Here is a 72089-nt window from a genome sequence, read left to right as displayed (position 1 = left end):
AATTGAATCTTGAAATTCTCTTTAATTGTCTTTCCAACTTTCCAACTTATTTTTGGTCAGATACAACCAAAATTGAGTTGGAAAGGTTGTGTGTAAACAAGGCAAGTTGGTCAGCAAATTACAGCTATCATGCACATTTTCAACTGATATTTTCTCGATGTTTGAAGCCGAAATAGCTCTTCTGTAAAACACAAAAGTTGTAGATATTTGACTTAGCTTTCCAAAACATCAAGAATTATCCAATCTGGAGCTCTGAGGACCAAGATATGATCAAAATACCACTGACTGGTCAGAGCTCTATTGTCAATTTTTGACAGCAGACTTTGACTTCTGTATTTCAACTTTTTGACTAGGAATACGGCTGAACTGGACTTTGATGTCTCATACCGAATGTAGATCTGTCTCTTAGCTTCAAAATGGTTTAAGAATCATCTTAATCCAATGTGTATAACCCAAGATATAGCCGAAATACCACAGGTTGCCAAAACTGACTTTTCTTGCATTCTTCTGTTCTTAATTGCATTTTCTCTTTTACACTTCATATTTATTTTTATCACTTTAAACCATCATCTGTGAGGACTCAAAAAACTATTATTTTTAAATCCCTATTATTTTTGGCTAAATCTATTATTTATTTGGATTTTTGCCACGAATAATATTTTCTAACCTTATTAGACCTAAGTACATGGTATTATAGTTTCGATATAGTTTTAAAGTGTCTCGTTTCAAAAAATTATTTTTCTTTGAAGCTTGTTTAGTGAAAAAGTGAAAACGCGTTTGGAAAATTTTAACTGATTGAGAATACAATAAGTTTGAAAAATTGGAGACTTGTACAATGGTCCTAAAATAGGTAGTTTTATGTTTAGGTACTCAAGTGATAGTTAGTAGTATAATTGTTATAGGAATTTCTCGAAGGTTTCGCGTTATCGCGCTTAAATTGGTGGTACGCATTTTCACACATGCGATTTTAATTGAGGGACTTTAGACCCTTATTTTGGAACAATTAAGAGTGAATAATATTTGTATGAATATAAGTGTACTAGAGGTTTAGTGCACTAGTGAAATGAACGCGAGAGAATTTGAGCACGAAATGCGCGCGCTACACTATTCAAAGTTGACTTTTGTACACACAAGCTACCATTCATTAAGCTTCTCTAAAAAGTTTCAAAAAATTAGTTTCCCTCTCTCTCTTCCTCACCAGAAACTGCCGGCCACCACCCTCCTCTCTCAAGACTCCATTGCTCTTCATTTCTTCTTCACAAAACCTCACAAAAACTCACCCAATTCACACAAAAATTGGAGAACACTTAACTCTACACTAGAGGATCATCTTAAGCTATAAAGGAAGGGAGCTTTCACGATTTTTCTTGGACAAAAGGGGGGCCGAAATTTCTGGTCTTTGCACACCAAGGAGGTACATAATGATCGACTCATAGTATCTTATCTTGTGGAAGTTATATTGCATGATTAAGCTCTAGTATGCCATTGGTTAGCTTGTTTATGGTGTAAAATGAAATGGGTGGGCTCTATGAACTCCCACCTTTGTCTTGAGGGCTGATCTCATGCTTGATGATGGATTTAATGTTGGTTTAGTGCTCAAAATGGTAGATTAACGGTGTATTATTAGTATAAACTTCAAGGAGTGCATGGGGTAAAAAGTTCCGATTCTGCCCCTGCTTTGAACGTACCTATTTCTGCAGAATTTTGGGGATTTAATGGCTGGTATATGATGTTTATATGTTGTATAGATGGCGTATAAAATTTCATTGAAAAATATTGAGGTTTAGTTGGTCAAATGGATTAATTTCGTGAAGCTAGTAAATCTGGAAAACTATTCCTGTAATGCTCAGACAGCTCGCTTGTTTTATCCATAACTCTGTACTCCGTCGTCAAAATCACATGCCGTCAATGGCATTTAAAACTAAACATTCCCAAATTTCCAACAGTATAAAATAAAACCCCAAATTCCATCCGAGTAGCCCTACCAACCATTTAAAGATGACTGTTCTGTTTCTCTATTTTCCTGGAACGAAGTTCAGAAGCTGCAACTTGAGGCTCGAATTTGAGCTAGTTGTGTACTGAATTTCAAAACAATTTCTCTGAGAAATTGAAGCTTTACGAATTTGTTTTCCAATGCCACCAACCATTCTCAATTCAGAGCTGAATTGAGTGATTTGTGACCAAATTACGAAACCTGCCCTGTTCTTGAAAACCCTAAATTCTGGGCAGATTTGATATTTGACTTGGTGTGAACTTGTCAATTGAATTTCTTGGAGATAAACACTTACCAAATGTACCATGACTGTTTCTTAGGCTTTTCCTACACAAATTAACCAAGTTTGAAGGATTTTCTGGGCCAAATGTTTGGAAATGAAGAACGAAAAACTCAAGGCAGTTTTGCCTTAGAAATTTTTTGAAACTTTAGTTGGTTGGTTGACTACCTTTCCAAAAGTATTTTTCCATGAAATTTCATAGAGGGATACCCTTTATATAGAAGTATTATACTGCCAAATTTTGTACCAATCCAAATCCATTTCGATACCTAACTAAAGTCCCAAAGTCGGAAACTCAAATCTGAAAATTTGTTCAACAGTTTCAAATTTTCCCAAACTTTGAGCTACCGTATCTCGGTGCTCAAAACTCCGATTCTTGATATGCTTGTTCTGTTATAAACCTTACTTTCAACTTTAACTGAGTTACAAATTTCAGAGGCTGGTTCGGAACGTGTGAATTTTTCTGGATTTCCAAAGTTAGCGAAAAACCAACCCCGACACAACCTTAAATGCCCGAAAACAGTAACTTTGAGCTCATTTTTGAGTATCTTTCATTTAGAATCATGGAAAAGTGCCTTCTAAAAACTTTTAGTACTTTCAAAGAGGTTTCCAACGGCACCAATTTTTCCAATTTTTGACATGTAGAATGTGAGATACAATTTTTCAAAATATCATATCAAACCTGAAGTTTTTCCAAATTTTAAGGGAAGGGAGTTTTCAAGTACTCCTTATTGCTTCAATATTTCTTGAACGTTTTATACTTGATTTCCCAAAATGAAAACTCGATTACCCGTTTACTTTAAGAAACTCCATTTAAACTCGATTTACGAGTAATTGAGGTTCGTTTTCATGAAATTTCTTTAGATTGTACTAGTGTACAATCTTCCTTGATAATTGGGATATATGAGTGATACTTCACTAATATTTGCCCAAGCGCACACGAGAACCCTCAAGAGGATCCCACGGTGAACGCTTAAATTTCGGTTGAGACTACTTACTACTTGGTGAGTGTCAAGTGCATGTTTACTTGAACTCCTGTGAACTTGATACATACTTGTCTTGCTTAATCTACCTGGTTTTGATAAAATGGAGTCGAGTGTGTACTTTATCACACTCGTACTCATTTGAAATAAATGATTCATGCTTGGCCTGGCTTGCTAGATTTACATATCCTGAATTACATGCTTGGACCTGTCAAATACTTGTATACATGACTTGGTATGCTATGAGTGCATACGTCGTTAGAGTGAATCTTCTCGACATTTACATGTACATGGGGGACGCCTAAACTCATAGGCCGACTTTGGAACTCGAGCCGGCATGGGCTTGGTCGGGAACATCGGTGAGCCATGAGATTCACATGATAAGTTTGATCTATTGAGAGATCTTGCTTGGCATACTTGTGGAGTATCGCCTTATAAATATCGTGCGGGCCCGGAGCGGTGTACGGTGGACGGATGGGAAGTTAGTGGAGTTCTACGGATTGGAAATACCGACCTAGTTGACGGAGTGTCATCGCGGGGAGGTATACGAATGTCATCGACACAGCAAGTGGAACTTAGCTCCTGAGAGCTACTATATCCTTGAATTATTTCTGTTTACTTTCACTGGCTTTATTAATTACTTGTAATTATCTCTTGAACTGTTATTTGAGACTGGTATCTGGACTACGTGCTTGCATGTGTGTTCTTGGCCTCACGAGCATTTTGCTCACCCTGTAAATTTATTTTCCTTAACAGGATTGGACTCGGAGATGTATTGGAGAAACCCTCCTGATGTACTTTTGTTTAGGGTATCTATTATATTTTGGCTATGCCCTTGATTTTGGGTTGTACTTTTGGAATTGAAATGTAACATTTGGGGCGTGATATATATTTGGGATTTAAGATGTACTTTGAACACCCGACGTGCGGGTTGGTTAATGGATGACTATTGTTAAGCTTGAACGCTTCCGCATTTACTGTATTTAAGTTATTTACTTGTGTTGTGTAGACTGGTAATAAGTTCGAATGGAATTGCTTGAGTCCTGGCGAGAGTTGGGCAGGAGTCCCACGGATACCCTTTGGTTCGCCTTAGGGAGAAGTGGGGGCGTCACAGTTGGTATCAGAGCGCTAGGTTAGCGCTAGGTTAGAAATCTATATGGGAGACATATTAGATACTCTACCTTTAAGATTCGATAGAGGATGACTTAGTCATACCTTAAGTGATACTTGGGGCGAGCTCGCAACTGCATTAGTCTTACCTCAAGTGACATTTGGGATGAACTAGTAATTAAGTTAGGCATGCATTGCGGGATATCCGGACTAGGTAGTGATTAAGTTTCTAACCGAAAAGTGTGATTGTTTTGCAGGGATGGAGAACGGAAATGGAGCCCTAGCGGCTAATGGGAATGGCCATGTAGAGCCCCTTAGGCCTATTTACTACCGAGCTCTAGGGGGGAGCTCGTGTACGCTATTCACCTGCTACTAGGTATCCCCAGTATCCGTGTAGGTTGACCTTCGCCTACCCGAATCATCTTGTGCTTGCTCTGGACGGCGAGCGTCGTCAGCTGGTGGATCTTAACCGAGAGTTACAGGCAGAGGTGGACGAGCTGAGACAGATGGTGGGCGCTCAGGGTGAGCGGATTGCCGAGCTTGAGGAGATGATAGAGGGTGAGGTGGCCACATCCGCAGTTGTTCGTGAGGAGCTCGAGAGTACTAGGGCTCGACTTACTAGTTTGAGAGGGGAGGTCCGTGGTCGGGCTTCCAGGATTTTGACTCATGCTACTAGGCTAGTGGATGAGGCGATGGAGGCAGTCCATAACTCTGAGAAGGAGGATCCGGAGGAGGATCCTGAGGAGGAGGTTCCTCCTGATAGTCCTACTGTGGACCGTTCAACCAACTTGAGGGTCAGGAAAGATGAGAGGATAGAGCCTTGGAAAGATTTCTAAAGTTCAACCCGCCTAAATTTATTGGTGAACCCGACCCTGAAGTAGCGGAGAATTGGTTAGAGAAGATGACCAACATATTCGCCGCTCTAAATTACACTGAGGATAGGCGAGTGAACTTCGCTGCTTTCCAATTTGAGGGAGTAACCCGTACTTGGTGGGATCTGATAAAAGGAAAATGGGAGAGAACTCAAACCCCTTGGACTTGGGAGAATTTCACAAGGGAATTTAATGAAAAGTTTCTTCCGCCCTTAATCCAAGAGAAGAGGGAGGATGAATTTATCAAACTGAAACAGGGAACTCTTAGTGTAGTTGAGTATGAAGAAAAAATTACTAAACTTTCAAAGTACGCTCCCGAATTGGTGACCAATGAGCGAAAAAGGATTAGACGGTTTGTTCAGGGACTTTATGTGGAGATACAAGAGGGCTTGGCTGCAGCCCAAATCTCTACGTTCACTGAGGCACTAGAGAAAGCTCAAAGGGTAGAAAATGCAAGGATGCAAGTGAGGGACTTCCACAATAGAAAAAGAAACTTTTCTAACCATATCTCTGGACAAACTAGTAAAAGTACACAGCCTTCCAAAATGGGAAGAGGAGCGAGAGGACTGAGGACTGCCGGAGCTTCGAGAGGAGCTTTATCTAGAGGAGGTCGTAGTGGACTGACACAGGCAAGGAGAGCGCCTTCTAGTGGTTCAGCAGTGACCCCTCAAGTTACGTGTGGGTACTGCGGAAAATCCAACTATTCTGAAAATGACTGTTGGAGGAAGTTTGGGAAGTGCTTGGCCTGCGGCAGTACCGAGCACCAGCTCGCGAACTGTCCGAACAAAATGAAGACTGGAGGTGATACCCAGAGACCGGAAAAGTCAGCCTCTAAGCAAACCAGTGTTGGAGGGAGCCGATCGAAAGTACCGACCAGGGTTTATGCACTGGATTATCAACAAGTTCCTGAGGCGACTGAGGTGGTAGAAGGTACAATCCCAATCTTTCACCGTTTAGTTAGGGTTTTAATTGATCTAGGTGCTACACATTCTTTTGTAAATCCTAACTTCATGAGTGGGATAGACTTGAATCCAATTAAGTTACCTTATGATCTAGAGGTTAAAACGCCTATTGGGGATCAAAGTCTAATTACTAACTTGGTGTATAGAGTGAAGTCTGGATTGGGGAACGAAAATTATTGGCTGATTTGATAGATTTGACGATTAAGGGATATGATGTAATCTTGGGGATGGATTGGTTAGTCCGTTATAATGTTCAGTTAAACTGTACGACGAAGATTGTAGAGTTGCGTATTCCAGGAGAAGCAACCTTGAAACTGGATGTAAGGGGTAAATTAGTTTCGTCTGCACTTATCTCAGGGATCCGGGCTAGAAAGTTGTTAAGTAAAGGAGTTCAAGGATATGTGGCTTTCCTTATCAACATCCCTAGTGATAAGGTAAATTTGGAAGACATGCCTGTTGTGAAAGAATTTCTCGATGTTTTTCCTGAAGAATTGGAGTCCCTACCCCCGGAACGGGAAATATCTTTTAAGATCGATGTAACTCCGGGAGTAGCCCCTATTTCTAAGACGCCATATCGAATGGCCCCACCCGAATTGAAGGAGTTGAAATTGCAACTACAAGATTTGTTAGAACGGAATTTTATACAGGAAAGTGATTCGCCGTGGGAAGCCCCAGTTTTATTTGTTAAGAAGAAGGACGGGTGTCTGGGACTGTGTATAGACTACCGAGGCTTGAATGATGTTACAATTAAGAATAAATACCTGTTGCCCCATATTGATGAGTTATTTGACCAATTGCAAGAGGCGGTAGTATTCTCGAAGTTGGATTTGAGACAGGGCTACTATCAATTGAGGATTTTGGAGAAGGATATACCCAAGATTGCTTTTAACTCTAGGTAGGGGCATTTTGAGTTTGTCGTGATGCCATTTGGATCAACAAATGCACCTGCCGCTTTCATGGATTTAATGCATAGGGTTTTTACGCCTTATTTGGATCAATTTGTGGTAGTGTTCATTGATGATATTTTGGTGTATTCTAAGAATGTGAAAGAGCATGAAAAACACCTGAGGATTGTTTTACAAACTTTGAGAGAACACCAATTATATGCTAAGTTTAGCAAGTGTGAATTCTGGCTAAAAGAAGTGACTTTCTTAGGGCATATAATCTCTAAGGATGGGATTAAACTAGATCCAGCTAAGGTTGAAGCTATTTCAAAGTGGAAAAGACCGGAAAACCCAATGAAAGTTTGAAATTTTATAGGATTGGCAGGGTATTACCGGAGATTCATCCAGGATTTTTCAAAAATTGTTGGATCCATAACTGAATTGATCAAGAAAAATGGAAAGTTTCTATGGAGTCCTAAGTGTGAAAAAAATTTTAAGGAGTTGAAAAGACAGTTGACAAGAGCACCTGCGTTAGCTCTACCAAGTGGACAGAATAGTTTTGTGGTTTACACGAATGCTTCTAAGGAAGGATTGGGGTGTGTTCTAATACAAAATGACAGAGTGATAGCATATGCCTCTAGAAAATTGAAATCGCATGAAGGAAATTACCCGACTCATGATTTGGAGTTAGCAGCTGTGGTCTTTGTTTTGAAGAAATGGAGGCATTATCTGTACGGAGTGACATTTGAGGTTTTTACAGACCACAAAAGCCTTAAGTATTTATTTTCTCAAAAGGAGCTGAATTTGAGGCAACGTAGATGGATGAAATTTCTGGAGAACTATGATTGTACAATTAAATATCATCCCGAAAAAGCCAATGTAGTAGCCGATGCTTTGAGCCGTCAAGTACAAGTAGCTGGATTGATGGTTAAGAAATTTTAGTTGTTGGAAGAAGTTAGTTATTGGAATTCTCGACTGAAACCGAGGAAGGTCATTTTGGGGAATATCGTAGTGAATTGCACTTTGTTGGAACGCAGTAAGAAATCTCAAGAAAAGGACACTGAAGTGCAAAAGTGGGTGAAAAAGGTTAAAATGGGAGACAAGATGAATTTTAATTTGGGGTCAAATGGAATATTGAGATTTCGGAATCGGATAGTAGTGCCAAAGGATAAAGGACTTAAGAAGAAAATCTTAGAAGAGGCACACCGATCGAAGTTTACGGTACATCCTGGAAGGAATAAAATGTACCAGGACTTGAAGAGTCTTTATTGGTGGGAGAATATGAAGAAGGAAATTGCCCAATTTGTCCAAACATGCTTAGTTTGCCAACAGGTTAAGGTCGAACATCAGAAACCGTCAGAACTTTTGCAACCCTTGGAGATACCTGAGTGAAAATGGGAAAATATTACCATGGGTTTTGTATCGGGATTGCCAAGGACACAAAGAAGCCATGATGCTATTTGGGTGATAGTGGATAGATTAACCAAATCGGCCAATTTTCTACCGATTAATATGAAATACCTGTTAGAGAAGCTGGCCAAGTTGTATTTGGATGAGATCATTAGGTTGCATGGAATACCTGTAAGTATCGTGTCCGACAGGGATTCGAAATTTGTTTCGAGATTCTGGCAAAAGATGCAAGAGGTATTGGAGACTAAGTTGAATTTTAGTACCACTTATCATCCCCAGACTGAAGGACAGTCTAAGAGGACAATTCAAACTCTTGAGGACATATTAAGGACTTGTGTTCTGGATTTTGGAGAGAGTTGGAGTAAGTTTTTGACTTTAGTGGAATTTGCCTACAACAATAGTTTTCACTCTTCTATTCAGATGGCCCCGAATGAGGCACTTTATGGTCGAAAATGTAGGTCTCTAATTTGTTGGGACGAAATAAGTGAACGGAAAATCTTAGACCCGACCACAGTATCTTGGATTGAAGAAATTAATGAAAAAGTAAGGTTGGTACGCCAAAGAATTCAGACTGCCCAGAGCCGGCAAAAGAGTTATGCTGATAATCGGAGAAAGGATTTGGAGTTTACTGTTGGAGATTTGGTATTTCTCAAGATTACACCTTTGAAAACAAGCTTGATGTCTGGAAAAGGAAAAAAGTTACAGCCGAGATTTGTAGGGCCTTACAAGATTATCCAACGTGTGGGGAGTGTAGCTTATAAGTTGGAATTACCGCCGAGTTTATCTCGAATCCATAATGTGTTTCATGTATCTATACTTAGAAAGTACCATCCGGACCCTTCTCACGTCGTACGACCGGAAAATGTTGAGATTGATGAGATTTTGACCTATGAGGAGAAACCGGTGAAACTTCTGGATCGAAAGGTAAAGGAGTTAAGGAACAAGCAGATACCACTAGTAAAAGTTCTCTGGAGGAACCACGGAGTTGAGGAAGCAACATGGGAAGTACTTGGTGAGTGTCAAGTGCATGTTTACTTGAACTCCTGTGAATTTGATACATGCTTGTCTTGCTTAATCTACCTGGTTTTGATAAAATGGAGTCGAGTGTGTACTTTATCGCACTCGTACTTATTTGAAATAAATGATTCATGCTTGGCTTGACTTGCTAGACTTACATATCCTGAATTACATGCTTGGACCTGTCAAATACTTGTATACATGACTTGGTATGCTATGAGTGCATACGTCGTTGGAGTGAATCTCCTCAACATTTACATGTACATGGGGGACGCCCAAACTCATAGGCTGACCTGGGAACTCGAGCCGCAATGGGCTTGGTCGGGAACCTCGGTGAGCCATGAGATTCACATGATAAGCTTGATCTATTGAGAGATCTTGCTTGGCATACTCGTGGAGTATCGCCTTATAAATGTCGTGCAGGCCCGAAGCGGTGTACGGTGGACGGACGGGAAGTTAATGGAGTTCTACGGATTGAAAATACCGACCCGTTTGACGGAGTATCATCGCGGGGAGGTATTCGAATGTCATCGACACAGCAAGTGGAACTTAGCTCTTGAAAATTACTATATTCTTGAATTGTTTCTGTTTACTTTCACTGGCTTTATTAATTACTTGTAATTATCTCTTGAACTATTATTTGGGACTATTATCTAGACTACATGCTTGCATGTGTGTCCTTAGCCTCACGAGCGTTTTGTTCACCCTGTAGATTTGTTTTCCTTAACAGGATTGAACTCGGAGATGTATTGGAGAAACCCTCCTGAGGTACTTTTGTTTAGGGTTTCTATTATATTTTGGCTATACCCTTGGTTTTGGGTTGTACTTTTGGAATTGAAATGTAACATTTGTGGCGTGATGTATATTTGGGATTTAAGATGTATTTTGAACACCCGACGTGCGGGTTGGTTAATGGATGACTATTGTTAAACTTGAACGCTTCCGCATTTACTGTATTTAAGTTATTTACTTGTGTTGTGTAGACTGGTAATAAGCTCGAATGGAATTGCTTGAGTCCTGGCGAGAGTTGGGCAGGCGTCCCACGGATACCCTTTGGTTCGTCTTAGGGAGAAGTGGGGGCGTCACATCATCAATCATCCAATTATCTTCTCAATGCACTCTATTTAATGATTGAATCATTAAACCTACAAAAATATGAAGTTTTTACCATAAAAATCCATAAAATGTAATTTTTACACTTTAACCATAAAATGTATATTTTCACTAGAATCATAGTTTATTAGCTATAAACATGACTAAAACACACCAAAATTAATTAATAAAACACACTTAAAATACGCAAAATATCTACTTGTCAAATACCCCCACACTTGAACCATTGCTTGTCCTCAAACAATAAGAAATACAAACCAACAATGATTCAATTTTTAAAAATAAACATATGTGCACCATTCCACTTCATTTTCTCAAAAACAAGGTAAACAACCATTATGCAATTATTCAATTAAGTTCAAGTACTCATAATATCAAGTAAAGGAGAGCCAATTATACCGTCATTATAACAAATTCAAATCAATTTTTCATCCTTATCCAATCTTACAAGTAAGTAACTCATATGGTCAATAAAATGCTTCCTAAACTCACGATCATCTTCTTATTCTACTTAAAAAGATATTTATTCATATAACATAGCTAAATATTACTTAAGACGTGATAATGCCTTTTGACGCGAGAATCGACATTTTTAGATGAAAATCACCGGTTACTCAACACTTCATATATCAAGTTGTTTTGCATACTCTTAATTCAAATACAGTTTTACGCGAAAGTCGACATTTTTATATGAAAACACCCGGTTACTAAGTACAAGAATCATTGGAATAGAACAAATCTTATTTTCTTTTTCTTCTTTTTTCATTTTTTCATTTTTTCTTTCCACTTTTTTCTTTTTTTTTAATAGCAAAGATAATAATAATTTCCTCAAAAGAATAATCATAAGAAGAGTATTGTACTTATTGACCATATTTATCACTTAACTTATAAAATCAAATAAAGAGAAGAAATTTCATTAAATATGCAAAAAAATAGGCACAATTTTCTCCACTTTACCAGATATACTTTCCTATAAATGCACAAATTATAATCACATAATAGTTATTTTCAAATTAAATGAGAAAAGAAGTTTCCAAATCACATATATTTATCTCAAATGTAGAAGGAATTTGAACTACTAATGGTATAAAACTTGTTACCCTTTTGGATAAATTTGAAAAATTTTGAAACTATTTGGGGCAAATTCATAAATTTGGACAAGATTTTGAAAAAATTTTGAATTTAAACACAAGTCCAATATTTGCAACCAACAAGTCAATCACATGCAATATATATAATCTCAATTCTTCCTCCCACACTTAACATGCACATTGTCCTCAATGTATAAAAAGGAAAATCAAGATAAAGAAAAGTAATACTCCCCTATTGTTGCGATCGAAATGTCAAAGCATGAAATTCACGAACCATTGTCTACTTATTTCTAATGCTTCATGCGTTCCATTTGATAACCATTAGTAATATTAACCTAAAGATGGAAAATGAGAAACAAATGAAAAATAACAAAATAACTTAATACATAATTTAAACATGAAATCACACCAAAATAAAATAGCCAAAACATTGGGTTGCCTCCCAATAAGCGCTTTTGTTTATAGTCATTGGCTCGACTTTTTCACCTCATTTCTCAAGGAGGTTTTGTTAATGAATAATCCACCAAATTTTGTCGTAGTGGATCATTAAAAGGTGGCTTAATAGCAAAAGTCACATATTCAAACGATATAAGAGGTGGAAGAAACATACCTATCTCAAGTGAGTCATAGATATTACCTTGAATATGCACCACTTGAGAATTCACCAAAGGAGATGTCATATGGGTTTCTTGGACAATAATACTTTTCAAACCTATACTTTCAATACACTCCTCAAGAGGGGTGAAAATGAATCATTAAAACTCACCTCTTGAGGTTCAAAATTAGTTTCAAAGATATTATCATGTGAAATGGATATTTGCTCACTGAAACACAATTGAGATTCATCATTTTCATCAAAATGCAATCCATTTTCACATACAACATTTCCACCATTCATGCTAGGATCATTTTGCAAATTATTAGAAGAAATACCTTCACACAATGCATATAATTGGTCTTGTATTCTATCAAAGTGAGAAGTTAATTCATCTAACATTTCCTCAACCCTATCAAAACGGTTGGAGGTTGCATTTGCTAGCTTTTCTATGGCTAAATCAAATTGATTAGAAGATTTTCTACAACTAGCTCCCAAGATGCATTAGAATCATTAGCTAATAGTTCACTTTTTAATTTTCAAAGTAGAGGTGCATTAGCTAACTTCTCTATTGCTAATTTTCAAGATGGTTTTGATTTATAGTGGACACATTCGGATTGGTAATCATATAAACAAGAAGAAGCACTATTAGCACTGATAAGTGAATATTTAACGTACATTTTGTACGAATTTGGCATGAATTTTTGGTATGTTTTGAGGAGATTAAAGCCATATTGGAACTCTTTGGGTGATAATTGCTTAAATATTGTTTAAGGGTTAAGAAATTGATAAATGAGTGGATTAATGCGTTAATTTTGTGAAATTATGAAGGTAATTGATGTATGAAATTCATGCACAAGTTGAAAGAAATGTCAGGGTCATCCAGAGGACAAAGTACACAAGAAATTGGGAGCAAAAATGTAGAAAAAGGGAAGAAGTGAAAAACTGGAAAATTGCTCAACACGGATCCGAGCTCGGATCCGTGTGTACAAGATGGATCCGACCCCTCGTCTGTACTTCTGGCGGAGTGTATCCGAGGTCAGGACGATCCGACCTCGGATCCATCATGGGAAGTCCTCGGATCCTCTGATCCGAGCTCGGATCCATTTTTCAGCCCTCGGATCCGTGGCTCGGATCTGTCTCTCTCTTCAGCAAGTGGCACAGCCGTTTTTCTTTACCTTTCTCACAACTTTTCCAGCTATTTTGAGGGACAGAAATCGGTGGCACGTGCTTCTGCAATAAAAGAGAAGACCAAATGAGTGTGGACAAAAGGAAACATCATATCTTTGACTTCTTTTTACAAAATCTGAGTGGAGGAAATTATGAAGTGAGAGGAATGGAATTTCTACCACCTTTTATGCAGAAACATAGGGGAGAAGCCTAGATTACCATACGTAGCTAGTTTTCTTGCTGGCAACAAATTTTCTCTCTAGTTAAGAGTTCTTAGAGAAGCATTTGGTTTTTCACTTGTAACCATCTTGTACAAGAACATAGCAGGAATTGGAGAGCTTTACCTTCAATTGGCTAAGCTTTCTTTTACCTTTCTTATACTTGTATTTCATGATGTTTTGCATTAATAAACTTGTGAGTTTGATTGTTAAATCATTCATGAGTAGCTAATTTTCTATATCTAGGGAGTAGATGAAACTTATGGCTAAATAATACTAATTGAATGTGATTTACACTTGTTATATCTTGTATTAACTTGTCTACTTGTGTAGCTGTTCTTACTTGTTATTGATTGATCACCAATAGCATGTTTATAGTGTTATTATTCAATGAGAATTGGTAATAACAATTGAAACACATGAGTAGAGCTTGAGTTGTATGTTCATGAAAATAGAGATACACTTAGGTGGATTATTGAGCATTTCATGAAATAAAACAGAGTAGTAGTAGTATTTCACCATGAAAATAGGGAAATCTATATTGCTCTAGGCCATTTCATCATGAAAATGAGACTTGGTAATTTTGGAAATGAATCTCTGGTTAAACAAGAATAATAGCAAGAAGTAAATCCATTAATTTGTGTTGTTTATTGCCATAAGTGGAATCTACATCCCTAGAATCTTCCTTAAGTGAATTTTCGCTATTTGCATTTAGCATTTGTTAAACTAGATTTGTATATCAGAGTTGTAGATTACAGCATTATATTTTCTCTGCTCAAATTAATTGTAAGTCTAAATAATAGAGAAAACAAGGGCTTAGTAATTGTTTAAATTGCTCCTCGTGGGATCGATCCGATACACATCTTGTACTACAATTGCGACCTGTATACCTGCAGTCCAACGGGTGTAAATTCGGAATTAAACTTGCATTGATAGTAAAAATCCCGTCAAGTTTTTGGCGCCGTTGCCGGGGAGCGACAATATTAGGGCCTAGTCATCTCTATTAATTTAGACATTTTCATTGTTTTTATCCAAGTTGTTGAAATAAAACTGCAAAAATTTCTCTTATTTTTATTTGTAGTGTATGCACCGATCAAATCAAGAAATCGCACCTTTTGATCCTGAAATTGAAAGAACATTGCGGAGACAAAGGAGGAATACACTGCATCAAGAGGAACAAGAGGTTTGGCAGCCAATAGAAGATATCTTGATAGAATTACCATTTGAAGAAGAAATGGTGGAAAATGACCCAAATAGGCGAGTTCTGCGAGATTTTGCTTTACCGGGAACACAAGGTTCACAAACTAGCATAGCAAGGCCTTCGGTAAATGCTAACAACTTTGAGATTAAACCATCACTTATCCAAATGGTTCAACAATCTCAATTTGGAGGTAATGCAGTAGAAGATCCTAATACACATTTAGCTACATTCTTAGAAATATGTGATACCATTAAAATGAATGGAGTTAGTGATGATGCTATTAGGTTACGGTTGTTCCCATTTTCATTAAGGGATAAGGCAAAAATGTGGTTACACTCTCATGCTCCTAACACTTTTACCACATGGCATGATTTATCAAGGGCATTTTTGAATAAGTATTTTCCACCCGGTAAGACTGCTAAGCTAAGAATGGATATCACTGGTTTTAGTCAAATGGAAGGAGAATCATTATATGAAGCATGGGAAAGGTTCAGAGAATTGTTACGGAAATGTCCACACCATGGACTACCTGAATGGCTGATTATACAAACATTTTCTAATGGTTTATCTTTCTCCACTAAAACTATGATTGATGCAGCCGCAGGTGGAGCTTTAATGGGTAAATCACCCCAAGAGGCTCATAATTTGATAGAAGAAATGGCAGCAAATAACTACCAATGGGCCAATGAGAGAGGTAATACAAGACGTCACGCAGGTATGATAGAAATGGACACTCTCAATATGCTGAGTGCTCAAATGAATAATGTGATGAAGTTGCTAAGTAGACAAGGTGGAGTTGGTACAAGTTCATCTAATGCACATGTAACATGTTGTTCTATATGTGGAGGTGAACATGATACTAATGAGTGTGTTGATTCTGAGCAGGTACAATTCGTCAATAATTACAATCGTAATGCTCAAAATAACCCCTACTCGAATACTTACAATCCGGGGTGGAGAAATCATCCAAACTTTGGATGGAAGGATCAAGGAAATCAACCAAGGCCAACCAATCCACCGGGATTTCAATCAAGGCAACAACAAGCTGAAACTAAACCTGGTTGGGAGATGGCAGTGGAAAAGCTCGCAAAAGTTACTTCAGACAGATTTGAGCGAGTAGAAGGAAGGTTGGACCAACTCACTACAATGTACAGGAATGTAGAGGTCCAAATTGGTCAAATTGTTAGTTCGTTAAATAATCGAAATCAAGGCGAATTACCTAGCAAAACAGAGGTCAATCCTAAGGAGCATGTGAAAGCCATTACTCTTCATAGTGGTAAGCAATTAGAAGATCCTCCAGTGATGGAAGTTGAGAAAGATGAGAATGAAAAACAAGAAGAAAAGCAGAGGAACCAAGAGGCGATAGTGGAAGAAAATAGCCGGGAGGAATCAAGAGAAAATCAACCATCATCTTCCGTTACCATTCCAATACCTCCTGCGATTCCATTTCCACAATGATTAAAGCAAAATAAGTTTGATAAAGAGTTTGAAAAATTTGTTAAACTGTTCAAACAATTGCACATTAACATTCCTTTTGCCGATGCTATTTTGCAGATTCCGTCTTATGCGAAATTTCTCAAGGAAATCATGACTAGAAAAAGAAAGTTGGAAGACTGCGAAACAATAGCATTAACGGAGGAATGTAGTGCAATTATTCAAAATAAGCTACCACCGAAGTTGAAGGATCCAGGGAGTTTTTCTATACCTTGCACCATAGGTAACGTTGATTTTTCTAAAGCATTGTGTGATCTTGGTGCTAGTGTATCATTAATACCTTTAACGGTGGCTAGACAATTGGGTTTGCATGAGCTTAAACGCACAAATATTACTTTGCAACTAGCGGATCGGTCTATTAGATATCCATTGGGAGTGTTGGAGAATGTATTGATAAAAGTTCAAAAATTTATCATTCCAGTGGATTTTGTGGTATTAGATATGGAAGAAGATATATCTATGCCAATTATTCTAGGTAGACCATTTCTAGCTACTGCAGGTACTATTATTGATGTCAAAAATGGCAAGCTTAAGTTTCAAGTAGGGGAAGAAGAAGTAGAATTTAATTTGAATGAAATGGAAAAATACCCTTCTTTTACCGATCATGCTTATTCTATTGGCACAATTGATAAACTAACCCAAGAGATGAGTCAAGTCAACTTTGACTTAGATCCTCTTGAGCATTGTTTAATGAGTTTAGGTAAGCAAGAAGATGTTTGTGAAGAAATTGAAGAATTGGCCAAGTACTTGGATTTTCAAGCACCTTATAAAAGGAGTAATTTGTATGAAAGTCTTGGCCAAGGAAAAGGGTTTTCACAACCTTCAGAAATTGAACCTCCAAGGTTAGAGCTTAAGCCACTTCCAACTCATCTAAGGTATGAATTTCTTGGAGAAAATAGCACTTTACCTGTAATTGTTAGTGCTGATCTTGATGATGAGCAGTGTACAAAGTTGCTAAGAGTTCTAAGGAAGCGTAAGAAGGCAATTGGATGGACAATTTCAGACATTAAAGGTATAAGTCCTTCTATATGCATGCATCGCATTTTATTGGAGGACAATTGCAAACCAGTGGTGGAAACACAAAGAAGACTCAATCCAAACATGAAAGAGGTGGTAAGAAATGAAATTCTTAAGTGGCTTGATGCAGGTATAGTCTTTCCTATCTCCGATAGTGTTTGGATTAGTCCAATTCATGTGGTACCAAAGAAAGGTGGAATAACTACAATCGTGGGTAAAAATGATGAATTGATTCCATCTAGACTTGTGGTAGGGTGGAGAGTGTGTATTGATTATCGTAAGTTAAATACGGTAACAAGAAAAGATCATTTTCCCCTACCATTTCTTGATCAATTATTGGAGCGAATAGCTGGATATGAATTTTACTGTTTTCTTGATGGTTTTTCAGGATATAATCAAATAGCTATAGCTCCAGAGGATCAAGAGAAGACCACATTTACATGTCCTTATGGCACTTTTGCTTTTAGAAGAATGCCATTTGGTTTATGCAATGCTCCTGCAACTTTTCAACGATGCATGATGGCTATTTTTTCTGATTATATTGAGAAAATTATGGAGATATTTATGGATGATTTTTCTGTGTATGGTTCATCTTTTGACCATTGTCTTCATAATTTGGAATTGATTTTGCAGAGATGCGACGAAACATATCTTGTATTGAATTGGGAGAAATGCCATTTTATGGTAAAAGAAGGAATTGTCTTAGGGCACAAGATTTCCTCCAAGGGAATTGAGGTGGATAAAGCCAAAATAGAAGTTATCGAAAAATTGCCACCCCCAAGCAATGTCAAGGGGATAAGGAGTTTTTTAGGACATGCTGGCTTTTATAGACGTTTTATTAAAGATTTTTCTAAAATAGTAAAGCCATTATGTGATTTATTATGTAAAGATACTCCTTTTCAATTTAATGACAATTGTTTGGTTGCATTTGAAAGGTTGAAAAAGGAATTGATTTCGGCCCCAATTATAACTTCACCCGATTGGTCACTACCATTTGAATTGATGTGTGATGCAAGTGATTATGCGGTTGGAGCAGTTTTGGGACAAAAGAAAGAAGGACGATTGCACGTCATTTACTATGCTAGCAAGTTGCTAAATGAGGCACAACTCAATTATGCAACGACAGAAAAAGAGCTATTGGCAGTGATATTTGCTTTGGATAAATTTAGATCCTATTTAGTATGATCTAAAGTCATTATATATACGGACCATTCAGCTCTTAAATATTTGCTGCATAAGAAGGATGCAAAACCTAGACTAATTCGGTGGATTCTTTTATTGCAGGAATTTGATGTGGAGATAAAAGACAAAAAGGGATCGGAGAATCTAGTTGCAGATCATTTATCACGTTTGGAATATATCCCAACCAAAGATCAGGTTCCAATTCAAGAGAATTTTCCGGATGAGTTTGTTCTAGCACTTAGAAATTCTCCATGGTATGCAGATTTTGCTAACTACTTGGTCAGTGGAGAGATTCAAAAGGGGTTTAATTATCATCAAAAGAAGAAATTTTTATATGACGTCAAAAGTTACTTTTGGGAGGAACCATTGCTATACAGACATTGTGCCGATGGTATGATACGTAGATGTATTCCTGAAGATGAGGTACATAATGTTTTATATCATTGTCATAACCTTGAAACAGGTGGTCACTTCAGTACTTCAAAGACTGTGGCAAAGGTATGGCAATCAGGATTTTATTGGCCAACTATGTACCGAGATGCTAGGGAATATGTTAAAAATTGTGATGCATGCCAAAGAACTGGAAATATATCTCGAAAAAATGAAATGCCCCTGACTACGTTCTTGGAAGTTGAGTTATTTGATGTATGGGGTATTGATTTTATGGGACCATTTCCTAGTTCTTTTAATAATAAGTACATCTTAGTAGCAGTGGATTATGTTTCTAAATGGGTTGAAGCAATCGCTTCACCTACTAATGACTCTAAGATTGTACTTAGATTCCTTAAAAAGAATATTTTCAGTAGATTTGGTATACCCAAGGCCATAGTAAGTGATGAAGGGAAACATTTTTGTAACAGACAATTGGATTCCTTATTGTTTAAATATGATTGTAGGCACAAGACATCACTTCCATATCATCCTCAAGCCAATGGACAAGCAGAGTTAGCTAATAGAGAGATAAAGCTCATTTTGGAGAAAACTGTGAATAAATCACGCAAGGATTGGGCTACAAAGCTAGATGATACACTATGGGCTTACCGAACGGCATTTAAGACACCCCTAGGGATGTCGCCGTATCGTTTAGTCTATGGGAAAGCTTGTCACCTACCTGTGGAGATTGAGCACAAAGCATATTGGGCAATTAAATCTATTAACATGGATTTTAATTTTGCAGGAGAAAAGCGATTACTTGAGCTAAGTGAATTGGAGGAACACCGACTACATGCATATGAAAATGCCAAAATTTATAAAGAAAAGATCAAATATTGGCATGACAAGCATATTATTCCTAAAAAATTTCAGGTAGGGCAACATGTACTTTTGTTCAACTCACGCTTGAGGTTATTTCCAGGAAAATTAAAGTCAAGGTGGTCGGGACCATTTGAAGTAACTCAAGTATTTCCTTATGGAGCAGTGGAAATAAAAGGAGAAAATGGTTCTCCATTTAAAGTAAATGGACAAAGATTGAAGCCCTATTTGGTCGGAGAAAAAGTTCCTAAAGGGGTAATTTACTCCTTAGGAAATGCAATGGAGAATTAAAGAAGTTATAGGAAAGTCGAGCCAACGACTATAAACAAAAGCGCTTGTTGGGAGGCAACCTAATAATAATAGTGTATTTGTGTGTTTTTATGTATTTTTTACATTTTGGTGTAATTTAATTGACTAATTAGATGTATTTCACTTTTTGTAGGAGATACGGGAGTTTTATCATCCATCTTGGAGGTGCACTTGAAGAACATGTTGGCAGGGAGTTTTTCTTACCAAATTGTGTTTTAAGTGCTCAAAATTTCTATGCCTATACATACATTGTGCAATTCAAGTGAGTTTTGGTGAGATCATGGTTATAAAGGTTCATGGATTCATTTGATGTGTATTTAATGCTCAAAAATGCCATTTTGATGTAAAAATGCAAAAATGATCGAAGAACCTCACCCCTCGATTTTCAATGTATATGTGTTTGTTGTGTTTTGAGAGGATGGATATTGTCTTTAAGGTATATTGCATGTGCGTGGGAGGTTAGAATTGATAAAAAGTTTGTCCAATGTGTGTTTTGGAATTGGCCGGAAAAGGGAGAAAAAGTTAAAAAAATTGCAGGTTCTGCAGTAAGTGCAGAGAAATATGGATCTGAGCTCGGATCCGAAAAATCCCAGACAGATACGACCTCGGATCAATAGATCCGAGCTCGGATCTTTTCCAACCCAGATAGATCCGAGGGCTCGTCTGTGTTTCTGTTGAGACTGATCCGAGCCCTGTCGGATCCGAGGCCTTCCAGAAACGATCCGACCTCGGATCCGTTCGCGGATATAGCAGAAACGAGGCTTCGTTTCTGCACTTTTCAAAATTCTTCTTCCCTTTTCTCACCGAAACCCTACCTCTTCCCTCCAATTTTCCATTTTAACCATCAAAACTCCAATCTTTCATCATAAACACCTCCACAACCCTTGTATGATCATAAACCCTAAACTATTTCATTGAAAAAACATCAATTTGAGGGGGTTTGATCTTCAAAACTAGAAATAGGGCAGCACTGTATTTCTTCCATTTCGGAGTGATTTTGGACTTGTTTGTTCCTCATTCTTCATCATTATCATCCTCTATCATCTTCCTACACATTTGAGGTAACAATTTGCGAATTTCTTTGGCATTTTATAACTTCTTATTCTACATATTTCTAGTTTTTGGGAATATTATGATAAATACATATTTGTTGGAATTTCTTGATACAATTGTGCTACATTGTGCTTAATTAGATCGTTACAACTCTTTTCATGCTCATTTTTGAGAAAACTGTGAATTTGGTGATATTTTTAAGAATTTTTCTCAATTTTTGGGTTTGAGCATTTTAGTGATTTATACTCTTAAATTTTGCTTTCATTGAATATATGAACTTGTTCCGAGGGGTATACATCACTGTTATACCAATTGAAAATGATATGCTATCATTAGAGCAATAGCCCATGGGGTAAAAGAGTGTGTTCCCAATTAAGTTAAGCACATTGAACCACTTTTACTTGAGATAATTAGTATTTGTTTGGATGAATTGGAACTCATGTGTATGTAAATTGAGTGTTATGAGTGTTATGAATTGGATTGGAGATATACTCAAGTGTTTGAGTGTTCATTCTTGCAATTAGATATAATTTTCAATTGTTTGCACTTAATATGCATGAAATGATTTCCTTATTGGTAATATCCTTTCTAAATGTGGGAATTGGATTTGAGAATTGTTAGGAAGTTATTTGTTTAAATTTGGGTACATTTTGGCAGGGAGTTTAACCCTTTTTCAAGGGAAAACTCTGCCGAAATTTTCTTAAATTCTCATTGCACATATGTGAGCAAGTTTCTATGATTTCTAATGAACGTTCATCTTATTTTTGTATAGGAACTATGACTCGCACAAGGAGGGCTCGCATTCGTACTCCTACTCCTTCCTCAAGTGAGGAACACACACCCTCTTTGCATGAGGAGTCACCTGAGGAAGAATCTCCTTCGCCGGAGCCGCCACCTCGCTCTCGCCGGAAGACCGCGTCTACTAGCCGTGCCGAGCCACCTCCGGACTACGATACCACACGATTCACATCGCTTGAAAACCAACAGTGGTATGAAGCCGGACTGGACAAGGAGATCATAATAGAAAAGCATTTGGCACTGGAGGTGGACGCATATTATCACATTTCTACAGCATTCAAGAGGCTTGGATGGGAGAACATCCTTCAGTTGCCCAAACACTACTATCCCAATTTGGTCCGGGAGTTCTACGCTAATGTAGAAAACAAACAGAGCCACAGTGGCAACCTCATCGTCTCATGGGTTCGAGGCAGGAGAGTGGCTCTCAATCGAGATACACTGAGACGCTTCGTCCAACTCAAAGACGCAGGCGAAGATGTCAAATTGACCAAGGAGTTCACAGCTCGAGACCCTTGGCAGGTGGGAGAGGCGGTTGGACGCCTAAAGGGCCAGTATCGAGAGAGAGGAACTGCGAAGAAGCTTACAGTTTACGCCGATTCCTTCGAGCATAGGTACCACTTGATTTTCTACCTCTTTGCCTTCAATGTGGTACCAAAAAGAAGTGGAAAACGGGAGCTCCGCAACAGTGATCTCTACTTCTTGGACAAGATGATGCATGGTGTGGGTGCGCAGTTGACCGGTATTCCTCTACCCAGCATTATCATCAGCTATATGCGGACCACAGCTCGCATGAGGGCCGGCGAGACTTGCTTCGGATTCCCTCGACTGCTATCCCTCGTTTTTGAGAAGCTCAAGGTTCCTCTTGGAACCGAGAGAGCGGTGGTAACTAGGTCGGCCGAGGAGGTAAACGCTTCGATACTCAAATCCTTGGGTATTTCTACGGATTTTGGAGCTGCTTTGGTCCGGGACACAGGAGAAGCATCGACTTCCACTCAGCCTCCGCCTCACACTGAACCACAAGCGGAAACTCAAGAGACGGAGGCACAGCAGACTCTTCCTCCTCCGATTCCGCGACCACCTCCTCAACCGCGCTCCAAGTGGCAAGAGCTTCTCAATGCTATTTGCTGTATGGAGACGCGAGTCGTCGAGCGCATTGACCAGACGGAGCGGATGATGACTGACGACATGATCGCTTCCATATCCGACGGTCTCCTACTCCGACACCTCATCAGGAGGAGGGCCATATTGGTACCTCACAGGGTCCTCATGGAGCCGAGGAGGCAATAGACCCTCGTTCCGAGCAGCCATGACGCTACTTAGCGGATTTGATCTTTTATGTCTTTATTTATGTTTCTTTTCTTTTGTTAAGACACACTTGTAGATTTTTCTTTTAGTTGAATCATCTTGTGCTACTTATGGTATTTGGTACCCTTGTTGTCTCATTTTGGACAGAAAATGGATGATCGTGATGATTAAGGGCTTCAAAATGGCATCACCACCTATTTGAGGGAAGTTTCAGTTCTTTTACCTTCATCTACAATGAGGACATTGTAGATTTTAAGTGTGGGGGAGGGATTACTTTATCTTATGGGCGATTGTGTCTTGAAATGCATGATTTTAGTTGTTTATAGCTTAAAAATGTTGGAATTATATTTGGAGATATTGTCATGAGGATAATTTTTGTGAAATTGAGGTTGTTGGCAGGGAGTTTCATCTATTTTTATGGGGAAACTCTGTCAAAATTTTTCTAAAATAATTTCCAATATTTCATTGCAATTCTTCCAATTAAATGGCCAAAATGTTAAAATTTTAAGTGTTTAATTCTTCCATTGGATAAAATGCTATGTGTATTTTGGAAAAGTTTAATTCTTTTTTTTTTTTTTTTTTTTTTTTTTTCAACAACTTCGTATCACTTTTATTAATAGAAACAAATTTTACAAACGGAAAAAGACCATTTCAAAGTACAACAGACAACACTAAAGACAATAAATCAAAGACAAACCTCCTTGCCCCATTTCATAGCCAACTCACTTCAAATCTCCTTTTTACTCAGCCCTTCATACGCTTAATTTTCCGAATTGATGGCATCCCTAATCTATCAAGGCGAATTGCCCCACGAGCCATAGTTGGGAATGTATTAAAGGACTCGTATAGCTTGACTTGATGCTCTGGATGAGATACTCCCACATTGGACAATGCATCAGCTACTTTGTTAGCTTCCCTGTAACAATGCGAAAAACGATGTGGGTCTTTAACAAACTGCCAAATCTGCCTAATGTCACGTCGAATCTTCCAGGGACATTGAATGCGATGCTGAAGAATTCCAATTAATACCAAAGAATCCGACTGGACACAGAGATTCCCAAACCCTCTATGCACACATGTTTGAAGACCAATAAGGAGGGCTCGAACCTCTGCACATAGACATGTAGTTTCCCCAAAATATGCCGAAAAACCAATCAAAGGTATGCCATTTGAATCTCGAAGAACTCCACCACCTCCACCCAATCCTGGATTACCCTTAGAACAACCGTCCGTATTTAGTATGAACCGACCGGATTCCTTCGTTTCCCAACGAACAAGTTTGTATATAAACTCAATATTAGCTGAATACGGCCAATCATACAAATCATAAAATGACTGTACTCGGAAAACTTGTTTGAAATGAATTTCAACCATGTTTTGGATATCCGAGAAAATGGCAAAACAAATGGCAGGCGAACTCATGTGGACATTCTCAAACATTGCTTTATTTCTTGATTTCCAAATATTCCAACAAACTACACTGGGAAGAATGCTTCCAATATATCGTCGTATCTCAGAATGCTGTGAACTCAACCACCAACCCACTATGCGGGGCCGTAAAGATGACCCTGGAAAGGCCAGTCCACATGCAGCTCCAAAATAATTCCAAACTGTGGATGCTATATGGCCATTGGAAAATAAATGCTCAATTGACTCCTCAGATGCCGAATAGCAGCAAAAACATTTTGACGGTAAGTGAAAGCCAAGTTTACATAACCTGTCCGGTAGGGGCAGCCTCCCCAACAACAATCGTAACATGAAGAATGAAACTTTCAAAGGGAGTTGAGGATGCCAAATTCTGTCAAAAACCATAGACTTATTGCGGGTTTGCCTAATTTCCGAAAATGCAGATGCTAGAGAGAAATTTCCAGATGTCGTGGGCATCCAAATGACTTCGGCTTCACCCCCTTCTTCCGGAACCGGATGCTCTAAAATGGAGGGCACCATTTCCCTTGGCAGTGTCTGATATAACTTATTCACATCCCAATATCCATTGATGAAAACATTATCAAATGATAGATTAGGGACAACCGTCGCTCGGAGGAACAAAGCACCACTCCCCAACCAATTATCGTACCAAAAGTGACAAGCTCCGTTTTTGACAACCCATAGCATAGAGAGCTCCACTTGTCGACTAACATTGACCATTCTCCGCCAGAGTGCCGAGTCTGTTGTCCTGATTTCTACCTGACAAGGATGTAGCAGTCTGCAGTATTTTGCTTTCATGAATGCAGCCCACAACGACAAACCCTTTCTGAAGTTCCACCAAAGCTTGAATGAGAAGGCTTTATAGATGTCCTTTAGCCTCCGGAAGCCAACGCCTCCCTCATTTACCGGATAACACATCTGAGACCACTTTATCCAGTGAAATTTCGATTCTTCAGATGATGACCCCCAAAGGAAGGTCGAGAAGGCCTTTTCTATAGTTCTAAATACCTTATTCGGGATAACTGCAGCTGACAACAGATGTAGTGGCATCGATGCTAGCACATGTTTGATTAGAACTATCTTGCCTCCAAAGGAAAGCATCCTTGATTTCCATGACATTATTTTCCCTAGAATAGACTGACACACTTCCCCAAAATATGACGATTTACATCTCCCAAAGTAAAGTGGAAATCCCAAATACCGAATCGGAAATGATTGCCAGGTAAAATTTGTGATACGTTCAATCACCCTTCGTCTTGTCGGTGGTAAAGATGGATGAACCAAGTAACAACTTTTTAGCACATTTATCAGCTGTCCTGAACATCTTTGGTACTCCTCAAGCACATGCATGATAGCTTTCAGAGAGTAGGACGATCCGTTTGCAAAAATGAGAATATCATCCGCAAACGCCAAATGAGTTATAGAGGGACATGCATATGGGACTTTGAAATTGACAAAACCTGATTGCATAGAAAGGTTAGATAAGCCTCTAGATAATACCTCAGCCCCAATAATGAATAATGCAGGCGATAATGGGTCACCCTGACTTAAAAGTTTAATTCTTATTTGGTTTGGAATGAATTATTATGCAAGTAAGATTTTTTACATTTTAGAAAGTATATTTGGTTAAATAAGAAAAATTATGCTTAGATTTTTGCAAGATTAATGATATTTATCATTTTTACTTAATTTTATAAGTAAGTGATTGATATAGTCAAAGAAAAGGCCAAATTCTTCCTTTATTTATATTTAGAGGGAAAAAGAAACGGATTGTTAAATCAAAAAAAAAATATTATTATTTTACTCCAATGATTCACATACTGAGTAACCGGGGGTTGGCATTTACAAATGTCAACCTTCGCGTAAAAAGGTATTGGAATTAAGAGTATGCTTAGCAATTTAAATAAGTGAAATGTCGAGTAACCGGGAATTTTCACCTAAAAGTGTTGATTTTCGCGTAAAAAGACGTTTTCACTATTTAAATAAAATGAAATGAGAATAAATCCCTCTAAATTGTTGAGTGTTGGAATGAGGAAGGCCATAGAATTGACTATGTGATTTACTTATTTGTAGAATTAGGATAGAATGAGAGATTGAGTTGAATTTGTTAAAATTAGGGCATAATTATTTTTCTTTAATTGAATATTATGAGTATTTAGTGTAATTTGAGAAATGGCATAATGATTGGTTTCTAGATTTTCTAGGAATTAAATTTGACCAAAGTACGTATATTGCTTTATCTATTGAATCATTGAAGTAAGTTTTGTGTAAAAGTGCTTGAGGACAAGCAATGATTCAAGTGTGGGGGAATTTGATAAGTGAATATTTAACGTACATTTTGTACGAATTTGGCATGAATTTTTGGTATGTTTTGAGAAGATTAAAGCCATATTTGAACTCTTTTGGTGATAATTGCTTAAATATTGTTTAAGAGTTAAGAAATTGATAAATGAGTGGATTAATACGTAATTTTGTGAAATTGTGAAGGTAATTGATGTATGAAATTCATGCACAAGTTGAAAGAAATGTCAGGGTCATCCAGAGGACAAAGTACACAAGAAATTGGGAGCAAAAATGTAGAAAAAGGGAAGAAGTGAAAAACTGGAAAATTGCTCAACACGGATCCGAGCTCGGATCCGTGTGTACAAGATGGATCCGACCCCTCGTCTGTACTTCTGGCGGAGTGTATCCGAGGTCAGGACGATCCGACCTCGGATCCATCATGGGAAGTCCTCGGATCCTCTGATCCGAGCTCGGATCCATTTTTCAGCCCTCGGATCCGTGGCTCGGATCTGTCTCTCTCTTCAGCAAGTGGCACAGCCGTTTTTCTTTACCTTTCTCACAACTTTTCCAGCTATTTTGAGGGACAGAAATCGGTGGCACGTGCTTCTGCAATAAAAGAGAAGACCAAATGAGTGTGGACAAAAGGAAACATCATATCTTTGACTTCTTTTTACAAAATCTGAGTGGAGGAAATTATGAAGTGAGAGGAATGGAATTTCTACCACCTTTTATGCAGAAACATAGGGGAGAAGCCTAGATTACCATACGTAGCTAGTTTTCCTGCTGGCAACAAATTTTCTCTCTAGTTAAGAGTTCTTAGAGAAGCATTTGGTTTTTCACTTGTAACCATCTTGTACAAGAACATAGCAGGAATTGGAGAGCTTTACCTTCAATTGGCTAAGCTTTCTTTTACCTTTCTTATACTTGTATTTCATGATGTTTTGCATTAATAAACTTGTGAGTTTGATTGTTAAATCATTCATGAGTAGCTAATTTTCTATATCTAGGGAGTAGATGAAACTTATGGCTAAATAATACTAATTGAATGTGATTTACACTTGTTATATCTTGTATTAACTTGTGTACTTGTGTAGCTGTTCTTACTTGTTATTGATTGATCACCAATAGCATGTTTATAGTGTTATTATTCAATGAGAATTGGTAATAACAATTGAAACACATGAGTAGAGCTTGAGTTGTATGTTCATGAAAATAGAGATACACTTAGGTGGATTATTGAGCATTTCATGAAATAAAACAGAGTAGTAGTAGTATTTCACCATGAAAATAGGGAAATCTATATTGCTCTAGGCCATTTCATCATGAAAATGAGACTTGGTAATTTTGGAAATGAATCTCTGGTTAAACAAGAATAATAGCAAGAAGTAAATCCATTAATTTGTGTTGTTTATTGCCATAAGTGGAATCTACATCCCTAGAATCTTCCTTAAGTGAATTTTCGTTATTTGCATTTAGCATTTGTTAAACTAGATTTGTATATCAGAGTTGTAGATTACAGCATTATATTTTCTCTGCTCAAATTAATTGTAAGTCTAAATAATAGAGAAAACAAGGGCTTAGTAATTGTTTAAATTGCTCCTCGTGGGATCGATCCGATACACATCTTGTACTACAATTGCGACCTGTATACTTGCAGTCCAACGGGTGTAAATTCGGAATTAAACTTGCATTGATAGTAAAAATCCCGTCAAGCACATTGATTATCCCAACTATAAGCACAAGAATTGCCCCAATTAGGATCATATTGATCAAGATAAGGATTACAATGCTCAAATTCAGCATAATAATCCATATTTTGTGCTTGTCTACTTGTATGAGTAGCATGATAACCTCCACACAAGTTACAAATCACATGATAAGAGTTAAAAGCATTAGCATTCCTCCTTTGCTCAATTTCATGCCTAATTGTGTCCATTTGAACTTGTAACATAATAACATCAAATTTTACCTTTAAGCACCTTAAACCATCTTCAAAAGACATACTTTCAGTAATTTCTTGGTTCCTCTATTGAAGGAGTTTTGCACTTGGTAACCATCCATTGCCAATCTTTCATTTCTCAAGCATTGTCCTCCAAATTGACCTACCCTTCTCATTACCTAAAATTGCTTTTAAACAACTTAAGAGCAAAATTAGTAAGAAGAATAGGTGATAAAATGCATACAAACATAAAACATTAAAATAACAGAAAATAACTTTCACACTACAACTAATAAAATGTCTAAACGAATAAAGTTGCTCTTCACACCGATATTGCCAAATCTTCCCCGGCAACGGCGCTAAAAACTTGACGTGCGCGGGGTATACATATAACATTAAACTCATTCTAATCAAATTTTACATTTATAAATTCCTAAATACGCCACGTACAATTTATCGCAAGCATACGAATCGTGAGCGAGTATAGGGTATTAAGGGTCGATCCCACAGGGAAGATTGCAATTACCGGTGTTTTTCGAACTCCTTCATTATCTAGACTACCATAAATATAAAAGTAACAAAAATAACACTAGAAAGCTCCTAGAGATATGAAATTTCTTACTAATCTTGCAAATGAAGTTACCGGTTAAGTGAATGCTATTATCTTGGCTAGTTATGGCGTAATTTCCTAATGTATGTGAAACCTACTCTCGTAGTGAATCAACTATACTTGTAACTAAATCATACCTACTCTCGTGGTTATGAATTAATTACGAGTTCATTTCTTCTATGAAATTACATGAAACAAGTCACTAAAGTCACATAGGTGCACCTCTACTCTCGTGAGTGTACTCCCTAGGTTTATCACTTCTTTGAACTAGTGTTAAATTCCAATTTTCATTGCAAATTTAACACCTTTAGATAATCACAACTAATGGCTGGTTAATCATGATTAGAAAAGCAAAAGTGATAAATAACTTGTTCAAAATAATATCACCAAATAACTATGTAAACATCATAAACAAGATATAGAAAGTTCATCCATACTCTAGGCATGAACTTTAGAAAAACATGAAGAAAAATAAAGCCAAACTTGTATTATAGCTAAACATGAAATCAAATACAAAAGAGAAAGTGATAGGAGAGATGTCACCCTTGTCACATGAGCTCTAACTCTCCATCTTTGCTTCTCCAATCTTCATGCAAATCTAGATACAAATACAAGAAGGAAAAACTACTCTACATATACTATACTAATGAACCAAGAAAAACTAGTAAAGACTACATTTTTTGTGGAGTTCTTTCTAGCCTTCCAAAGTTATCAAAATAGTTTCCAAAGGCTACCATTTATAGAGAATTCAAGAGAAGTTGTTTTTAGTTGATAAAATTGAATCTTGAAACTCTCTTGAATTGTCTTTCCAACTTTCCAACTTATTTTTGGTCAGATACAACCGAAATTGATGGCTGGAATTGAGTTGGAAAGGTTGTGTGTAAGCAAGGCAAGTTGGTCAGCAAATTACAGTTATCATGCACATTTTCAACTGATATTTTCTCGATGTTTGAAGCCGAAATAGCTCTTCTATAAATCACAAAAGTTGTAGATATTTGACTTAGCTTTCCAAAACATCAAGAATTATTCAATTTAGAGCTCTAAGGACCAAGATATGATCAAAATACCACTGACTGGTCAGAGCTCTATTGTCAATTTTTGATATCAGACTTTGACTTCTGTATTTCGACTTTTTGACTAGGAATACGATTGAATTGGACTTTGATGTCTTCATACCAAATGTAGATCTGTCTCTTAGCTTCAAAATGGTCTAAGAATCATCTTAATCCAATGTGTATAACTCAAGATATAGCCGAAATACCACAGGTTGCCAAAACTGACTTTTCTTGCATTCTTCTTTTCTTAATTGCATTTTCTCTTTTATACTTCATATTTTATTTTTATCACTTTAAACCATCATCAATCATCCAATTATCTTCTTAATGCACTCCATTTGATGATTGAATCATTAAACCTATAAAAATATGAAGTTTTTACCATAAAAATCCATAAAATGTAATTTTTACACTTTAACCATAAAATGTATATTTTCACTAGAATCATCGTTTATTAGCTATAAACATGACTAAAACACATCAAAACTAATTAATAAAACACACTTAAAATACGTAAAATATCTACTTGTCAAATACCCCCACACTTGAACCATTGCTTGTCCTCAAGCAATAAGAAATACAAACCAACAATGATTCAATTTTTAAAAATAAACATATGTGCACCATTCCACTTCATTTTCTCAAAAACAAGGTAAACAACCATTATGCAATTATTCAATTAAGTTCAAGTACTCATAATATCAAGTAAATGAGAGCCAATTATACCGTCATTATAACAAATTCAAATCAATTTTTCATCCTTACCCAATCTTACAAGTAAGTAACTCATATGGTCAATAAAATGCTTCCTAAACTCATGATCATCTTCTTATTCTACTTAAAAAGATATTTATTCATATAACATAGCTAAATACTTAAGACGTGATAATGCCTTTTGACGCGAGAATCGACATTTTTAGATGAAAATCACCGGTTACTCAACACTTCACATACTCAAGTTGCTTTGCATACTCTTAATTCAAGTACCGTTTTACGCGAAAGTCGACATTTTTAGATGAAGACACCTGGTTACTAAGTACAAGAATCATTGGAGTAGAACAAATTTTATTTTCTTTTTTCTTCTATTTTTCATTTTTTCATTTTTTTCTTTCCACTTTTTTTTCTTTTTTTTAACAGCAAAGATAATAATAATTTCCTCAAAAGAATAATCATGAGAAGAGTATTGTACTTATTGACCATATTTATCACTTAACTTATAAAATCAAATAAAGAGAAGAAAATTCATTAAATATGCAAAAAAAATAGGTATAATTTTCTCCACTTTACAAGATATATTTTCCTATAAATGCACAAATTATAATCACATAATAATTATTTTCAAATTAAATGAGAAAGAAGTTTCCAAATCACATATATTTATCTTAAATGTAGAAGGAATTTGAACTACTAATGGTATAAAACTTGTTACCCTTTTGGATAAATTTGAAAAAATTTGAAACTATTTTGGGCAAATTCGTAAATTTGGACAAGATTTTGAGAAAATTTTGAATTTAAACACAAGTCCAATTTTTGCAACCAACAAGTCAATCACATACAATGTATATAATCTCAATTCTTCCCCCCACACTTAACATGCACATTGTTCTCAATGTGTAAAAAGGAAAATCAAGATAAAGAAAAGTTGTGAGGACCCGAAAATTTTTTTATTTTTATAGAATATTACTGGACTATTTAAATGATTATTCACTCATTTTTTTTTGAATTAATTATTTCGATCATTTTAAATCCATTTATATGGAACGACACTTCTTTTATGTTTTTAAAGCGTTTTGTTGGAAAATTCACTTTTTGAAAATTCGTTTAGTTTGGAATGACGAGTACACGTTTTTCGAGGCTATACTTGAATCGGGAGTGTATTAATATTGGAGAGTTAAGAATGATCAATGGTAGATTAAGAAAGGCTAATTAAGGAATTAATACTCGACTCATGTGAGGATTCACAAGAAATTTATTTATTTTGAAACCCTAATTTGGGCTTATTTAATGATTTAATTGTCTATTTATTCCGAATATTATTTTCTAGACCTATTGAACCTAATTACATGGAATTATAGCTTCATTATATTTTTAAAGTGACTTGATTAAAAATTTAATTTCCGGAAGCACGTTTAGTGAGAATAGTGAATAGTGCTTGGAAATTTTAACCGATTGAGAGTGCAATAAGCTTGGAATTTTGGAGACTTATACAATGGACCTAAATTAAGTATTTTAATGTTTAAATACTCAAGTGATAGTTATTAGTATTATCGTTATAAGAATTTCTCGGAGGTTTCGCGTTATAGCGTTAAAATTGACGGTACGCGTTTTCACACGCGCGACTTTATTTGAGGGACTTTAGACCCTTATTTCGGGACAATTAAGAGTGAATAATATTTATATGAACATAAGTGCATTAGAGGTTTAGTGCACTAGTGAACCAAACGCGAGAGAAAATCGAGCACTAAACGCACCAAACGAGCCCTAATGAGAGTTGACCTTGGAGTGAATTTACACCACTCATTTTAATCTTCTCTTGGAAGCTAACCTTGATCAAATCTCACTCTCTCTTCTCTCTCTTATTGCCGGCCAGCCCCCTCTCCCTCTCTAACTCCATTGTTTCAAAAATTTCTTCACCAAATCAACAACAAAACTCCAACCAATCTTCACCAAACTTGTAGATCAACTAGCAAACTACTTGGAGGTTGGATCTAGCTAACCAAAGGGCTGCATTTCACAGTTTCTTGGAGCCTCTTGAGGACCGAAATTTTCTGATCTAAAGCACTAAGGAGGTATAACATAATCCAACACCTTAAACTTGGTTTATGGTAGTAGAAATGCATCTCTAAGCACTTGCATGTAAGTGGATGGCTTGATATTGTTGGAAAATTTGAAAAGTGGACTCTATGAACTCCCACTCTTGGGTTGTTGCTGATAAGAGGTTTAATATTGGATTTAATGGTGGTTTAGTGGTTAAAATGATAGATCTATGGAGTATTATTGTTGGAAACTCAAAGTTGAGACCATGACAAAAATTTCCGAAACTGCCCCTGCTTTGTTCGGCCATGATAAGGCCAATTTTTGATGATCTAATGGCTTGAATCTGATTTTTATATGTTGTATTAGATGTGTAAAAATTTTCATTGGAAAACATTAACGTTTGGTTGGGCAAATGAATTTATTTGTGAACTAGTCAAGCTGGAAAACTGTTTTCGGATAACCCTGTCCAGCGGTAGAATTTTGACCATAACTTTGTCCTCTGATGTTGAAATCAAGTTCCGTCAATGGCATTTGAAACTAGACATCCATACCTTTCTAACGGTATAAAATGCACGTTCTGGTTCCATGTGTGGGAGCCGAACCATTCGTTTTAAGATAGCTGTCCTGTTTCTCTGTTCTGCTGGAATGATTTGTAGAGGCAGCAACTTGAGGCTCAATTTCGAGCTGGTTGTTTGCCAAATTTCAAAACGTTTTCTTCTGTGAATTTTTATCCCTATGAATTTATTTTCCAACGCCATAAACCGTGCTCAATTCCGAGTTAAGTCGACTGAGTTGTGATCAAAACAAGAACATTGCTCTGTTTTGGAAAAAAAACTAGTTTTGGACAGATTTGAGATGAGACTTGTTGTGGTCTTACTAAATGAAATTCTTGGTGTTAAACACCTACCAAATGCACCATGAATGTTTCTTAGACTTTCCTTTCACATATGAACCATGATTGGAGGATTTTCTTAGCCAAACGATTGGATTTGGAAAGAAAAGGATTAAAGGCAAATTGCCTTAAGAATTTTTCCAAACTTTAGTTAGTTCGTGGACTACCTTCCCGAAGGTATTTTTCTGTGAAATTTGATAGAGAGATACCCTTCATATAAGAGTAAAATACTGCCAATTTTGGTACCAATCCAAGTTCGTTTCGATACCTAACTAAACTTCCAATGTTGGAAGTTCAAATCGGGAAATTCTTCTCCAGTCTTGAATTTTCCCCAACTTTGAGCTACCATATCTTGGTGCTCGAAACTCCGATTCTCGATCCGCTTGTTCTGTACTAAACCTTACTTGCACCTCTAATTGAATTTCAATGGCTGGTTTGCAACGAGTGAATTCTGCCGAATTTCCAAAGTTAGCGAAAAACCAACCTCAGCTCAATCCTGAACATTCTGGAACAGTGATTTCAAGCTCATTTTTGAATACCTTCCACTTAGATTCATGGAAAAATGTCTTCTAAGAACTTTTAGTAGTTTTAAAGAGGTTTCCAACGGTACCAAGTTTACCAATTTTGGACTTGTGTAGAGGGAGATACGATTTTTCAAACATATCGTATCAAAACGGAAAATTTTCTAAACTCAAGGAAAAAGGAGTTTTTTTCGAATTCTCCTTTTCCCTCCAATAACACTTGAACGTTTTACACCTTAATTTAGAGATGAAAACCCGATCTCTCTTGTGTTCCTAAAACTTCACTTTGAGCCTCGATTTACACATAAATTAGGCTCATTTTCACGAGATTTACTTAGATTGTACTCTAGTGCAATCTTTTCAATGATTAGGATTTATGAGTGATAAATCCTTATTAATTGCTCAGGCTCGCACGAGGACCTTCAAGAGGATCCCACGGTGGACGCTTGAACTTCAAATTGAACCTACTTCTTCTGGTTTACTTGGTGAGTGTCAAGTGTATGTAAACATGCTTAACTGTTATTAATGATTGGAGATTTTGAAAATGGAGTCGAGTGTGTACTTTACCGCACTCGTTCTCATTAGAAATGAAATTTTAAGGATTGAAATGCATTGAATGAAATGAATGATTGAAATGTATTGAATGAATGAATGAAATGTAATAGTATGCTATAGCTGCATACGTCGTTGGAGTGAATCTCCTCGACACACAAATGCACATGGGGACGCCCAAATCTCATTGGACGACCTTGGACTCGAGCCGGCATGGGCTTGGTCGGGAACCTTGGCGAGCCGTGAGATAAAGAAGCTCGACCTGTTGAGAGGTCTTGCTTGGCATACTCGAGTAGTATCGCCATAAACAAATGACAGGTGGGCCGGATACATGGGTATGTAAGGTGAAAGGGGACAGGTTAAGTGGAGTTCTACGGACTAAACCTACCCGATTGACGGAGTGTCAATTCGTGGAGGTTATTGATCGTGCAAGTGGAATATAGCTCCTGAGAACTCCAGTATCCTTGAATTGTTTCTGGTTATCTTTCCAGTAAATTGTAAATTATTAAAATATTATTGTTTGACTTGTAAATTGGGATTGTTATTTGAGCAATGTGCTTGCATGTGTGTTCTTGGCCTCACGAGCGTTTTGCTCACCCTGTAGATTTGTTTATCTTAACAGGAATGGGTTTGGAATGAGACTCGAAAGAACTCCCTTTTGATGTACTTTTGTATTAGGGTTTCTAATGTATTTTGGACTAGACCTCTTGTTGGTTGTACTTTTGGAAACCTAATGTATGATTTGGATATTTGATGTATTTGGATGGAGTATATTTTGGGTTTCGATGTACTTTTGGAAATCCGAGGCAAGGATTGGATAATTGTTAGGTAAGGTTAAGTTTGGAGTTTTTCGCACTTTCTTACTTTATCTGGTATTGTTGAATAGTATTACGTTAAGCTTGAATGGAAATTGCCTTGAGTCCTGGCGAGAACTGGGCAAGCGTCCCGCGGATACCCTTTGGTTCACCTTAGGGAGAAGTGGGGGCGTCACAAAAGTAATATTCCCCTATTGTTGCGATCGAAATATCAAAGCATGAAATTCACGAACCATTGTCTACTTATTTCCAATGCTTCATGCGTTCCATTTAATAACCATTAGTAATATTAATCTAAAGATGGAAAATGACAAACAAATGAAAAATAACAAAATAACTCAATACATAATTTAAACATGAAATCACATCAAAATAGAATAGCCAAAACATTAGGTTGCCTCCCAATAAGTGCTTTTGTTTATAGTCATTGGCTCGACTTTTTCACCTCATTTCTCAAGGAGGTTTGTTAATGAATAATCTACCAATTTTTCTCGTAGTGGATCATTAAAAGGTGGCTTAATAGCAAAAGCTACATGTTCAAATGATATGAGAGGTGGAAGAAACATACCTATCTCAAGTGAGTCATAGATATTATCTTGAATATGCACCACTTGAGAATTCACCAAAGAAGATGTCATATGGGTTTCTTGGGCAATAATACCTCTCAAACTTGTACTTTCAATACACTCCTCAAGAGGGGTGAAAAATGAATCATTAAAGCTCACCTCTTGAGGTTCATAATTAGTTTCAAAGATATTATCATGTGAAATGGACATTTGCTCACTGAAACACAATTGAGATTCATCATTTTCATCAAAATGCAATCCATTTTCACATACAACATTCCCACCATTCATGCTAGGATCATTTTGCAAATTATTAGAAGAAATAACTTCACACAATGCATATAATTGGTCTTGTATTCTATCTAAGTGAGAAGTTAATTTATCTAACATTTCCTCAACCCTATCAAAACGGTTGGAGGTTGCATTTGCTAGCTTTTCTATGGCTAAATCAAATTGATTAGAAGAATTTTCTACATCTAGCTCCCAAGATGCATTAGAATCAGTAGCTAATGGTTCACTTTCTAATTTCCAAAGTAGAGGTGCATTAGCTAACTTCTCTATTGCCAATTCCCAAGATGGTTTTGATTCATAGTGGACACATTCGGATTGGTAATCATATAAACAAGAAGAAGCACTATTAGCACATTGATTATCCCAACTATAAGCACAAGAATTGCCCCAATTAGGATCATATTGATCAAAATAAGGATTACAATACTCAAATTCATCATAATAATCCACATTTTGTGCTTGTCTACATGTATGATTAGTATGATAATCTCCAAATAAGTTACAAATCACATGATAAGAGTTAAAAGCATTAGCATTCCTCCTTTGCTCAATTTCATGCCTAATTGTATCCATTTGAACTTGTAACATAATAACATCAAATTTTGCGTTTAAGCACCTTATACCATCTTCAAAAGACATACCTTCTGTAATTTCTTTGTTACCTCTATTGAAGGAGTTTTGCACTTGGTAACCATCCATGGCCAATTTTCCATTTCTCAAGCATTGTCCTCAAAATTGACCTACCCTTCTCATTATCTAAAATTGCTTTTAAACAACTTAAGAGCAAAATTAGTAAGAAGAATAGGTGATAAAATGCATACAAACATAAAACACTAAAATAACAGAAAATAACAGATGTGCACCTATGTGTTTTTTAGTGATTCATTTCATGTAATTTCACTGAAGAAATGAACTTGTAGCTAATTTCATAACCATGAGAATAGGTATGGATTAGTTATAAGTATAATTGATTCACTACGAAAGTAGGATTCAAATGCATAAGGAAATTACACCATAACTAGCCTAGATGTAGTATTCAATGATCCAAATATAGCACTTGCATGAGTAGTTAGGGATATCATAGCCTAAGGAGCTTTCATTTGTTATTTTGTATAATTTCAGTAGGTTTAATTTGTTATAATTCATTGATAGTCTAAATAATAGAGAAACTTTAGTAATACCAGTAATTATTTACTCTTCCCTGTGGGATCGACCCGATATATATCCTAAACTACTAGTTGACCTGTATACTTGCAGTGAACGGGTGTAATTCGATTTTTTAACTTGTACGTATATGTAAAATTCCTGTCATTTACGAAACATGAAAAACTGCATCCCTTTGAATTAGCTTTTCAGTGGCTCAAGAATCATATCATTTAGATGTCTGAATGCCGAGATATGTCCAAAATATACTGAGACTAATTAGATGAGCATAGCAGCAAAAATATACTTTTATATTTTAGCTTTTTGACCATGAAAATGCATGAACTTGACTTTGATGTCTCATAAGAAATGTAACTATGTCTTAGCTTCAAAATGAATCAAGAATCATCTCAATCCAATGCTTGTAGCTTGAATAATAGTCAAAATACCAAAATGTGTCATGTCCTCTAATCCTTTTCTTCCATGTTTCTTCATTGTATCATCATTTGCACTTCATGTCCATTTGAAATCCACTTCAAATCATCAAGAATTATACAATTATCTTCTCACTTTACTCTAATTGATGATTGAAATATTAAAACATACAAAACCATGAAGTTTTCTTCACTTAGTACCATAAAAATTGCAACTTTCTTATTTTAACCATAAAAGCAACGTTTGACTATAAAACTAATTATTTAACTCTAAATTAACTAAAAACACACTAAACACACATACATGACCACACAAAAGTACATAAAATAAATATTTGTTAGTGATAATTAAACTTCATTAAATATCCCTTCAAAATATAAGGAATATTTATGTAAAAAAAGTTGATCTTTTTTTTAGCAGCTTAATAGGTTATCAATTGAGTTTGAAATAAAGTTAGCATTTTATACATATTATATGAATTGTGAAATGATTGTCAAGATACTTAGATATTGAAATGACTACTTTAAAACTACAATATTGGAACATTAGATTCTAATTGATAGGAAAATTAACAAAAAATAAAATAGTTTTCTTAAGAATTCCTAAATTACTTCGTAGTGATACTTACCATCACTTAGATTATAAAATTTAAATTATAAAAATTAGTGACGGAAAGTATCAATGTGATGTAATTTTAGGAATTCTTAAGAAACTATCTTTTATTTTTTATTATTGGTCTTTCTTTCCGATTAGAATCTAACATTCCAATATTGTAGTTTTCAAACATTTATTTTAATATCTATATACCTTGATAATCATTTAATGGTTCATATAATGTGTATAAAATGCCAACTTCATTTCAAATTCAATTGATAACCTATTAAAATACCAAAAAAAGGACCAACTTAGTTTGCAAAAAGTATATATTTCTTATATTTAAAATGGATATTTAATTAAGTTTTTAATTATCATTAGAAATAAAAATAATAAAACTCATTATCAATTAATTATTAATAGTGAGAAACAATAATATACATATATGACACCAAATGTGAGACTAGATAATTCCCAAAAAACTTTTGTGACTAAGTATGGAAAAGAAAAAAATATGATATATTATTAACTTGAACAGATGAAATAAGAATAAAAAATCAAGAAAAAAGTTTAATAAGAATTTTTATTTGCCGATTTAATATTATTTCATTCTAATTTGCATCTCAATTAAAGCTGTTAATATTGCTATTTACAATTTAGAGAAATATTATACATCAAAATCAAAATATTGGAGACGAAAAGTGCAAAGTCAAAGTTGTTGACTAATGGCAATTTCATGTTGACCGCTAATCATTATTCTATTTTAGTTAGTTGTCCTAGATCTATCTAAAATCACAAATTTTGGTGACTAGATTTGTTTTGGCTGAAACATTGGGGACCAACTTAGCACACGAGCTAAATATTGGGATGAAAATTGCAATCACCCCTAGTTTTAAAGAACAGGAATTCAAATTGATCAAATAAATAGGCAAAGTACAATTATACATGGTTATATATACTCTTACAAAATTCCAAATACAGTAATTGAAAAAAAAGGGTTGTTATAGCCTCAAATTCTTTGTTTGACAGATTAAACGAAGTAAAAAGATATTATAATTGCAATAAAAAAAAAGATATTATAAGGTTAGTTTTTGTTTTTTGAGCAATGGGTAGTTTAGGGTTTTCATGTCGAACAAATGCCAGCTCTTCCTCAAGGTTGTGTTGGAAAAAAAATAAATTCAAGGGAATAGATGTGTAATTTTGAAAACCTCATATCTTACTAATTAACTGAAATCCGGAAAACCTTACCGTCTATTTTTCAAATTATGATAGAAAACTTGTAAATAAGTTGACCGAAAAGGTGACTTTGACCAAAAATAGCTGCTTAATTACATGGAAGATGGGTAGGTTTCCTTGAATGTTAACGTATAAATAATTCACTTTTCACATATTTACAAATATTGGAATTCTGGTGATTATGTGGGCGTACGTTCAGTACCACACGTTCCTAGTATTCCAGAAGAACATTTTTTACCCCCACCTTGAATTCCCCCAGGCCTTAAATTTCACGTATTCCTGATTAATAATTTTCTTTTGTTTCTCTTAATTTTCAAAACTTAAAAGACTAAGAACATATATAGTTCTACAAAAATTATTTCCTGTCAAAGCACTTGAAAATAAATCTGGTTAACGATTAACATAGTGCAAATCTGAAATTAAGATAAACTTCGACAAAACATAAATTCAAGTCACATCCACGACTTCTTCTGCCATGTAATGGTATTTTTTGAAAACCGCATGAGTCGCGATTAGCTTCGGTTGCATTTCGAAGAAGATCCAAAGTCCACCTGTGTAATTGCCTAAAGGCATTCATGCGAATTTTGGTTTTTCAAAGGAACATGTTAAAGGAATACAGCTTCCTTTTAACCACAAATTTATTGAATAACCTACTAAGTTCTTTTGTTTTATTTTCTGAATATGATTTGATTTTGTATTCAATGCGCAAATTGTTCCCAGGAATTTGACACGAACAAAGATTTAAGAGAGAGAGAAATTCGCTTCTAGTTTTCAAAGTTTGAAAGTAGGGACCATATTAGTTCCCAGTATCTCAGTCAAAACAAATTATAGTTTCAATGTTGGCATATTAAATCAAGACTCAAAATTAGAAATTTTCTATATTGTTATTTAGTAGTGTTTTAGTCAAGTTAGAGTTTTAGTAATTCTATTGAAGTCAAGTTATGGTAGTTTTATTGTTTGGGAATTAGCATCTTATTAGGAAATTTCTCGTGGTATAAAACTTGTTTATCAAATCATTTAGTTTATAAATAGAGAGTCATATTATTGTGTTTAGTTGAGAAGAGTGAAATTTGAGAGGCTTGTTCTTATGATGTGATTAATAAATTATTATTGGTATTATTCCTCTTCTCCCGCACATTTTCTTATGTGTGTGAATTGTTTCCCCATATACATTAGTTTTATTAAATATATCTCCTATATATTTTTGGTGAATTTTTTGGTTCTATATTCTAGAGTATTCAATTTTAACGAAATCAGTTCCCAATATTTTAATCTACACAAATATGGATCATTAAATATATTAATTCACCAGATTGGTCTCGACTACTTTATAAAATCTAACAAAATTTATTAATAGTCATAGGTCCAAAAACGATGATTTAATCTGTGTCAGATATCAACCAAATGATTTACAATAAAATTAAGAACAACATGAGATATACATTAATTATAAGATACTCACTTTTGACCAAATGAAGACAATTAGTATATGTGTCAATCCATTAAAAAAAAAAGAAGAAGATATGTGCCAATTCATAATTTGGATATAAAGGTATAAAAAGTGAATGTATAGACTATAACACTTAAGCTCTTTTTATGGAAAAAAAAAAAGAGCAAAAAAATAATAGAGCAAAGAACATGCTTTATTCAAGTATGAAATTGGATTTATTATAATACCTTACACTCATCTTTTAGAGTTTTTAAAAATACATGAAAATTCTATAAACTTATGTAAAATATATTAAAAAATACAAAATTTTAAATACTCTAAAAGAACGCATAAGAAATCTCAAAAGTCCAATTTAATACTAGAACAAAGCATGTTCTGTGCAAGTGCTCAATTTATTTATTATTGTTCTTTTTGTAATGAAATAAATTAAGAATTATAATTTGTACATGCACTTTTGTATACTTTTTTATTCAACTTAAAAAATTGTCATATCTATCAATTATCTTCATTTAGTCAAAAGTGATTACTTTACACTTAATTAGATTTTTTAGATCTTTTATGGTTCTTGTGATATTTTCGTACTTTTCTATAATCGTATAGAATTTTGTGTATTCCTTATATCATATAAATAGATTTTTTAAGACTTTATATGAGAACCAATTTGGTCAACTAGCATATGTTAAGGACTACATTTGTATAGATTGATACATTAGGGATCAATTTGTTTGCAATTGAATACTTTGGGAACTACAAATTTTAATGCTCATATATGACTTTAAGAATGAACAACCAAATGAGAATTATATATTAACAGTCCAAATGCTACAAAGGCTTCATGCTGCCTCCCCGCTGACCGGCGACTCCAACGTTCTCCACATTATCCAAGACGTATTTTGAGAATTCATACTTAAAAACCTACCCCAAAAACAAGGGAAAAAAGAAAACAAAGAAAAGAAGAAAGAATGTCCCGTGCAATTCATTTCATTGCCAAAAATGTTCCAGGGCATGGGCCTTCTGAAGGCGCTGGTCTCCCTTATCGTGGTTCCAACAAAAACTCCGCCAAGATCAAGCATTTGCGGTGCACTGTCAGGAATACCTCTCCTGTATGTTGTGCAAGTTCTGGCGATCATAGGAGGGATCCTGATTTCTCAAGGCAAAAGAAGCATGGATTTTCCCGAAACAGGAACAGGCAAAATGAAGACCGAGAGGGTTGTGACAGCCTTGAAGAATCTGAGATGTTTTCTTCCAAGAATGGGCCTCTGCTTACTACCTCTGGCATCCCCAGATTCCAGGCCACTGCAATTCCTGGTCCTAGGGAAAAGGAAATAGTTGAATTATTCAGGAAGATTGAGGACTCACAGAGCTAAAAGGCAAAGAGAGTGAGACTGTCGATTCTCTCCTTAAGCTTTTAAGGAAACACTCAGTTCAACAAGGAAAAAGAAGCAGTGACAATGACAGCGGGGGAGACTTCATTTTGGACAAGCCTGAGCAGAATAGCTCTTTCTCTGAAGAGAAAAATACAGTAATATATGACTCAAACCACAGCGTGAAGCACGAGAAGCGAGAAGTGATGCTCCAGTTATGTCTCGACCAAGGTCAAACTTCCAGCGTAGATCACCAGTTCATCTAGTGAAAACTGAGCCTGTATTTTCTGATGAAGATGCTATGAGTTCTGTCCCACGGGACAACTCTGTTCAGGAAGGGAAGAAGAAAAGTTTGGAGCCTGAATTTGGGGTTGGACTTGACACTGAATCTGATACTGAAGCCACTTTCTCAGATGGTGACGAATTCGACGAGATGTCTGAGGATGAAATTTCAGGAATTTATGACGATGATAATGAGAATGTACAAGAACTGGATGCCGATGAATACTAACAGAACTGAGAGCACTGGCAAAATCTCGTGGTTTGAGGGGATTCTCGAAGTTGAAGAAACATGAGCTTATTGAGTTGCTGAGCGGAGGCTGAATTTGATTGCTTTTCGTGCTTGAAGATTTCCTTTTTACATGGATTGACGTCATAATCTCTATATGGATCCTAGAATTTTTTTTTTTTTTTTTGGGTGAGGGTTCTGATACACAAAACATGATTTTGTTTTTCCAGAGAATTGGGTGTTAAGCCAATTATTTGCCCAAAAAAAAACCAAATGAGAATTCATTTTAATGTTCACATTCAGTGAGCTTATTCTTTTACAAATGCGGAACATATTTCTTTTTTTGTCTCTATCGAATTTGACTTGAGATTCATAGTTTTCCTAATTGAGTTAATATAAATTGTGTATCGAATTCAACACTATTAATCCGCATTTAACAATCCTACCACTAGGAATACTGTTTTATGTTAAATTACGAAATAGTGTGGCTCTCTCATTTTTTTTCTATCTTGACTATATACATTCAACTTAATTTAATTCCACAGACTTATCATTTGAACGATTAAATGCATACATGATAACTATAAACCTTCTCGTCTGAATAAATGTGTTTATCAAGCAATAAGCCATAAGCATGCACATGACTGAATTTAGGGACACAGTAATTAGTTTATTATTCAAGAAAAAAGATTACTAGATTTTGTTGGCAAACACTTATCCTTCATCAACCTTCATGGAATCCCCATGTCAGCATTCGAGGAAAATGGCCTTTTTGTCAAAGTAGCTTCAGAACCATTCAGTTAAGAGAAGACAACAGATTCAGTTGGATCCGCACTAAACCCTCCAGGCTCTGATATATGTCCACTTTTTCTAACGGCATCTTACTGATTGTTGAGAATTAGAGAGCACCTTTAATCTTGAAAACACTTGGCCATGGCTCTAATTACTTTCTCAACCACGGATGTTTAGAAGAACAGCTGAAATTTACATCATGCACAAGAACATGTTGAAAACCCTAACCTGCCATAAACAAATTTGGATAAATGGATTCTCAAAACTTATAAAAATGGATTTACCAAATCATGAATGGGATCAATGCATGATAAAATCTTGAAGAAACTTGTAAGCAAACGATGTAGTTCAGCTATTAGTATACATATACAACGGCAGAGATGCAAATTTACAGAATCCAGTGCCTTGTTGTTATGCTATGGAGCATTTCTTTGAATTTTTCAACATTACACAAAACTCTCAGCATTCCCTCTTGATTATGGCCAAATTCATTTGCAGATTCATCCAGTAAATGAGCTAAAAATGGATGATTGATGAGCTTTATAGGGATAAAAAGTCTCTCCATGGCTTCATCACTAGTTCCCACTAGCAACGGAACGTAACCTTTTCGAACAGAACCTTCCATCTCCGCCTTGTTGCTGCTTCTTGGTCTTTGATAATTTGGAGATGAGCTCTTATCTCTTCCTTTCATTTTGCTTCTCTTAACTCAACTGGATGTGCTTCGAAAGTGTTCTTATTTATAGCAAAAAATCTTTGAATTGATTGAACAGAATAGGTGGGACTCTGAATTGCTGGGATTCAACGAATAGTTGATTTATATGACTTTCTGGGAAAAGGGTTGTTATCTACATTGACCGGAGACGCATGTGTGGGCTATTTTGTGGAAAGTCGTTGTCTTGAAGAGTCAAATTACTTGATAAATGACTATTCCACAGTCGGGAAAGTGGGAAAGAAGAATAAATTAACTATGTGCTAATAATGGTTTAAAGTCATATTACTTGATAAATGACTATTCCACAGTCAGAAAAGTGGGAAAGGAGAATAAATTAACTATGTACTAATAATGGTTTAAAAACATGTTGATTTTGACGTGGAACAAAGTTACCCTGTTGTAGAAGCAAGTTAACGAAGTCATGCGTGTCCAAGAACGTCCTTTTATTTATTCTTTTTTCGTTTTAGAATGTCCTTTTATTGTCCTCATTGGATGGAGATTTTAGAGGACGAAGAGGGTACTTTAGAACCGATGAATGACATAGTTAATTAGAACCATTTTATCCATCACTTGTAAACCATAGAGAGATCCGCTTGTAGTGATATATTGAGAAATAAGAAAAATGTTTCGGTAGGCAAATGTTTGAAGCTATACGAAAAAGATAAGATTTTTGAACATATCTTTTACATATAGGGCAATAGATTGGAGGGAAAATGTAGTTTTGGTTATCAATAATTAGCTAACATATCAAATTTGTACCTAATGTTGTGACCACAATGCCTATGGTGTCTAAAATTATTGATTTGCTTTTAGTCTCTAATGTTTGAAAGTTTGATCAATATGGTTTTCTAGGTTTCAATTAGTTATAGCTTTAAATAGACCTGACAATTATATCCAAAACCCAATAATCCACCCAACCCACCCACTAATTTGAGAGGTTGGGTTGGGTAAGTTGGGTATTGGGTCAATTTTGGGTTGGATAATAAAAATCCATACATATTTTGGGCGATTTGGATATTTGTGTTGGGTACCCATTACCCAACTTAAATTAAAAAACAAATTAAACGCAAAATGCATCAATTTTGTGGCCACTTCAAGATTTTAAAATTCTCATCAATTTTGTGGCATCAAACGCACTTGCTTGATAGAAAATAAGGGAATCATCAGCAAAAAAATGTGAAAAATGTCAGGACTACCTCAAAAATTCTCAATGAAGATAATATATTTTTCTTAAGTGCTTTTTGATTAAGTTGGAATGACATTTAACTTTCATATTTGTATCTATCAAATAGACATGTCATAATTTTTAATCTATTTTTTGTAATTAAAATCTAATCTAATTAACCAACGGAATAGGCCATCCGGCATTCACGGACGAAATAGGTTATCTAGCATTCATGGACAAAAGGTACAAATGTTTCTACTTAAATGTGATAATAGAAAGTGATTAGAATTGATGAAGGTACAACCAAACTTGATGAGAATGCATGGCTTATACTAAGCAGATGTCTAGTTGCATAGAAAGTAGGAAATAGAAGTTGACTAGAGGCAATGAGAATGCAATACGAACACGCATGTGGACGCAGATGAAATTTCGACTTGGACGTCCACATCTATAGATGTTAGTAATATCTAGATTTTCAATAGCTTTGGCTTCGTTTGGATTAACTATTTTTTGGGGTGTTTTTAAAAAGTTTTGCTGTAATAGAGTTTTTAGATTATATTTTGGAATATTTTCAGAAGATATTTTGGGATATTTAAGAGTAGAAGAGTTTCTAAAATATATTTTGAGATATTTTTTAAAATTTTAAAAAAAATTTAAACTAGTTTTTAGATTACCGTTTAGAATACTTTTTAAAAATTTTTATTATATTTGAAAAATTAATTTTTGAAAAACACTCCCATCCAACAAATTTTTATTTTTGACTATTGGAAATTTACATGTTAGGTGGGATCCACTTGACACATTAAATGAGATCGAGTGAGATCTTTGTATATCTATGTCAAACTCTTTCATTGGTTCAGGAGCAGCATGTCAAATAATTACTCTGAAAGGATAATAAAATCAAATATTTCAAAAGAACTTAAAAAGTGAGTGTGTGTTTGTATCTGTGGGTGTTTTAATGTGTGAAAATATATCTATTTATGTGAAAATGTATTTATGTGTGTGAATTTTTTTTTGTATGTGAAAATATATTTGAGAGAGTTTATGTATCAAAATCTATTATTGAATATATTGGGTCATATTTGGGTCATGAGTTTAAGATAATCCAATATGACCCAACCCAAAATTAACCCAGTCTAAAGTTAGGCGGATTGGGTGTAACCCATTTAAATGAAAACCCAACATCAACCCGCCCAAAACCCACCCAACCTGCCCAATTGCCAGGTATAGTTTTAAAGCTTTTTAAATGTGAACTGAATTAACTATTTACATGACAGCTGTATTCCTAACTCCCTATCAAACAGGGGTGGCTGACCGTAATCCCAAACAAAAAAGGACAAAAGGTTTGAGGGCTAATTTGCAAACCGACAGAATTTTGCGCTCACGGTCAGAGACATCTTCCAACAACTCATTCCAGGTTCTTTCTCATGATTAATGGCATTTTTTGGAATATTAGAGGAGTAGCTAAAGCACCTAATCTACGAAGATTAATCAATTTAGTACGGACACATCATTTCCAATTTGTTGTGATTTGTGAGCCAAAGTTAGACGTATCTAAAATACAGACCATTCGTCTACGTCTATTATTTGATTACGTGCTTGTTAATTGTTCAAGTGATATTTGGGTGTTCTACAATAATCCTTTCCTTTGCTCGATTGTTGGTAATTCTGATCAGCATATTTCTCTACATGTACAAAGTCCCCTAATTCCTTCTCCAATAATTATGTCCTTTGTCCATGCTAAATGCTCAGTTGACGAGCGGCGTGACTTATGGTCCTCATTGTTAGCTGATAAGCCTAGTTTTCTTCCTTGGTGTATTGGGGGTGATTTTAATGTTATTGTGGCACCTCATGAAAAAAGGGGAGGTCGTCCATTTGCTATAACAGAAGGAGTGGAATTTCTGTCTTTCATGGAGGAGGCTGGAGTATTTGATGTTGGCTTCTCAGGACCCAATTTTACATGGTCAAACAATCGACGAAGTAGAGCTCGGATTTCAAAGAGGTTAGACAGGTTCTTAGTCAACGGGGCATGTCTGGATCTTTCTTATAACATTTCTGTCCTTCACTTGGCTAGACATCCATCTGACCATTCACCGTTAAAGCTCTCATTTGTTGCTCAATCAGATGCTAAGCCGCGTCCATTTCGATTTTTGAATGTGTGGACGACTAAACCACAACTCTTGGAGGTGATAAGCCAGGCTTGGAATCAAGATGTCAATGGATCTCCGATGCGTGCTCTATGTTCTAAATTATTAGCAACAAGAAAAGCTATTCAGACATGGAACAAAGAACACTTTGGAAACGTGATCGATAATATGCGATCTGCGGAAATGGCGGTGCAACGGGCAGAAGAAGTAGTAGATCAAGATGATTCCGAGGAGTGCCAGATTGAACTCAAAAAGGCTCAGGCGGAGCTGAGACATGCATTATCAATTGAAGAACAATTTTGGAGGCAAAAGGCCAGGGTGAAATGGCTTCGACAGGGAGATACCAATTCAAAGTATTTTCATGCGATAGTAAGACAAAGACGGGCTCAAGCTATGATTTATCGTATCAAAAAAGCCAATGGTGTTTGGGTGGACAATGAAGCTGATATAGCAAGTGAAGCAACCACCTATTTCTCTAAACTTTTCTCGGATTCTTTGGGATCATCTGCAGATATGCTACACCTAATTCCACCTATGATTTCGGGAGAGGATAATGTGAAGTTGGAAGAAATCCCTTCAATTGAAGAGGTTTTTAGAGTCCTGAAGGCAATGGATGAAGAAAGTGCTGCTGGCCCAGATGGATTCACGGGAAAATTTTTTACTTTTGCATGGCCAGTCATCGCCCAAGATGTCTACAAGGCGGTACTCAGTTTTTTCTGTGGAGCAGAACTTCCTCGTTTCATCACCTCTACTTCAATTGTTCTAATTCCAAAGGTGCCAAATCCTCAAGATTTTTCTCAATTTAGACCCATCAGCCTATGTAACTTCTTCAACAAGCTATTATCAAGGATCTTGGCAGACAGAGTGGCGGAAATATTGCCAAAAATTATTTCTTCCCAGCAGACAGGATTTGTGAAGGGTCGTAATATAACCGAAAACTTCCTACTTGCACAGGAGGTGATATCGGGTATGGCGAAAAAGAATAGAGGTGGTAATGTGGTTATGAAACTAGACATGTCTAAGACATATGACAGAGTGGCATGGGGTCATATTATCAATGTTCTGAGAAGGTTCGGTTTTGGTGAGAGATTCATTGATATGGTTTGGCGACTGATTTCTAATGTCTGGTTTTCCGTCATTATAAATGGATCCTTATATGGTTTTTTCAAATCTTCGAGAGGACTCCGTCAGGGTGACCCATTATCACCAGCATTATTTATTATAGGGGCAGAGGTGTTATCTAGAGCACTGAATAATCTTGTCATGCAACCAAGATTTGTGGGTTTCAAAGTTCCATATGGATGCCCGTCTATTACTCACTTGGCATTTGCGGATGATGTTCTTATTTTTGCAAATGGATCCTCATTTTCCCTGAAGGCTATCATGAAAGTGTTAGATGATTATCAAAGATGTTCGGGCCAATTAATAAATGTACAAAAAAGCTGTTATATAGTTCATCCATCTGTACCAATGGCAAGACGACGGCTGCTTGATCGCATTTCTAGGTTTGCCCGCAAGTCATTTCCAGTACGCTATTTAGGGTTTCCGCTCTACATTGGAAGATGCAAATCATCTTATTTTGGAGAAGTTTGTCACGCAATACTAGCAAGGATTCTGTCTTGGAAATCAAGGTTACTTTCCTTTGGAGGAAAAATTATTCTAATCAAGCATGTATTATCATCAATACCAGTTCACCTAATGTCAGCTGCAGTTATTCCCAGTTCGGTGTTAAAAACTATAGAAAAGGCATGCTCGGCATTCCTGTGGGGATCCTCACCCGAGGAGTCGAAGCTTCATTGGATAAGTTGGCCTCAATTGTGCTATCCAGTTGAGGAAGGGGGAATTGGATTTCGGAGATTATGTGACGTCTACATAGCCTTTTCCTCCAAGTTATGGTGGAAATTCCGAACTGAATCATCACTGTGGTCAACCTTCATGAAAGCAAAGTATTGTAAATGTCTGCATCCTTGTCAGGTAGAACTCAGGCCAACGGATTCGGCAATTTGGCGAAGGATGATCAATGTGAGCAGACAAGTGGAACTCTCAATATTATGGGTGGCCAAATATGGGGCGTGTCATTTTTGGTACGACAACTGGTTGGGGAGTGGTGCATTGTTTCTAAAGGTTCCGGTTATCCCAAATTTGACGTTCCGAAACTTCGTAAGCAACGGCCATTGGGATTTGAACCTGCTTTACCATACATTGCCAAAGGAAATTGCTTATTCCATTTCAGAACAAATGGCCCCAGAAGAAGGAAGTATAGCTGAAGTCATTTGGATGCCCACAACAACTGGAAATTTCTCTCTACACTCAGCTTTTGGGGATATTAGGCAGGCCCGACCCACGTCTATGGTATTTGCTTCCATTTGGCACCCTCGGATACCTGTGAAAGTTTCATTTTTCATGATGAGACTTCTTCTGAGGAGAATACCGACACCGGATAAGCTTCGTAAATTTGGTTTCCATTTGCCGTCAAAGTGCTTTTGCTGCACTGAGGCTTCTGAGGAGTCTATTGAGCATTTATTCTCCAATGGACACATTGCGTCATTACTTTGGAATTATTTTGGAGGGTTATGTGGAATAAAATTCTCAGGATCTTTTCTACGAGCACGCATAGTAGATTGGTGGTTGTTTTCACAGGATTCTGAGTTACGAAGGCTTATTTGTCGTATTCTTCCTAGTGTAATTTGCTGGCAGATTTGGAAGGCAAGGAACAAAGCAATGTTTGAGGGTGTCCAGATGCAATCATCAGCCATTCGCCAAGCCATCTTCTCAGAAGTCCAATCCATGGTAGGAATACATTTTAAACAACTGATAAGACTACAATCTTTTTGTCAATTGTATGATTGGTCAAATGCACCTGGAGGTACAGTTGTATATCAAGGTATCCGCTGGGAAACCAAAGAGACAGGGAGGTATACTCTTAACACGGATGGATGTGCTAAGGGTAATCCAGGAATAGGTGGAGGTGGGGGCATACTCCGGGATTCCACTGGATTGCCAATGATTGGTTTTTCGGCATATCTGGGAGAAACTACATGTCTCCGTGCAGAGGCTTGTGCTCTTCTTATTGGTCTTTAGATCTGTATACATAAGGGTTTTGGAAACATATGTGTACAATCAGATTCATTGGTTTTAATTGGGATCATTCAACGTCGTACTCAATGTCCGTGGAAAATTCGAAGATACGTCAACCAGATTTGGCAGTTATTAGATGATCCATCTAGATTCACGCACTGCTATCGGGAGGCTAACACAGTTGCTGATGCTTTATCTAATGTGGGTATATCTCATCCAGATAAACAAATTGAGATTTATGACACCTTCAGTACATTCCCAAGGTTGCCTCGTGGGGCAATCCGTTTGGACAGAATAGGGATACCTTCAATTAGAAAAATGAGGATTATGTAAGAGGAATATTTTGTTATATTTTCCATGAATAAATAAATAAAAAAAATTAAAAAAAAAACTCCCTATAACATGTCTAAAAGTACTTCATATCCGCACAACTCCACTAGTATAAAGTGGATAGTTAAAATTGAATATAAGCTATTTATCTAAGTGATAAATGACTCCAATAGTAACTTCTATAAATAAATCTATGCTGTCCCTCAACTTTTAAAAAGGTTTCTTAGGTACCTCAACTTATAAATAAGGTTCCAATTGTCCTTCCAAGTCAAATCTATAGATGTATACTAGTTCTTTTTGATAATTTGGTTAATCAGGTCATAGTTGACTAATCAATTTGATAAATAAAAAATTACTATCATTCTAACAATTCACATAAACTAAAGAATACGAAAACTTATTCTCTACAAATTACAAGCTTGTACACACACATATACGTGTGCATTAACATGCATAAATTCAGATATGTTTATAATAAGAGCAGAAGTTGGAAGCAAAAAATAGACATCACACTTCCTCATACTAGGAAGAGGAGGGACTTATTGAACTAGGGCTCATGCATGGTTGCCCCCGGTCCGCTTTTATTATCGGTCCCACCCAACAAGATACAATAGGCAAAGGCTCTTAGAGAAGGTTGTTAAGAATGGTGGGTGAATTTTCTACATGTTTGTTTTATTGATTAGTAAAACTACTTTACATCTTTCTCCAAGATTACATCTGAAATTGTTAATTGCCTCAAATAACATGCGGTAATTATGCTTTCTCCAAGAACATATATATAGACCGGAGTCTAAAGATAGAGAAACGCAATAAGGAGGAATCTTCATTGGAGGTGGAATTATCTCTTTGATATTAGCCTTGCAATAAGTTGACCGAAGATGTGATGAAATCATCAAAGAACATTTCTTTTATTGTTTTTATTTTTTGGAGTTCCCACGGGCCTTACTTTTCATCTATGTTTTCAGAACCGGACCGGATAGCAACTCGGTCGAGGTCAGGGGTCAATGGGTTCGATCGGGAGTCGATAGGGGTCGAACCGGATGACATCATAAATAAAAATTATTTAAAAATTAAAATATTATATATATAATATCTAATAATATATTGATATTAATAAAGGTATATTCATATATATTTGATGTTTCAAATATATTTAACAAGAAAATACAAAGAAATTAGAACAATCAAGTAGTAATTTATATTATTTAATAAATATTAACAAGTTTAGAATTAAAATTATGAATTTAATTGAAAAATAACATCAAATTTTTGGACAATATTTATAAAGTATCAAATATTTGAGATATATCAATAAGTTTTAACAATTTAGGGGGTCAAAACATAATATTAAAAAGTTTGAATTTTTTTTAAAAAAATTACTGTTGAACCGAAAAAATCGGTTTTTCCCGGTCAAACCCGGTCAAATCCGATTTTTGACCGGCTTTGACCGAGTTTTAAATTTCCGATTTTTAATATGACTCGGACCGGCTACCTGGCCGGTTCCCGATTCGACCGGCCGGTCCGGTCCGAGTTTTAAAACAGAGCTTTTCATGTGCTGCTGATTACTAATTTTACTTTTTCCTTTTGTTTCTTTAAAACTTTCTTTGAAAACGGCCCGAGTCTATTAGCTTCAGCTGCTTTTCAAAGAAGTATCCAAATTGAATTTTTAACTAGCTGACTGCGTTCATTGAAGTTTTTTTCTTTTTTTTTTTTCCAAAGAAACACGTTAAAGGAAGACAATTTCCTTTTAACCACAAATTAAATGAATAACCTGCTTAGTTATTTTGTTCTTTTATTTGGTTATGATCAGATTTTCTTTTCCTTTTCACACATAGGTTGTTCTCATACCATTTGAAGGAATTGAGGCGAACCAAACAATTAAATACAGAACTTTACATGTAGTGGAAGATAAAACTTTTTGTTACAGTGACATAATAGAAAATGCATGTAATTGTTTTTTAATCAATACAGACAGTGTAACTTTTGACAGATATAGACATCCACTTAATTTTATTTCACATTCCACCTCATAACTATTTCCTAATTTCACCTATACGTAAGTGAAAACTATTAGTACCTTGTGAGAACTAAATAGTTTTACTTATTCTTGATTCTTTCGTTTAGTAGTTACCATATATGTTTTAGTGAGTCTACCATACAATGATTGTAACAATTCATAGTGTATGAAATAATTATCAAACCCTTAAAATGTCATTTTGGTCCAATCCATAAGATATACTCTATAAATTAGAAATTCATTTCTAATTTCTTGTTCACTTTGGCAAGGAATTCTGAGTTAAAACATTGGTAGATTGTACCATTGATTATATACAAGATAGCCATAATGCTAGAGGTACAAGAGTCACATGTATAACTTTAAGACTGGACAGCCAAGCAGGAAATTGGTAAAAATTTCATTTGTGTTCTCATTTGGTGAGCTTCTTCTCCTTTAAATAGCGATATATTTCTATTATTGTCTCCATATTTCTCTTTTTCTCTCCATCCAATTGACTTGCAATTTATTATTTTCCTAATTGAGGAAATATGACATAGTATGTTACACAACTACTAACACCAACTTAGCAATCCTACTATTAGGAAGATTAGTATAGACTAGAGTAGTAGATACTGTAAGGAATCTTAAAAGCATGCACATGAAAAAATTAAAATTTTTTATTCCTTTAAAAGATCATTCTTTGATTAAATCCATGTGATAATAAGTTTGTTTATAAAGATCAGCTCAAACTGTGAAGATCTTCCTAAACTGATAGAGATTTTGATGCAGGACAAGAGATCCACTCAAGCTGCGCACGTGCTTGGCCTCTAACGGTGATTCATATGAATCTTTTTGGCTAAAAACCTTTTAGATTAAAACTACTTGAACTAGAAAATTGCTAGGTTACTATCAAGATCTAAACACTCAAGTTGTTTTTGGAGAAGATGAAGAAACCCTAAATCATGTGAACCTAGGTTTCGATCAACAAAAGGAAGAGAATAGAGACAATTTCTCTCTCTAGGCGTTGGCCAAAATTCCTTCCTTGTTCTCTCTCCAAAATTTCTCTAAAATCTCACAACTTTGTTTTGTGTTTATTAATCTAGCTAGCTTAAACTATGAGAGATTTATAGACAAATAAATTAGATAAATTCATATAGAAATTGGATACTATATATTGCTATTTAGATTTAGTTTCCATCTTCTAATACAACTCTTGTTTTAGAAGAATTAATCTTATTTGCATCATAAGTCCCTCAAATTTAATTTATCTTACAAATTAAACTTATACAAACTTATCTTTCAAGTTCTCACTTGAATTTTTTTTAATCTAGCTAATGAAGTTATAAATGTTTTGCTATCAAAGTTGCAAAAGTGTAGTTTTTGTTATCAATGTTTTGCTAACATATCAAAATTGTACCTCATGTTTTCCTAACACATCAAAGTTGTTGATTTTTTATTTAGTCCCTAATGTCTGAAATTTTGATCAACATGGCTTCTTATGTTTCAATTGGTTGCAGTTTTAAAGGCTTTAAAATGTGTACTGAATTAGCTATATGACAGATATATTTCTAAATCTTTATAATATCTCTAGAAGAACTTTATATCTGAACAATTCTACACTTATTTATAAAGTGGATCATTTTGTTGAAGTAATTACAATTGAATAAGTATGTACATATGTATGTATGGGTGTAATTATTTATGTATGTATTTATACATGTATGCATATATGTATGTACATATATATACATAAACATATATATATATATATGTATATATGCATGCATGTATGTATGTGTAAATCTGTCTATATACAAACGTATACATATCTATATATAGCGGCATATGTTTCTTGATGTTTTGCTATCTGCATTGGCTTCTCAATACTAAGATTTCTTCTATTTATTCAATATTGTAGTGTGCATTCTGCATTTACATATTTTGCGATGAAGCTGGGCATAATTTCAATAATTATTCTGCTAGAAGAAGACTAGAAACAAGAATAACAAAAGTACAAAATATGAAAATCACAAGCAATGCACCATAGATATAATAAATCCGTTTATTCTTGAGTTAAAAAAACAATCTTTGCCATGACGAATCATAGAACGATATTTGCCATCGGTGCATCTGTGACTTGACATCAATTGTCCCCTTCAAAGGAACAGTTATTCTCAAACATGCTCGAATTACATTTCTTTTAAACGAAATATTGAACAATTTTTTTCTGCCACACGTTAGTTTGTATTTTTTTTTTTACAAGTAAATCTACTTTACATCTTCCTCCAAGATTACATTTGAAATTGTTAATTGCCTCAAATAACATGTGGTAATTAGGCCCCAACAATTCCCCGGATGGATAATATATAGACCGGGCCTTGGGGGGAGCCCACTTCCAGCCGCTAAGATACTTAAATACCATTAGACAGCCACTAGTCCAAGTACTGGTGGTTAGATCCGTTTTGTAATGGCTACCGCTGAAAAGCCGTATTGCTAAATTCGGGCCAGATCGGCCGGTGGTCAAATCGGCAATTGGCTGGACATTCGGTTTGAGTTTTTTAAAAACAACTGGCTATAAAAAAATCCGGTCAAACTTAATCGGTCAAAGAGTAAAACCTGGGAGAACCGATTAAATTTTGTGTAAATTTTGGTTTTTTCAATTTTGAATTCTAGACTTCTTTTTTTTTTTTTTTTGCTCTTTGATCGATCACTACTGTTGACTAAACCATAGACGGTGGACCATATCCGGTGGGTAAGATCCTTATTTCCTTTTGACTTTTCGATTTTGTGTATCTTTTCTCTTTTCTTTTTTCTTTTTTGGCTTTGGAGGTCGTACAACCTTTAGTAATCTTATTTTAATACCTAATTGTTTAAACAAAGTGCAAAATTAACCCAATATATTTTTTAAGTTATATTTTTACCTATAATTTTTTAAGTTAGTCCTTTTGGACTAAATCTATACTCCTTAAATATGTATATAAAGTTGTAAACTACTAATTTAAGAAATATATGTATATATATATATATATATATAGTAAACCACCATTTTGAGGGAAATTTTTTAATATGTATTTATGATATATTTATAACATCATTCGGTTTGATCTCCGGTTGAACTAGTCGAACCCATTGATCCTGAACTCCACTGAGTTGCTACCTCATCGAAGTTTCAAAACATAGTGGAAAAGGAAACAAGTGAAATGGGATCGAGTATAGGCTCAATCAAGCTAAGCCTATCTTTAATTTATGAGATTCCAAAAACTAAATTATGAGGCTTGAACGCAATCAAGAACATAATGTAGAGTTCGAGTTCGAGTTCGAGTTCAAAGTTGAACTTGACCATAATCAAGTTTCAATTGAGTCGCTACCTCATCGAAGTTTCAAAACATAGTGGAAAAGGAAACAAGTGAAATGGGATCAAGTATACGCTCAATCAAGCTAAGCCTATCTTTAATTTATGAGATTCCAAAAACTAAATTATGAGGCTTGAACGCAATCAAGAACATAATGTAGAGTTCGAGTTCGAGTTCAAAGTTGAACTTGACCATAATCAAGTTTCAATTCGAGTGTTTTCAAGCTGTAATAAAAAATTGCAGTATTATTTTTAACTACAAATAATAGACATTTCATTGTTGTAAATGTTAGAAGTAATACGAATTACATGAATTCGCCCATATAAAGAAAATAGTACATTAATATTTTTTTTCTGTAAATTTGCTTTTAAAAAAATGCAATCTAACTGGATTATATTTAAATTCTTTTGGTCTAGCTAGCGGACAAACCTCTTGTTGAGAATATATAGACCATTATCGAGAAAATAGAACATTAATATTTTTGTAAACGTTTTTTTTCCTGGAGAAACCACTCCAGCTGGAGTCGATATTTGTTTGTCAAGCATACAAAAATGTTAATCAGAATAGAGGAGAGATAGCTTTGTTCTTAGCAGCTAAGACTTAATACTATTGTTCATAGAGTCTAACCAAAGGAAAAATAAACCAGTTTTTTATTCTTTAATCTGTAGACAGGAAAATCAGGGTGCATATGTAAGGCTAGCTAGCTAAGGCAACTAGCACATGCTCCTTCGTTCCACCAAGGGTCTGTTTTGTTGGAAGTAAATGTTTTCCTTGGGAAAATATTTTCCGTGGAAGTAATTTTCCATGAAAATCATTTCCCTTTCATCATTTTTCAGGTGTTTGGTTAGCTTATTGAAAATATTTTCTTACTTCATTTTTCTGGTGTTTGTTTAACTTTTGAAATATTTTCACTTTTATCTCTATCTTTACTTTCTACACATTATAACTATATACTTCTTCCCATGCAAAATAAGAAAATTTATCTCATTGTTTAACTTTAAAAAATCTTGGAGAAATGTATATATGAATAAAAAAATATCTCCTTAAGCAATAAACAAATTGCTGGCCATTTAGTGTCAAATATCAATCACATGCAATGCTTATTGTGACATATATCTTGCACTCTCACTGCTGAAAGTTTCTCTAGAAAAGAATGTCCCTATTATACATAATTAATTACTAGCATAGGATGAGCAGGATGGGGTTTTTTTTTTTTATTTTGAATATACTAGGGGGAGGGTTGGGTTGGGTTGGGTGGTACGGGGGAGGGAATGTTAGGAAGAGGTCTTGGGTTCGAATCCTCCTGTTTACACTAAAAAAAAAAGAACATATTACAAGATGTTTTCAGGAAGTTTGGAACATACTACAGGCGGGATGCATGCATTTCGGAAAACAACTTCAGTAAGTTTGGAAGGGAAGTTGTTTTTCATAAGACGAGTGAAAATATTTTACATAGGAAGATGTTTTCAGTAACTTTTGTGCAACCAAACACGGGAAATTAGGAAAATATTTTCCTGGAAAACGTTTTCACCCGAAACAAACGGACCCTAAATGTGTCGACTTTTCATTTTGAAATATCCCAAAATATTTGTCATTTCATTAAAGTCAAAATTACTTTTAATCTCTTTTCTAGTGTTATCTCACACCTTTATCTATATTTCATACTAAATTTAAATTTGAAATTTAAATTTATAAGGATAATTGTGAATATAAATCCACTAACATGACTATTAATTCGCTATTCTTAAAAAGTTTAAAACCAGAAATGCGACAAACATTTTGTGACGGGGATGTATATGTCGACAAAGAGGTTGACCACAAGTAGAGATGGGGAAAAGTCAAGGCGGCCATATTTAAACCATCTAAGATTGACTTTGATTGGGAAAATTTCCTAGTAATGTACTTTCATGAATTATTTCCCTTTCGTGGTATAAAAAAGTGAGCATGATAAGACCATCTATAATAGACTCGAATTCTTGTTCATAGTCCTTAAAAAAATTTTTTTTCTAGTTCATAGGCTGACTTCAGTGGGTCATACCACAGCCCAAGTATTTTACCTTTCCACCCGTGCCACATAAAAAAAAAAAAGAACCAATAAATAAACCTAAATTGAACCACGACCTGTAAAAAATAAAAAGAATAACAAATAAGAGAGGATACCATTGAGAAGCTTTGATGTTCCGAATAGATTTGTCCATGGTGCGAATAGTTTGTGTAAAAGGAGCTACACGGATAGGACAAATTATAGACGGCTCAAACCATTTAAACAAGCAACAGATAGAGCAGAAAAAATTTGATCAACCGTTTCCTATTTCGTCATCAAACTCGACCATCTTAAGCCAATAGTTTTAAATAAGGGGTATTCATTGATTTTTTTTTTTGGTTAGAAACAGTTGTTTTATTACAAAGTTAATTAGATATCGCTATTTGCTCGTCAAAATCTTTTTTAAATATAAAAAAAACCAATTTTATTTGTAAAATTACTAAAAATCGTCTAGCACAACTTCATTTACAACATAGAAATCTATACTAATAGTAGGATAAACATGCATTAAAAATAACAGATTTGTAATTTAATAGATATAGAGATGTCAAAAATTTTAAATAGATCTAAAAAATACAAAAAAATTCAAATTATCTTCTGATTAGATAAATGACTGCAGTTATCTTACGTGTATATTGCAATCGTCAGATTTGCTAATCAAATCAAGAAGAGTATTCCAGAGGGATTCAATCAAGTTGTTGAAGATTACAGAGGGATTACGATTAACTATTTAAACACCAAAAAGCCTCAAATTGAAGAAACAGAATGTTATAGCCTCAATTCTATCATCTAAAAGGTATTATAATGGTACAAAACAAGAAGAAGTTTTAAAAAGGAAAGATATTATTAAAAAAAAAGAGTAAATCGTATATACACTGAAAGTGTATATACTATTACCGTTGGATTCATGATATATGTGCAAATGTTGAATTTTAAATTCAAATTTTGTATAGTTGTCATTTATCTAACATTGACAGTATATACACTGTCAGTGTAGAAAAGATTAATTCTAAAAAATATATATTCATGCTAGAATTCTTTTTTCCTTTTTTTTTTTGAAAAAAATGGTAGTTTAGGACTTTTGTATCAATTTTGTCCTAAAACCGGCTCTTCCTTTAGGTTGTGTTTGACAAACAATATATACAAGGGAAAAGAGTTTAATATTCAAAACATCTTATCTTACTAAATGAAAGTATCAAAAACCTTACCGATAGTTTTTGAAATTATCCTTTGATATAAACCTTGCAATAAGTTGATTGAAGATGTGATGATGACCCAAGTAGCTGCTTAATTACAGGATAGGTAGGTTTTCTTGAAGTTATCGTATAAACAACTCACTATTCATATATATTTTTAATTTTTCTAACAGGGGAAGGGTGGGATAAAAATCTCGAGGGAATGGCAGATTAAAATCATGACCTCTAATTTTTAAAATCTCAATTTTGACTATTAAATCGAGGCCTTCTCAGCTCACCTTGTACATTTTTTATTAACCTTGGAATTCTAATGAATATGGAGGACGTCCAAACGCCACACATTCCGAGTATTCCAAAAGAACAATTTTTTTTTTCTTCTGGGCCTTACTTTTCATATATTCCTGATTACTAATTTTAGTTTTTCTTTTGTTTCTTTTAGAACTTTCTTTGAAAGCGGCGCTTGTCTATTAGCTGCGGTTGCCGTTCAAAGAAGGTCCAATGCGACTTTTTCTTTTTTAGCTGCCTGACTTGTAGTCACAGTAACATAATAAGAAATACATTTAGTTGTTTTTTGATAAATACAAATAAACGTAACTTTGAAAAATATAGACATCCACTTAATCTCGAGTTCTCATTCCACTCGTAATTGCTTCTTAATTTCGCATGTACCATAAGTGAAAACTATTACTATTACATTTTGATAACTAAATAGTTTGACTTATTCTTGAATCTTTCATTTAATAGTTTGAATATTAGAAAAATTAGAATAAGCATTTTCACTCATTTTATGAGTTAGTTTGAATATTTAGGGTTAAAAGAATTAAACCTCCCTGAACTTTACCCTCAATTGCATTTCGTCTCCTTCAACTCAATAAATAAGTATTTTGCCACCCTATTGTATGCTTTAGGATAAAAGTACCTCTTCCATATTAATTATTATTTTATTTTTTTCTCCTTTCTTGCCCTTCTTCTACTTGTCCTTTTTCTTTATATATTTTTTATTTTCCTCCATGTGATCAACTACTTTGTTCTCTTTTCTATTATTATCTATATATTAATTTTAATCTTCTTAAAGTTATTCTTTATTTATTTCAATATTTTTTATATTTTATTTTTGGAAGTAGTACTAGTAATTATCATAAAGTCTATGATATAATAAAACATATTATCTATGCGCATATACTATTTCATATATTATTTAAATCAATATGTCTAGAGTTTAGAATAAATTAATTTTTAGTAGTAGTATTAGTAGTAACAAATACAAATCAGAATAACATAGTGGTTAATAAACTATGCATAATAAAGTAAATAAATATATTAGTTACTTTATTTTTTTGGGATATACTTTTAAATATTAAGTAATTTAAAGTTTGAGTTCAGTAATATATTTTTAAATAGTCAAATTGTTGATTATAATGGGTATATATTAGTATTTTATGCTATATAGTTTGTCTTGAATTTTATGATAGTATAAATAAATCAAATAAGAATAAAAATATAAGTAAAAGACAATTACAATATGATAATATGCATAAAAATTAGTAATACTAATAGAAAAGCGAAACAAAATAGTGACATAAGAGAAGTGAAAAAAATAGTAAAACAAGAAAAAATAAAAATAAAAGAACACAGTGAAAAGGAAAAAATAAGGGAATGAATAAACAAAAAAGAAACAAAATAAAATAGTAAGGGCACTTTTATATTGAAATATCAAATAGGGGGCTAAAGTGGTAAATTATTCAGTTCAGGGGGCTAAGCATCGAGTTTAGGGGGATTTAGTTCATTTAACCCTATTAATATTAGTGTTTGGATTTTACAAAATTATATGCGTCACTAGTGAAGTACTAAATTACAGTGTATTTAATACCCAAATAAGTTACATAATCACAAATCATCCAAGAGTGAGTTGATAAATCAACTAAATAAAAGAGTAACAATGCAAAGTAATTCAAATTTAGCAAAGAAAGAAATATTTTGCAATGCAAAAATATTCTAAATGTATTTTTTTGTTCTTCTTCGTTATAATTAGCTCTTTTCTCTCTTAAACACATTAAATGTAATTGGCTATCCGTTTCATATTATTCTTAGGCTCTGTTTGATAATATAATTCAGCACTTAAATTTAATAGATTCAAATCTTAACATATTCGGACCATTTAATAACAAAAATCGAACATCTGAATTAATTAAGTGACACTGAATTTTCTAGACAAAACTTACTCCCAAAATTAAGTGATAAGCTATTCACTTATCACTGAATGTAATATGTGCTCAAATATATTAGATTTAATACTTAATAATTCAATAACTTAATGGATGCGGATTTCAGATTTTAGATTTCAGACCTTAGTTTTATCAAACTCAGCCTTAGTCTAATATGGTATTATTTGACTTTTTATATATGTATTATCTTCTTTCCTATTTTTTGGATTTTGCTTCACTTGTTTCTTATTATACATATGGTTTTGATTAATTTAAATTTTAGTATGTACCCGCTATTATTTTGTTTGAGAGTGTGCAATACATAATTCTTGTAGTTTGAGGGGTGCAAACTATTAAACTATAATTGACAATAGTTATAAAGTACAAAAAGGAATTTAAAAAATTTGAGGGGGCCAATTGCCCACTCTTATATATGTAGCTGCGCCCCTATTTGTGATATCCCATCCCACTTCGGAAAGTTAAGTGTTATATTGGTAGAGCTTGCGCATTCAAGTCCAAATTGAGATATTCATTTTGTACTTGTGTGGACGAAAAGTCGAATAATTAGATTTGACTGTTGAAACTTGTGTTGCATGTTGGATGTATGAACCAATGATATTAGGCTGCGACTACACAAGGAATTGAAGAATTAAGTGTTGTATGATGGTAAGTGCTACATCGACTTAAGGATGGGAGCCATCTTTAATTCCATACAAACCACCTTTAGAATCCAACACAGTTGAGAGTAGTCCCAATCATCGTATTGGATGCAAGGCCTAAAAGGAGAGATGAATATGATACCATGTTCCACATTGGAAAGTTTAGTGCTATGGAACCAATATATAAGTAGAATATGAGCATTTAAGGAATATCCATTTTGAACTAGTGACAATGAAAATTCAAATAGATGGACTTGGCCTGTTGAGATTCATGTTGCATCTTGGCCTGCAGATTAGACTTCTCTTTCGTTAAAGGGAGAATGTATTTTAATTCGAATGTTTAGCTTTAGCTCACATACCAAACTAGTCAATAATGTTTCAATCAAAACTAATTTGATCTCCAAAGTTTGTGATTATATGCAAATATAAGACAACTATTGAAAAATCTAATTAATCAATGGTCAAAATCAAATTAGCATTAGTAAAAAATATTGACTTCACATTTTTTCCTCTAATATCTAGGGTTTGGATCAATACGGTCCCTTATACTTCAATAAGTGTATTTATAGATTTCAAATGAAATAAATGTGAATTGAATTATATATAAAATGATACATGAAATGAAATAGGATTTCTAAATTCCTATTAAGAAAAATCCTAAAAGCACTTCATATCGTTAATATAATACCGCAGGATTCAACTTGAACATCCACAAAGTGGTTCCTTTTCGCTATGTGACTTGCATCAAGTTGTAGCAGAGTACCAATTGGGAGAGATACAGAAATTTTACCTGCACCAGCCACTACTGAGTGGAAATTTGAGTAACCAGAAGCTCGAAACTTCGCAAGGATCCATGATATAATATAAACTTTTTTTTTCTTTTACCTCTTGCGGGTATTGCCCCACTGGAAACTTCCCAATCCAATCAAGTAATGGAATCCAGAAAATAGCGAGAACAACCAGACTAAACTGGAAGAGACCAAAACAAAGCAACAAAATAACACAAAAAAAGAAGAAGAAGAAGAAGAAGCAGATATCAATAGTGCACAACTTGATTAACCTTAAAAAAGCTAGATTCCAAAATAACCCATACAGCACAATCTTATTCCTAACCCTGCAAAAAGTGTATTTCGAGGTATTAAGTAAAAAGTGCAAAAAGTATTAAGTAATCGAGACAAATTTTGAAGAGAAGAATTCGAGGATAAGCAATTCTGTCTCATTCATGTCAATATTATGATTTTTTGAATCTTAATAATGTATGTAGACATTGCTTTAACGTGGTCGTATGATTGGTGATATAAATATAATGGCTAAAATGGGCCTTCCGCTAATTCATTAGCTGAATCTAAGTGCTCAGATTTATGCATGCACTGGATTATATCACCTGCTTCAAACAGAGTATTGTAAACAAGAAGAAAAGTGAAAGAAAACATGGAACATTAATTTTCTAACTGAAAATTAAAGAAAATAATGAAATTAGCGTCAGAAGTTGGTGCCTGCAACCCAAAAAAAAAAAGGCTTAGGAAGCTGTTGACTTGATGACGTTTTCTCAGGAAGTATTCTATTTTTTTCTTTTTTTCTTTTTTTTTTTGGATTTCAAAAGTTCATGTGATCCAATCTCACTTGCCTGAGGAGCACTTATAAGTCAACAACAACCCGAATATTGAGAAGCAAGATAAAAGATATCTGCAAAATGTACAAGAATATATGGGAAACTTCTCCATATTTGTCTGCGAGGAACAAATTATTTTAAAGGTGAAGAACGTGTTTTCACCTGATGGAGCGCACAATCAATGCATAACAAACTTAAGGCAGAACATCAAACCATGTAAACTTAATCCTTATTCCCTCTATATCTCCAACAATTCAACGTTCAGATGTAGAATAACTACTTCCCTTTTTATATGCTTTTGAGTATCTCTTTGAAGGTTTCAGGGCTAGATGAGATTATCAGCAATCCCTGTTGACTATACCCGAATTCTTGTGCAGACTCATTGAGTAAAGAGACAATCGAAGGATGGTTGATGAGCTCTATAGGTAGGGAGATTCTCTCCATTACCTCTTTACTAGTTCCGACTAGCAAAGGAACATAACCTTTGCGAGCAATATTTTTGTGCTCAACCTCATTTTTGCTCACTAATCTTACATAAGTAGGATACGAGCTCTTTCCTCTTTCTGTCATGGTGCTTAGTTAATTATTTTGCTTCAAAGCTGTTTCTTATTCATAGCACAAGTGGCGTAGGCATCTACGCAACCAATGTTTGAAGAAAAGTTGTCATCTATGACTTTAAGAAAGAAAACAGTTGGTTTGTCTCAACTAGACAAACATATGTTCTCACAGATTTGGAAAATGGTCATTTTGGTCGGCATGTGCACTGTTGAAATGATCTTTTCGGTCCATTATCTTCGAGGTCATTTTCCATTTTGTCCTTTCAATAATTTAAACCTTCATTCTCATGAGAAGTGGAGTCAGTTCCATATATTAGAAGTCTACATTTGAAACAAAAAAGAAAAAGAGCAAAACAGGGAAACAAAATACACATACATGCTCCAATTGATATGCAGTGATATATAAGGGACAAAATTGGAAATGATTCTAAAGATAATTGATCAAAATGGTCATTTTTAACGGTGCACATGTTGTGCACTTGACTAACCCTATTAAAAATTTTTTAATTTTCTATTAGAGGTTCTAAATTTATATCTTTTTACAAAGACAACGAATTAAAATGGTCATAATGATATATAAGGGATTAAATTGGCCGAAACTCTAGAGATGAAGGATCAAAATGGACATTTTTCCTAAAGGATTTGATAACATGGAGCTGTGTTGAGGTTTGTCGTTACTTGCAAAATGATTTTGTCAACTTTTACCCAGAAATTTAACTTACATCACGTCATATGAACAATCAAACATAAGATTTTCTGGGGAAATTTTGGAGTTTATCGAATGTTCAAGAGGAAAGATAAGATAACATGTTAAACCGTAATGACCAATCCTTTTCAACACGATTAGGTAAACTCAACTTTGACATGTAAATTTTCTAACCACTATTGCGTTATTATAGAGAGAATAATTTAATGCATTTCTATAGTATGAATAATTTTTTTCTTGTTTTATCCATCTCCAAAAAATTTATTAGTTTAGATTGTGAGAGGTGACTTGCAATTTAATGGTAGAGTGGTGTTCGTAATATGATAGCCACTTGAACCTTTCAAGATGCTTGGTTTTAAGACCCAACTTATGCGAATAAATGTGAAACAACCCTTTTTTATTTCTTTTTGTGCCTTTCAATGCTAATACGATTTTCTTTTTGTGCCTTTCAATGCCAAAACGATTTTCTTTTTGTGCCTTTCAATGCCAATACGATTGAAAAATGGTGCTAGAGAAGAAGAAGAAGTGAAGCAGCCAGCAGATATGACTAACTACGATACATCGGTTTATGGACATTGCTGTGATTGGAATACAATGCATCATTCATACCTCGTAGAATTATACCTGAATCTTTACCATGTCATTGTTGACGTACAGGCCAGTGACTTTTACTTATTTCATTACAAAAAGGTAACGATGCCTTTTTTTTTTGGCTAACCCCAATCACGGGGAGGGACGCCACCCCCGATTAATATATAAATGAATTGAAAGGAACACCAAACGGTCCCTACACATCTACGTGATCCTGAACAATCTTTCTAACAGAAGGGAGCCCGCACCTATCTAGGCGTAAGGCTCCTCTAGCCGCCGGAGGTAACTCAAATGCTGCCGTGTAAAAACCTCTCCCCCTTGAGCACACCCAACATTCGATAAGATATCAGCAACTTGATTCGCCTGATGAAAATAGTGTCCCACCCGAGAGATGTGCTCCTTAAACGCAAGCAACTGCTGTATCTCCTGGAAAACACTCTACGGGCAACTAGCCTTACCAAGCAGAATGTGGACTAACACGAGTGAATCTAATTCAATCTCCAAATTCCGGAACCCTCGTTGAATGCACACCTTCACCCCAAAAAGCAGAGCACGAACTTCAGCCTGAACACTCATAGCTCGACCAAGATGGCAAGAAAACGCTAAGATTAATCTACCCCCACTATCCCGAAGGACCCCTCCTCCCTGACTAACACCTGGGTTACCCTTGGAGCACCCATCGGTATTGAGTTTGAGACCCTCACGTGAAGGCCGCGACCATTGCACTAGCGAGTATGACACCCGTGGAGCTCACCGGGAAATAGCCGCATAGAAATGCACCCAAGCAACCGGGAGGGACCTACGATGCCTGTTGAATTGAAACTAAAATCACTTTATCTTCGAGCTTTCTAACTCAATCATTTTCAATCTTGATCAAGAACTCGTTACCCTTCACCTAGAAAGAGAGGACTCTATACATGTATCTCCCCTAGAATACCTAGTGAAATGCCATAGAATGACAAAGACGGTTGAATTTCAAACCTTACCTAGGTATGCGGTGACGGAGCCAGAATTTTTCCTTGGAGGGGCCAAAATTTTTTCGAATAAAATTATCTTAATATGTTATGTTCAAAATAATTTTCATTTATTTAAATCTATGACATCTTAAAATATCAAATATTAACTTTAATTATAAAGATATGTCTATTTCATAAATATGTAACATAGTCACAACTAAAATTAAGACAAGAAATAACCTTTGATTAAATATCTTATAATATCACAAACTACCTAAGTTGCACATTATGAGAAGATGCTCCAATATGTCACTTGTACAAAAAAATATATATAACTATGCAATATAAATATAACTATTTTGAATTAAAAAAAGATAAAAGTTATGTTAGCATACCTTGAAATTGCATCCTCTTTTATTAAAAGTAAATTGAGATTTACGTTCTTTTATAGAACTAAATTCATGTATAATTGAATCAATGCTAAATTTTCGAATAACTTCCTTTTTTTATGTACATTGTTAGGCAATCATTCAAGAAATTATCTTTTATCTTGTTTTGGAGCTTTGTTTTGATTATCTTCATAATTGAAAATGTCCATTCTATAGATTATAGAACGGAGCCAGGATTTTTCCCTGGGAGGGGGGCCAAAATTTTTTAGAACAAAATTATCTCAATATGTTATATTCAAAATAATTTTCATCTATTTAAATATATGACATCTTAAAATATCAAATATTAATTTTAATTATAAAGGTATGCTTATTTCATAAATATGCAGCATAGTCATAACAAAAATTAGGATAAGAAATAACCTTTGATTAAATATATTATAACATCACAAATTACCCAAATTGTACATTATGAGAAAATGCTCCAATATGTCACTTGTGCAAAAACAAAAATATAACTATGCAATATAAATATAACTATGTTCAATTAATAAAAGATAAAAGTTATGTTAGCATACCTTGAATTTCAACCTCTTTTCTTAAAAGTAAACTGAGTTTTACGTTCTTTCATAGAACTAAATTCATCTATAATTGAATCAGTACTAAAATTTTGAGCAACTTCCTTTTTTTATGTACATTGTTAGATAATCATTTAAGAAATTATTTTTTTATCTTGTTTTGGATCTTTATTTTTTATTATATTCATAATTGAAAATGCCCGTTCTATAGTTGCAGTTAACATGGGAAGAGTGAGAACAAATATAATCAATCTGTCAACAACAAGATAGATCACTCAATTTCTTGTCTTCACCAAGCCTTCAAGTAATTATTTGTATATTTGTATATGGGTCAATAAGAGCATAGATCACTAATTTTAAATTTTTTATCAATTAGGCTAAGTTGTATATTTGTATATGGACCAATAAAGTAATTATTTTTGTTTTAACTCATTGATAATTATTAATTGAGTCTTTTATTATAATATATCAAATTGGGTCAATTTACTATGGATTATCAAATTATATGTTTAATTTTTTGAATGTTAAATGATTAGCACAATAAAAAATAAATAACTTTTTTGAAGAAAAAATTAAATCAAAGGTGGCTAATTCATACACACACACACAAATATATATATATATATATAAACTCTCATAATATAAACTAAAATTATAAAAAATTAGGAGAGCCAACTTTGTCTTACATATATATTTGTATATTATGAATTAAAATTTTTAAAACTTAGGAGCCCCTCAGCCACTCTTGGCTCCGTCATTGTAGGTATGCCATACAATGCCATAGCTAGTGCAATGATAGCTTTTGAAACCCTCTTTTCTAGTTTGATTACTTTTGCATACTAGAAGATTGCTAGCCATTGTGACCTTGAAAACAGAAATCAAGAGCAAGTCATACTTGTCTTCGAAAAAAATCCAATAACCTTTAACCTGTGTTTTAAAACTCGGACCGGACCAAGTGTCTGGTCCAGTTATGCTAAAAAATTGGGTAAGTAAAAATCCGGTCAAAAATCGGGTTTGATCGGAAAAAAATCAGATTTTCTGGTTCAATCAAGCATTTTTTTTATAAAAAAAACTCAAACTTTTTCAATATTATGTTTTGACCCCTAGGTTGTTAAAATTATTAATATACCTCAAATATTTCATACTTTATAAATGTTGTGTTAAAGTTTGGTGTTATTTTTAATTAAGTCCATAATTTTAATTCTAAACTTGTTAATCTTCATTAAATAATATAAATTCCTACCTGATTATTCTAATTTCTTTGTATTTTCTTGTTAAATATATTTGAAACATCAAATATATATGAATATACCTTTATTAATATCAACATGTTATTAGGTATTTTACATATAATATTTTAATTTTTAAATAATTTTTATTTATGACGTCATTCGGTTCAACCCCGATCGAATCCGGTTGAACCCATTAACCCCTGACTTCTGAGCTTGATCGAGTCGATACCCGGTCTGGATCTGAAAACATTAGCCTTTAACACAAAAAATTCATTAACAGCCGCGCCCACGACGATCATTGTCCATGACCCACAAGTGCCTGAATTCTGGCATCACAATCGAAATTGCTTTGTTGAATCTTATAATATTGAAAGTCACTGTTAATCGGAGCCACACGTGTCGAACAAAAGGGCAAGCATGCGGTAAATACTTAGATACCAATAAAGGTATATTTCAGCATGAGTCGACTAGTATCAAAAGTTAAGAATAAATATTCATGAGTGTTAAATTGGTACTCCCTAATGAACGCCATTAGTATCAAAATGACAATGAGAAAAAAGTTTGGGTTCGAATTTAACGATCGGGTAATAAGTCAATGGTAACATTTAACTTTTCAAGTAGTCACTTTTTTCGTTTTGATGATGAGTTCCAGTAAAAAAAAAGAAGATTTTCAGTTTTTGAATAGGAAATGTCACAACTTGCCAAGCAAATCTTACTATATCTTGTGTAGAACTAACTTTGAAAAATTTTACTATTTCTTTAAGATAAAGTAACCTATGTTTTCAGATTCAAACTGGATATCGATTCGGCCAAATTCAGAGATCAAAAATCAATGAGTTTGACTGGGAACTGAATAGGATATTGTCATATACACACACACGTCCATTCATTTTTTCTACAAATCAAATTTATAAAATATAACTAAGAATCCATCTATAATTCATTAATAGAGATCCAAATGTATATCCAACTCATCAAACTCATCCAAACTCACAAAATTTAAAAATAGAAATTGTATACATGTTCAATCGTTGACAAATATAAATCCAAATAAAGCTACAAATTCTTTCATAACATTTTGAAATGACACATTTTAGGACTATCTAAACCATGCTTCATCTTCATCTTCATCTTCATCATCCTTATCTCTAATTTCATAACTTTCTAAGTCAATATTATCCAGATCATTCTTATCATCAAGTTGCACAATATTTGTGTCTTTCTTACTTAAAAATCATTTAAACACTCATAAATAAAAAAAATATTTAAAATAGACAAGAATTAAGAAGATTACTAAATAAAATAGGACAAATTACATTTTACCCCCTGTGGTTTAATATTTTTGTACATAACCCCCTATGGATTCAAAAACTATACATAACCCCTCATAGTTTAGATTAAAGTGTCACCGTAACAAAATTTATAATTCATAACGGAGTCACCTAAAATGTCAAAAATACCCCTATGTAAAGTTGAAAATTATTTATTAACTACAAGGCAGATTATGTGTATATTTTGAAAACTATAAGAGGGTTATATGGTAAAGCATTAAACCATAAGGGAATTATATGGTAAAACATAAAACCATACAAGATTAGTGTATCATGTATATTATGTTTATATATTTTGGTTACTTTAGCCATTTTAATTTTTAAATAAGGGTAATTTCAATATTTTTAAAGGTTTCATTATGAATGACTATTTTCGTTACTTTGACACTTTATCCAAATCATGAGGGTGTTATGTATAGCTTTTGAAACTATAAGAGATTATGTACAAAAACACAAAACTATAGGGGGTAAAGTGTAATTTGTCCAATAAAATATCATTTAAATGTACTTTAAATCTATGAAAATTTACTCCCATTTTTGCCTTCAATTTTCTTCACGCATATCTTATAACTCAAAAGCCTTTAAACTTAACTCCAATTTGATGTTTTTCAAACTTCAAGCATAAGTAACATAAGTTGGTGAATCTAGAAGTAAGTTATTAAGACATATTTAAAGAAAACTAGACATTCAGGCAACAAATTTAAATATCAAAAA

At 34.6% G+C, this 72089-nt stretch overlaps 1 protein-coding gene and 1 non-coding gene across 2 annotated transcripts; one reads left to right on the top strand and one right to left on the bottom strand.

The window, feature by feature from the left end:
- Window positions 1–15319: 15319 nt before the first annotated feature.
- LOC113772745 lies at window positions 15320–15426 on the bottom strand. The gene has a single exon (XR_003468699.1). It is a non-coding gene; the product is annotated as a small nucleolar RNA R71 (small nucleolar RNA).
- A 27411-nt stretch (window positions 15427–42837) lies between these two features.
- On the top strand, window positions 42838–43750 carry LOC113771149 (rho-N domain-containing protein 1, chloroplastic-like). Its single transcript, XM_027315765.1, has 2 exons — window positions 42838–43203; window positions 43421–43750. The coding sequence occupies exons 1-2, from the start codon at window positions 42838–42840 to the stop codon at window positions 43748–43750; spliced, it is 696 nt and encodes a 231-aa protein (XP_027171566.1).
- Window positions 43751–72089: the final 28339 nt, after the last annotated feature.

This window comes from Coffea eugenioides, chromosome 5 (assembly GCF_003713205.1).
Source record: "Coffea eugenioides isolate CCC68of chromosome 5, Ceug_1.0, whole genome shotgun sequence".
Lineage (NCBI taxonomy): Eukaryota > Viridiplantae > Streptophyta > Magnoliopsida > Gentianales > Rubiaceae > Coffea > Coffea eugenioides.
Note: the sequence above shows the minus strand (reverse complement) of the source record. Positions and strands in the feature narration are given on the sequence as shown.

Coding starts and splice junctions, on each gene's coding strand:
- LOC113771149 (XM_027315765.1), top strand. CDS start 42,838: ATGTCCCGTGCAATTCATTTCATTGCCAAAAATGTTCCAGGGCATGGG. Junction 43,204..43,420: donor GTCCTAGGGAAAAGGAAATA/GTTGAATTATTC, acceptor CTCAAACCACAG/CGTGAAGCACGAGAAGCGAG.